At 35.3% G+C, this 72,089-nt stretch overlaps 3 protein-coding genes and 1 non-coding gene across 5 annotated transcripts in view; 3 read left to right on the forward strand and 1 right to left on the reverse strand.

Moving 5' to 3' along the window:
• Window positions 1-18,224: 18,224 nt before the first annotated feature.
• LOC107848005 (calcium-dependent protein kinase 7) lies at window positions 18,225-25,404 on the forward strand. The gene is made up of 9 exons (XM_016692654.2): window positions 18,225-18,547; window positions 18,825-19,372; window positions 20,842-20,965; window positions 21,055-21,198; window positions 21,583-21,735; window positions 21,855-21,970; window positions 22,526-22,693; window positions 23,628-23,858; window positions 24,937-25,404. The coding sequence occupies exons 2-9, from the start codon at window positions 18,854-18,856 to the stop codon at window positions 25,081-25,083; spliced, it is 1,602 nt and encodes a 533-aa protein (XP_016548140.1). The 5' UTR covers window positions 18,225-18,547; window positions 18,825-18,853; the 3' UTR covers window positions 25,084-25,404.
• On the forward strand, window positions 22,050-22,210 carry LOC124889089. The gene has a single exon (XR_007047706.1). It is a non-coding gene; the product is annotated as a U1 spliceosomal RNA (small nuclear RNA).
• Window positions 25,405-55,988: 30,584 nt separating the features above from the next.
• On the forward strand, window positions 55,989-56,357 carry LOC107846331. Its single transcript, XM_016690749.2, has one exon. It carries the CDS (start codon window positions 55,989-55,991, stop codon window positions 56,355-56,357), a length of 369 nt encoding a protein of 122 aa, XP_016546235.2.
• Window positions 56,358-64,399: 8,042 nt separating this feature from the next.
• Window positions 64,400-72,089, reverse strand: part of LOC107848343 (adrenodoxin-like protein 2, mitochondrial) — a 9,818-nt gene continuing 2,128 nt past the window's right edge. The window contains exons 3-8 of one of the 2 annotated variants that reach the window (XM_016693094.2): window positions 67,593-67,660; window positions 67,381-67,427; window positions 65,935-66,041; window positions 65,115-65,164; window positions 64,916-64,998; window positions 64,400-64,836 (exon numbers count right to left, since the gene is read on the reverse strand). In XM_016693094.2, coding sequence (XP_016548580.1) covers window positions 64,722-64,836; window positions 64,916-64,998; window positions 65,115-65,164; window positions 65,935-66,041; window positions 67,381-67,427; window positions 67,593-67,660 — 470 coding nt within the window. In that variant the 3' untranslated portion in view covers window positions 64,400-64,721. Of the gene's footprint in view, window positions 64,837-64,915; window positions 64,999-65,114; window positions 65,165-65,934; window positions 66,042-67,380; window positions 67,428-67,571; window positions 67,661-72,089 lie in introns of both variants that reach the window. The other variant, XM_016693092.2, reaches the window with a different exon arrangement.

The following is a 72,089-nucleotide window of genomic DNA, read 5'->3' on the forward strand; positions in this document are numbered from 1 at the left end:
TAAGGGGACTTTTAAGTGACCTTCCATTTACCATATTAAACCACATGGGAGACTTTCATGTTCCCCACAAGCATAACTAATTAGCCTTTGGCCATTTCAAACCATTTAAACTATGAATAATTCCTTTACCAAGTTTAAAACATACAAGAGTTCCATTAAAAAAAAATCAATGCAACGAACATATCTTTATAAGCATTTTATCAAACACCTTGGGGGCATAATATAACCAAAATCAATTTCAATTACCAATAAACCATTCCCATTCAATCCAATCATCCAAAACCACCATTAATGCATATAAAAGCATGATTAAAAATATGGGAAACCATAACTAAGCAATTAACATCAAAACCCCCAAATCATATTTGAAAGCCAAAGTCATGCAATAGTAAAACTATGAAACATTCAAATAAGCTATGCCTTTAGTTAAATTAGCAATGAGGAAGAGAAACATGCCTTAAACCAAGATGATGATGAAAATAAATCACCAATACAAGCCCCAATTTGATCCCTTAGTTGAAACCCTAGCTCCCTTGCCCAATAGCTTTTGAGAGAATTATTAAGTGTCTAGGAAGAGTTTCTAAGTGTTAATGAATAGAATATTAGGATAAATATCCTCCCAAGTAAGTTAGAAGTCGTGGGGACTTATTAGGATAAGTAGGGAAATATCTAGAATACCCCCACTTAAGTCCCTTAAAAACCCATTCTAGGAATACGACTGACCCATGCGAGTCGTACCTTCCCAATACGATTGGTATCCACCACTCGTATCCAAGCCTCCACCCTTGGACCAAACATTATCCAGTATACAACTCATCCAACCAAGTCATAACCATAAGATACGATCCGTATCCATGACCCATATCCTGGAAAAATAAAATACCGGGGTAATTAAACACTGTTTACTATAGAGTTCCTGGTACGATTCGTACCCTGGCTTACGGCTCATGGTGATCCACTCGTACTTAGATCCAAACTAAGTAACCAAGTTTAAGATTAAGTGAAGGAAGCAAATGACCTGTAACCACTAATACGACTTGTACCCCTAAGTCATATCCATTCTAGTAACCAAAATCCATCCACCAACCAACACTGGTCAGTATAGAATCGGACCATACCATCCGTACCCCGTCATATGAATCATACCCATGAGTCGTATTGGGTCCACAGATCAGAATTTCAAGAACTTTTCTAAGGTCCAGAAATCAGGGTATTTCAGTCTCCTCCATTAGGAGCATTACGGACAAGGTAGGGTTAACCACATGTTAGAGTCATTTGCATTATCAAACATATTTCCAATCTTTAACAAAGTTCAAAAATGAAGAGGCAAAAATATAAATATTTTCTTTAACAAACTCTGAAAAAAAGATGTGTTGAAGATACATACCTTCCGCCCGTATCCCAAGAGCAGAAAATAAATGCGGATACTTAGACTTTATGTCCTCTTCCTCTTCCCAAGTTGCTTCTTCCACCTTATGGTTCTGCCAAAGAACCTTAAACGAATTCATATCCTTGGTCCACAACCGACGAACCTGCCTATCCAAGATCTCAACCGAAACTTCTTCATAAGACAAGGAATCCGTGAGACCCATTTCTTCCAAAGGAATAACCCAAAAAGAATCACCAAAACACTTCCTCAACATGGAAACATGAAAGATCGGATGAACTAAGCTCAAGGTAGAAGGCCACTCCAGCTCATAAGTAACATTACCAACTTTTCACAAAATCTCATAAGGACCCACATATCGGGGACTAAGCTTTCCCTTTTTGCCAAACCGCACTACTCCCTTCATGGGAAATACCTTAACAAAAACCTTATCCCCAACCTTAAACTCCAAGTCTCTATGCCTAACATTTGCATAAGACTTTTGGCAACTTTAGGAAGCCTTAAACCTATCATGAATCTCCTTTACTTTCTCTATATCCTGGTAGACTAAATTCGGGCCAAACATGTCCGCCCCACTAAGCTCAAACCAAACCAATAGGAGATCAACACCTTCTACTATACAATGCCTCAAAATGGGGCATACCAATACTAGTATGGTAGCAAGCAAACTCTACCAAAGGTAGATGCTCAACCCAACTTCCACCATAATCAATCACATAGTCCCAAAGCATAGCCTCTAATGTCTAAATAGTTCTCTCCACTTGACCATCCATTTGCGGTTGAAAAGCAGTACTCAGACTCACCTTAGTCCCCAACCCTTTCTGAAAAGATCGCCAAAACTGAGATGTAAACTGCATACCACGATTAGGAATACTTGAAACAGGCACCCCATATATCTTCTCAATTTCCTGAAGATACAACTTCGCATAATTCTCGGCCTAAAAGGTAGTCCGCACTGGCAAAAAATGTACAGACTTAGTCATTCTATCCACGATGACCCAAATCGAATCATAATGATTTTGAGACCTATGAAGACCGATAACAAAGTCCATATTGATCACTTCTCACTTTTATTCGGGCAAATTAATTTCTTGATACAAATCTCCTTGCCTTATGTGCTCAACCTTAACCTGTTGACACACCATGTACTTGGTTGTAAAATCAACCACATCCCTCTTCATGCCATTCCACTAATAGATCTCCTTGCGATTATGATACATCTTATTCGAATCGAGATGAACAATATAGCGTGACTCATGCGCCTCAGACAAAATCCTTTGCCGCAACCCGTCGACATCAGAAGCACACAACCTCCCTTGGTACTGTAAAATACCATCACCACTGATCTCAAACACCATTACCTTTTGCCCACCAATATCACTCTTGATTTTTTTAAAGATAGAATCCAGCACTTGCTTCTCCTTAATCTCTGCACCAAGAGACGATCGAACTACTTCTTGCACTTCCACGCCACCAACCTTGGAGTCCAAGAGACGAACTCTAAGATTAGCCAAGCGGTGAATATCCTTCACCAGTTCCTGCTTTTCTTCCTCCACATGAGCCAAACTTCTCATGGATAACCTGCTAAGAGGATCAGCAACCACATTAGCGTTACCTCAGTGATAGTGAAGACTCATATCATAATCCTTGAGAAGCTCAAGACATCCCCTCTGCCTAAGATTAAGCTCTTTCTGGGTGAACACATACTATAAACTCTTAAGATCAGAAAAGATATCCACGTGGACACCATACAAATAATGCCACCATATTATTAATGCAAACACAACTGCCAACAGCTTCAAATCATGAGTAGGATAATTCCTCTCATGTACCTTTAAGTTCCTGAAAGTATAGGCAATTACCTTCCTATGCTGCATCAACACAACCAAGACCTACCCGAGATGTATTGCAATAAACCACGAACCCATCATTGACTTTCGATAAAGTCAGAATTAAAGCTAAAGTTAACTTATCCTTCAACTTCTCAAAATCCCTTCACAGGCACTTGACCAAGAAAACTTGACTTTATTTTGAGTTAACTTAGTCAAAGGAGTAGCTATCGATGAAAAGCCTTCCACAAACCGCCTGTAATGCCCGACTAAACCTAAGAAACTCTAAATATTGGATGGAGTCATAGGTCTAGGCCACCTCTTTACCACAACAACCTTCTGCGGATCCACCATGATCCCTTTACTAGAAATAATATGACACAAAAAAGTCACAGCGCTCAACCAAAACTCACACTTAGCGAGCTTGATATACAACTATTATTCCTTTAAGGTCTGCAATACCACACAGAGGTGAGCATGATCCACCTCACTCTTCGAATAAACTAGAATGTCATTAATAAATACAATAATGAAGAGATCTAAATACTGCCGAAAAACCTTGTTCATCAGATCCATAAATGTTGTCGGAGTATTAGTCAACCCAAATGACATTACCAAAAACTCAAAGTGCCCATACCGATTATGAAAAATCATCTTAGGGATATCCACCTCCCTAATCTTTAGCTGATGGTACCCAGACCAAAGATCTATCTTAGAAAATAACTTGACACCTTTCAATTGGTCAAACAAATCATCTATTCTTGGAAGAGGATATTTGTTCTTGACCGTCACCTTGTTCAGCTGCCTATAGTCAATGCACATCTGAAGGGAACCATTCTTCTTGTGTACAAACAACACCAGTGCACCCCAAAAAGATATACTAGGACAAATAAACCCCTTATCCAGAAGATCCTTAAGTTGCTTCTTGAGTTTTATTAACTCAGTCAGAGCCATTCTATACGGAAGAATAGAAATTGGATGAGTGTTTGAAATTAGATCAATACCAAACTCTATTTCCTTATCCAGAGGAACACCAGGAAGATCATCCGAAAAGACCTTCGGATACTCATTAACCACAGGAACTAACTGAAAAGAAGGACCTTCTGAGTTAGAATCTTTAACCCAGACCAAGTGATAAAGAAAACCTTTGGAGACTAACCTCCGAGCTCTGAGATAAGAAATAAACCTCCCCCAATAAGCTAAAGAAACACCCTTCCATTTTATAACCTGTTAAATAAGGAACCTAAAGATAACCTTATGAGTTTGACAATCCAAAGACGCGTAAAAAGAGTGTAACCAGTCCATACCCAGAATAACATCAAAATCCACCATATCCAACTCAAACAGATCCACCAAGGTCTGCTTGCCACCAACAGATACCATACCCCCCATAGACTCTCTTAGCAATAACCGAGTTACCTACTGGGGTATAAACAGAAAAAGGATACGAAATAACTTTTGAATCGAAACCAAAAGACACAGTCATATAAGGAGTCACATAGGAGAGAGTACACCCCAAATCAAGCAAACAATACACATCACGAGAGAAAAGCTATAACATACCAGTAACAACATCAGATAATGCCTCAGATTTCTATCGAGACGCCAAAGCATACAACTTATTTTGAAAAATACTAGAACCAGGAGTAGTAACAGAAGTAGATGCCAAACTACCAGGTGCAAGAGCAGAAGAAGAAGCCATAAGAATTTTATTCTCCCCAATAGCAACCTTATTAACCGAACAATCCCTGAGTCAATGGCCCACCTGGCTGCACTTGAAATATTTGTCCCTTTCTTCATTGCAATAACCCCAATGAAGACGACCACATAACCGACAAGAAGGACACAAAGAAATTGACTGACCTCCACCTACCTAAGATTGGGCACCCTGCGCTCAAGAATTGTAACCACCATAATGACGTCTGTCGCCTGACTGGTAAGAAGTACTAGTAGAAGAGTAGGAACTAGACCTCTCCCACTACTTTTTCTATGATTTACCACCATCTCGACCACCCTAAGACTGAGCACCTCCCTGATCAGAAAACCTGCTCCTCTTACCCTGCCTATCCCGAAACTCTGCCTGCCTCCTCTTTAGTCAACTTGGAGATGTCCATATCTTTAATCAGCAAGGAAGTCTTACTCTCCAAAATCAGATCCCGATTTAACCCAGAAGCAAACTTCCTTATTTTTTCCCACCTATCAACCACTAAATTAGGAGCATACATTGACAATTGGTGAAACTTCAAGGTATATTCCTTTACAGACATCCTCCTCTGCTTGAGATTCACAAACTCCTCCATCTTTGCTTTTCTCAACTATTGAGGAAAGAATCGATCCAAGAAGGCATTAGAAAAGGTCTTCCACAACCCTTTCTCTTTCACATCACCTCTATCCTTATACCACTCTTCATACCACTGATATGCAGTATCTTTGAGATGATAATCTACAAAGTTCACCCCCTCTATATTAGTAGTTTATATCACTCAAAAGATTTTCTCCATCTCCTCCAAGAAGCCTTATGGATCCTCCTTTACCTTTACTCCAGAAAAAATAGGAGAACCCATCTTCATAAATTGGCCAACCCTTGTGGCCTCAACAAATAAAGCACCAAACCCATCCCGCTTAGCCTGAGCAATAACCAATTTAGCAATAACATGAATAGACCGATGGAATTTTGCATTAGTCACCTTGCCTTGAGAAGGACTAGTAGAAATCGATGGAACTCCAAAATTATCAAGGATTGGATCATGAGATCGAAGATGAACCCCTGAAGTATGATGCACCCCTTCAGTATTACCCCCAGATGGGATAAAAGAATTTTTTTGTATTCAAGATATACGAGGTATGATCTGAAAGATGAACAAATAAGGATTAGAGAAGATTCCAGTACTGAGAATTCAAGGTTGAAAATAGAATACCAAGAAAGTGAAACATTTATAAATGTCTTATAGCCTCTCCCTTATGAGTGTGGCGTGATACATACTCCTAAAAGAGACTCTACTCGACACAGCTTTGTGAACTCCCAACTGACCACGAACCTAGGCTCTAATACCAACTTGATAGACTCGCCCTGGGGCCTTGCCATAATAGGCTTCCCTAGTCCGACCAGGACCAAAGACCACCCTCTTCCATCCCCCCTCCCCTCCTTTACCCAATCCAATCTCCAGCCGCTTGCCTTGAGTTGGTTGAATTTTGAGTATGAAACATAATAGTGTAGTTGCTCACACAAAGACCCTGGGAATAAATCACAACCGTGACCAACCCAACTGAGTCCAACTATCTCATACCAATAATCCAACCATACTAAACCACACCAAACAAGGCCATAAACCAGGCCATAACCAAAGACGTTCCTAAATATAATATAATTAATCCCAAAATATAGTCGGATGGAAAAACCAATAATATCATCCAATAATGTTAGCCCATCGGCTTATTCCAATGCCAAGACCGCCACCTATACCAATCCCGCCCATACCAACCCATAGAAGTACCATAAAACTTATATCCAAAAGAGTAATAAAATCTGGTTGGGACATGCCCCCAACCATAGCCAAAACTAATATAAAAAATAAAGTTAAAATGTCTAAAAGTATCCATAACATGAAATGGAGCCTTTCGCAAAGATACAAGTAGAGGTGGGTGTTCGGTCGGTTCGGTCTGATTATTTAATATTCGTTCGGTTTATCATTTTTCGGATTGACAAAAATGACATCCATAACCAAACCGAAATAAATTTGGTTTGGTTCGGTTTTTACAAATTCAGTTCGGTTATTTCAGATTTTTATTTTGGTTTGAAATATTAAAGTAGTTAGTCTCTCTTTTTCATAACTGAGCATTTAAAATTGATGGGTATTTTTAGAAAAATTATTTTTTTCAAACCTGTTTTTCATTCCCAAATATAAATAATTATAAATAACTTAACATGGATGAAACGAAATGAAATAATCATAAGCTTAACATAATACATAACGTCATTAATTATTACATATAATATAACCTTGCATAAATAGTCTATAAAACAACACAAAACTCATAAAAATAGTCCATGAAACAACATACTTTCTGCATAAATAGTCCATAAAACAGTCCAAAGTCACCAAAATAGTCCATAAAATATTTGAGTCACTAAAGCAATCCATAAACAGCCTGCGGTGTATGCGAATTTGCTATTAAATGTTAATTGTGAATGTGAATTACTAAATATTATATATATATAACATAATATTATATTATATATATATATAACATAATATTATGTTATATATATAGAATATAATATTATATTATATATTATATATATTATATATATAATGAAATATATATATTATTTATTTATAAAATTTTGGTTTTTCAGTCTAAACTGATTTTTTTTTAAAACCGAAAATCGAGATTCTAAAATTACAAACCGAATGCGATCCAAAAAACGAAAACCAAATTAGTTTAAACCAAAATATGCCCACCCCTAGATGCAAGCTCACCACTTCAGTCCAAATATTGTCCTCGAATCAATCACTATGTACGAGGAGTAGAACGGCCGATTTCTGCATAGCATGGGTATACAACCGCTAGTAGACGGGGTTAGCGAGTGACCGCTAGCATGATCTCAACATAAGAATAAAATAATTTCATTTATAAAACCAAGTAAAACCATCCATAATGCATACAATCATACATATATATATTACCATGCCGGAAAAAAGGATCGGGTTTAGTATGCCTTTAAAACCTTTACCTGGGCTATGTAGCTTTGTCGTCCTAAACCACCCATGGGTTATATGGGTTCAGCTCCCCCTGATGAAAGGGCCCCATTGCGTGTAGCCACACGGTCAGGAAAGTATCTCATGGGATGACTAGTATATCCCCAAAGTAAAGTGTGACATCATGCACACGGTCACCAAGACCAACCTCATATCGGTAAACATGAGTTTCCAATTTTGGTCCCTCCAGGACCTCCTCTTTCCACAGCTTTGCTATACATTCCACCATTATTGCTTGATTAAAACCAGTTCCAAATAACCAAGTCATTATCCATTTATTAACCAAGTCCATTGATATTGGTATTGTCATACCAACACTTACTTGAAGTATCATCCATAGCCAACCATTTATAGGTTTAAGGGTACTTTCAAGTGCCCTTTCATTTACCATATTAAACCACGTGGGAGACTTTCATATTCCCCACAAGCATAACTAATTAGCCTTTATCCTTTTCAAACCATTTACACTATGCATAATTTTTTTTACCAATTTTAGAACATGCAAGAGTTCCATTAAAAGAAATCAATGCAAAGAACATATTTTTATAAGCATTTTATCAAACACCTTAGGGCATAATATAATCAAAACCAATTCCAATTACCAATAAACCATTCCCATTGAATCCAATTATTCAAAACCACCATTAATGCATATAAAAATATAATTAAAACTATGGGAAACCATAACCAAGAAATTAACATCAAAACCCCCAAATCATATCTGAAAGCCAAAGTCATGCAATAGTAAAACCATGAAAACATTCATATAAACCATGCATTTAGTTAAATTAACAACGAGGGAAGAAAAACATGCCTTAAAACAAGATGATGACGGATAGAATCGCTTAGACAAGCCCCAAATTGATCTTTTAGTTGAAACCATAGCTCCCTTGCCCAATAGCTCTTGAGAGAATTATGAAGTGTTTAGAAAGAGTTTCAAAGTATTAATGAATAAATATTAGGGTAAATAGCCTCCCAAGTAGGTTAGAAGTTGTGGGGCCTTATTAGGATAAGTAGGGAACTATCTAGAATACCCCCTCTTAAGTCCCTTAAAAACCCGTCACAAGGATACGACTGACCCATACGAATCATAGCCTCCTAATATAATTAGTATACACCACTTGTGTCCAAGACTCCACTCTTGGATCAAACAGTTTCTAGTATACGACTCATCCAATCACATCATAACCACAGCATACGATTCGTATCCATGACCTATATCCCTGGCAGAATAAAATACTTGGGGAATTAAACACTGGTTACCATAGGAGTCCCTGGTATGATTCGTACCCTGGATTACGGCTTATGGTGAGCCATTCTTACTCAACTCCACCCTAAGTAACCAAGTCTAAGATTAAGTTAAGAAACAAAATGACCTGTAACCACCAATACGACTCATACCTCTAAGTTGTATTCATTCCAGTAACCAAAATCCATCCCACCAACCAACACTGGTTAGTGTACGACTGGACCATACCATCCATACCCCATCATACAGCTCATACCCATGAGTCATATTAGGTCTAGAGATTAGAATTCCACGAAATTTTCTAACGTCCAGAAACTAGGTTGTTTCACTATTGATGTTGGAGTATGAAAAGAAAGGCTAAGGACATTAAAAAGGCAATAGAATCCGACTAAAAGAAGATTTATAATTGATAAAAATGTAGAGGTCATGTTCAATGACAAATCCATTACTCCAGGAAAAATAATTAGAACAAACAATGTATTTGTTGCACTAACAGAAGAGGAATAATTAACTGATGTGGATAGTATATACAAGGAGAAAACACAATAAATCAAGAACCCTTAGAAGTGAAAGAAACATATGTCAGTCATAGATTGATCAAGGAGGACGTTCAAAAGCAACAACAAAGTTATACACAACACAAACAACAGGAAAAATCTTCCACTAAAGATTAGGTTCTTGATGCTTTTGCTAATCACCAAAATAAGAGAGAGGCATCAGACAACACAAAAATGCAGTAGACAACCAAGATGGTCAAACAGACCACACATCACTACATATGACAGGTGCCAATAAAGAAAAGGAGAAGGAGGCGAATTCAGAGATAATAATTGCTGCTATAAGTTCTCGTCATGAGAGTCATGAAAGTCTCACAATGTCATAAGTAAATCAGACTCATGTTTCTTCAGACACAGCTGTGGCACCAACATGAGCAGATAATACTATTTATGTAGATCATATTTAAAACACAACTACTACAACAAAAGTAATTGATACTGCAAGTATACAGGTTCCAGATGGTCATCATGAGGTTAGGGAGAAAAGGGGAGATCATTAAGGTATAGACAACATAGACATTATGGAATTTCTAACAGCACTCCAAGTTGAGAATCCTAATTTTAAGTTGGGACACGTTGAATCCCTCAATAAGGCCCTTCATAATATTCTCACACATAAACTGGAGATTGAAGCAGCAGTAGAGAATAAACCTGTTGGGGAAGAGAGTTTTATAACATAATACCAAATATTTAAGGATGTTGATTTGTCAACTGGGATGTTCTTTGCACTTAAATTTGCAAGAGTGCGAACAAGCAAGAAATGGGTTAATCAATAAGTTAGTGAATCATGAAAGCACTAATTTGGAATATAAGGTCAGTAAAGTTGCAAAAAGCATTTCAAAGAGTGCAAATATTGCATAACTTTCACAAGTTTGCATTTTGTGGCTTTAATAGAACCTTTTCAGCATGTCAGAATAATTAATTGATATAAATCAAGGTTAAAAATGCACATACAATGTATAATACAAATGGTAAGATCTGGATATTTATCAATTATGGCTATGATATCAATGTAATTAGTAACTTTGAGCAGCAAATTACAATCAACATACAAAATCAAGTGTCAGCTATCATATTTTATGCAACTTTATCTATGCTAAATGTGATGACCAACTTAGATTGGAGCTTTGGGAAGATTTGTACACAATCAGAGCTGATATTAATAGCCTTTGGTTAATAAGTGGAGACTTCAATGTGGTTCTAAATAAAGAAGATAAGATAGGGAGTCTTCCGGTGGTAGATGCAGATTTTGAGGATTTTAAGACTTGCATAGAATCTTGTGAATTAATTTAGGTTCCATATAAGGGGAGCCATTTTACTTGGTGAAATGAAAGAGTTGGTGACGACTGTATTTTTGAAAGGTTGGATAGGGTTTTAATTGACTCTGTGTTTCAAAAAATCTTCTCACATTCAGAAGTTGAGAACTTACCAATAAATGGTTTTGACCATGCCCCACTACTATTGGTTTGTGCAAATAGTGATTCAATTTACAAGAAACCTTTCAGGTTTCTTAACTTCTAGATACAGCACGTAGATTTTAAGGATGTTGTTTCTCATAATTGGGGTGAAGATGTTTCAAACAACCTATTCTTGGACTTCAAGAAGAAGATTCAAAAATCAAGAAGGTGTTGACTATTTGGAGCAGGAAAATATATGGAGATATTTTTCAACAATTGATAATCAGTGAGGAAATTGCTAGAATTAAAGATCAATTATTTGAGAAAAACCCTTCAGCTAAAAATATAGTGGTGATACAAAAAGCTAAGGCTGAAGATATAAGTTATTTACATCTAGAAGAGAGTTATTGACAACAGAAAGCAAGAAATGACTAGTTTGTAGATGGTAATAAAAACACCAGATTTTTTTCATAGTTTGGTCAAAGGGAGAAGGCAGAAACTAAAACTGACGAAGATTCAAAATCAACAAGGGGTATGGCTAGAGGAATCTAAAGAGATAACAGATGAGGTTATAATGCTCTATCAACAGTAGTTCAGACAAAAAAGGGATAATACAAACCATTCTCTTCTTGATCACATCCCTAAATTGATAAATGATGAAGATAATAATGCTCTTGAAGTTATTCCTGACAGTGGTAAAGTAAAGAAGACTGTGTTTAACCTGAGTGGGGAAAGTGTTTGTGGGCCAAATGATTTATCAGGAAAATTCTATCAAACATACCGGGACATAGTGGGGCCAAACATAATAAGAATAGTAATTGATTTTTTCTCTGGTAACTCTCTTCCTAAATTTATTACTCATGCAACTTTGGTTTTTATTCTGAAGAAAGTTAATGTGCAAACTTTCTCAGATATGAGCCCAATTAGTCTGAGTAATTTTGTCAATAAGATTATATCCAGAATTATTCATGATCGACTGGAAAGTATTTTACCTAAGCTTGTTTCTCATAACCAGTCTGGTTTTGTTAAAGGAGAAGCAATATTGAGAATGTTCTACTGACTCAAGAACTGATAATAGCTATTAGCAAGACAGAAAAGCCATCTAATGTTATTATTAAGATGGATATGGTTAAAGCTTATGACAGAGTCACTTGTTTTCTCCTAATGAAGGTGATGAGGAACATGGGATTCTCCAACATTTTTATTGATTTGATTTGGATATTGATTTCTAACAATTATTATTCTGTGTTGATTAACAGGAAATCTTATGACTTTTTTCACTCCACTAGGGGAGTGAAGTAAGGGGATCCTCTTTCCCCAGCTTTGTTCATTCTCTCTTAAGATGTGCTTTCAAGAGCCTTAAATTCCTTATTTGAAGACAATCAGTTTTGTTGGATTTGGGGTGCCTCAGTTATGTTCTAGTTGAGCCACTTAGCTTACACTGATAATGTCATTATATTTTCCTCATCTAATGTTTACCCTTTGGAAAAGTTATGTTTATTTTGTAGGAATATGAGCAATAATCAGGACAAAAAGTTAACAAGGATAAAAGCTTGTATTACATCCATCAAAACACAAAAGTGGCCGTGGATTCTAAAATTGCTCAGATCACTGGAATGGACAAAGGCAAGTTTTCAATAAAATATCTGAGCTGTCCTATTACCCATAAAAAGGAAAAGAAGACTATGCTGATCTTCTTGATAAAGTAAAGGAGAAACTTCAAGCATGGAAGGAGAAACTTCTCTCTTATGTTGGTAAGAAAGTCCTTCTTACAAATGTTTTGCAGAGTATCCCTATTTATGTATTATCAGAGTTCCTCCTATTTGTATGTTGAAAGAACTTCATAGAATCTTTACAAAGTTTTTTTGGAGTAATAAAGAAACAGGGAGAAGCAAACATTGGTCTACATGGACCAAAGTGTGTCTGCCTAAAATGAAGGGTGACTTAGATTTAGATCTATGTTTGATATGTCTAAGGTAATGTATGCAAAATTATAGTGGAGATTTAGAGCACAAAATAATTTGTGGACACATTTTTTATGGACCAAATGGAAAGGAGGCTCTCAGGATTGGAAATACATGTTGGAGAATAGGGACAAAGTTGAATAATTTCTTTGGTGGGAAACTAAAGGAGGAATATTAAGCATTTGGTTTGATACTTGGACTAATCTTGGTCCATTATTCAAGCACCCTGTAGATACTCACACTTTCTATGGAATGAGAGATATTAAAAAAATTTTGACTGAAGATGGTTGGGATTTTCATACCATGCAAGAGAGAGTCCCAGAGTATGTGGTGGAGCATTCTAGAAACAAATTGAGCAATGCCCAACTAATGAATGAAAGAGATAAACTATGGCGGACTTTGACTAGTACAGGTAGTTTTAGTGTGAAGAGTGTCCGGAACCTGGTAAAAATAAGAAGGACCTTAATGAAGATCTCAGTCAACTGTGGCGCACAGGATTACCTTTTAAAATTTCTTTCCTTTCCTGGAGAGTGTGGAAAGGCAAGGTGGTTGTTTCTCATTTGGTTAATATTTGAAATCCTAATGAACCTGGTAATTATCGGTGTTGTTCAAGCCCTGAAAGAGAGACAATTGAACATTTTTTTATGAGTAGAGAGGTGGCAAGATTAATATGACAGCACTATTCTAGGTCAGATGGTATTAATCAATGCCACTCTTTGAAACCCAATATAAGAATATGGTGGAATTGTCAAGGAAATTCAAGATTGAAAACTATTTTGCATGTGGTTCCTATATAATCCTTTGGGTTATTTGGAAAAGGAGAAATACAGTGTTACATGGAGGAGTTTTCACTACTGGTAAGGTGTTTAGAGAAATAAATGGGTTATTAAAGAAGTTTATAACTTGTAAATTTAAAAGGAGGAGGGACTATGACCACTGGCCATAGATTATTTCTTCCTTGGAAGGATTCAGACCTTCATATAGCTATAAAATTATGAGATGGATACCCCCTCATGAGCAATGGTTCAAATGTAATACTGATGGACCCTCTAGAGGCAATCCAAGCCTTAGTTTTGCAGTATTTTGCATCAGAGATTCATCAGGGCAATTTGTAGTAGCGAAAGGAATCAAAATTCATGATACCACCAACATGGTGGCGGAAGCTAGAGCTATTAGGGAATACTTGGAATACTATAAAGATCACAACATCAGTTTCATAATTATAGAGTCAGACGCTCTGGCTATGATACAGATTTTGAAGAATAGATGGAAGCCCCCTGGAGTTTGGTGATGAAATAAATAAAATTAACAGATTAAAGAGAACAATGACAACAAGAGTACAATATTCCCTTCGGAAAAGAAATGCTTTTGCTGATTTTTTCACTAATCTTGTTTTTCCTTTTGCAGGTGATTTTTTAATTGAATATTTTCAACACATTCCAAGCAATGGAAAAAGTATATGGCAATTAGACAAATAAGGCACTCCACAAATAAGAAGGCAAGTTACTAGCAGTTAAAAGCATAGACGTGAATTTTATTGGAACATGTTACTATCGGAAAGCCCAGTAAAGAAAAAATAATGCTATATTAGGATAAGCGAGGAACACCAAACAGTCTGGGGACCATAGCTGACAGATGATTTCTACACATAATTTATTAAACTTGGACCAGATTTCATACTATAACTAACATTTTAATAGCAGAAGAAAGTGTAAATATATAACTACGTCCGAAGGAAATTCATATGATGAAGTATCTGCACCTGGTGAGAGCTTGGGATGTTCAAAGGTACGAAATCAGGATACTGTTTAAGCTTTCAGGTATGTCAACAATACTAGATCTACTGGTAATCTGCAACAAGTTACCACACAGTAGTTACAAATAATTTTTTAAAAATTAATTTTTATTTCTCTTATTACGAAATAGATGGTGGTATCAATCTCTTGCTAGATTCAATATATCATTCAGTTGAAAAGGAGGATAAAATTTATTTTACAAGAAAGAAAGGACTTAACTTGAATGAAGAGATGTTAAGAGAACATGATTTGCCTTTTATCCTCGAATTTGACTCTTCCAAAGTCACTTTATGAGTTGAAGCTATGGCGGTAAATCAAGCTTTAAGTTGAAACGCAGATACAAGTTTAAGAGTTGAATGCATATACAAATGAGAAACATTTCTTTTTTAGAATGGTTCAATGATTTTGGAAATTCATTTTGGATATATTCCATGGGAGATCCAAGCTGGAAACTTCTGGTTACTTTTCTAATAGCTAGAGTAATATCTTATTTTTTTTGTTGGAATCAATTATTCTTGGGCCCCGCTTTTTGGGCTTGATTTTGTATGCTTACTTTTTTGTTTTTAATGAATGGGCTCCTGCCCAGTTTTAATTAAAAAAAAAAAAAACTCAAACTTCTAAAACAACTATTAACAGTACAATCAAAAGATATATATTTGAATCCATAGTAAGAGAACGACATATACCTGTAAAGTCAGTATCAATTTGAAAAAAGATCAATAATTTTTTTTTAATTTTAAGATAATTAAATTATTTTCTCCGTCGAATTGAATTTTCTGAAAAAATAAAAATTTTCAATAAAAAACTATTTTAAAAACCTATTGTTTCAATAAAACAAAGATTTTTCATTCAAAAAGTTACAGTTTCTTAACTTTTGGCTCATTGATTATTTTAACTTTTCTCATTCTTTTAATGAAATGAGTTTATGATGTTTTTTGAGATGATTTTCTTTGAGAAAAGAAAGAATGAAGATGTAACAATTAATGAGAAAATATAAATAAAGGTTTAAATAATATTGAAGAGAAAAAAAATGAAGAAGATAAAGTTTTCTTTGAATGTAATGGTGAAAATGGTGGTTCAATATGGGTGTTGAAGAAGAGAGAAAAAAAGTAATGATGAAGATGCAATAAAGAAAGAAAGAAAGAAAAATATAAAAAGGTAAGAAAATCAAGAGAAAAAAAACATAAAAAAATTCAAAAATGTGTTGCTTTTTTATTTATTTTTATGCTATGTTAGCTTTTAGTGTGAAAAAAATTCACTTTTAAATAGTATAAGTGTGTATTATGTCACTTTAATAGTTTAAATGTGTTTTTAGCTTTTTCAAATATAGTTTAAAATTGTTTTAATGCCTTTTTCCTTTTTTAGAAATAGTTGATTATAATTAAATATTAAGAAGTCGTTTGGTAGGCTGTATTAAAAAATAATACATGGATTAAGTGTGGTATTATTTTAATACTTTATTTAATAGCAATTTTGAAGCAATGGATAACTAGTACATGTATTAGTTATAAACCCTACATGATATTATAAGGTGGATAACTAATACATCAATTTGATGATATTAGTAATACATGAGTTTTAATACGTGGAATAAGCATGTATAAAGATAAAAATACCCTTAAATCTTTTCTAAATCTTTTTCAATTTATTCAATATGAGTTATTTCTTATCAATTTATCAAGATAATAATTTTTCTCCAAATAATTTTAATCATAAAAAATCTACTCCATTAACTTAAAAAATACTTATGTTTTAGTAAATTGGTCAAGACTCGAAAACATATTATATGTTTGGTTGTTTACATACAAGCTTTAATTTTGTAAGTAGGATATATCACAAATTAAAATATTTCTTTTGGTTAGCTTTAACACTCTATGAAACATGATGTCTCATTCAAAAGTTATACGTCCTTCCTCCAACTTAAGCACATCACAAATTAAGAACAACAAACAAATGATGAATAAATAAAGAAAATATAATAAGAAAAATCAATTCCTGCATCTGAATTATTAAGATTTGAAATTTCAAAGTAAATTATTAGTTATATTGTTGATTTTTTTAATTTTTCTAAAAAATTATAAAGTTTTGTAAAGAAAATACATAAAGTTGTAGAATATCAGGATATTTTTATAAACAAATAATATCATCTTAAAAATATAATAGTATATATTATTTTTAATACATTAAATTCAATACTACATAAAATATGATTTCAATAATATTAATTTCAATACAATTAATTTCAATATTACTAATATATAATATTTAATATTATTTTATACACCCTACAAAGACCTCTCAATAATCTGTTGAACGTTGAAGTTTTTGTCCTATTCAGCACAAAAGTGTGAAATCAGAAAAAAGTACATAGGGGAAAAGGCTGTTGTGTCTCATTGTTCTGTTTGAGAAATTAATAGATCTAATGATTCAAAAGTACACTACAATACACAGATATTTTCAAGTTTTTTTCTTCGTTGATTTAAATGACTACAATCGAACACAAAATAATTCATAATTTTTTTTTAGATAAGCTTAAAAATAATGAAAACTCATTTGATCAAATTATTAGAAAACAAAATAGAAATACCGAATAAATCTATGAGTTCTTAAATTTATTAGTAAATTTTATTTAGATTTTCAAACTATAATCTATTTTGATTGAACATTTGTATACATGATAAACATTTTATTAGATATTTTCTGTTAAAATTTTGAGAACAACTTTGTATGTATTTTAAATTTTTTATTACTTAAATAATTTAACCACTTAAATATTCTACTTTTTGAGCACATTAGTCTTAACAAGAATAATATCGTATATGTTCTAATTAGAGTTGAAGTGACTAATTAAATAATTTATTTTATGTAATTAACTTATTTAGGTAATAGACGTTTGAGAATATATATGATTTTTTTTTTTAAAGACATAATAGTAACAAGCCCCTTAACTTAGTCCTAACTAATATGTACACTGTTCAATTTTAGATGTGTATAAATAAATAATTAAATCTATATAAAATTAAATAAGTAAACATATACTTTTTACATAAGATAACACAAATCAATTTTACTTTATCTTACTTGATTTGCCACGTATAGAATGCACTCATATATGTTCAATTTTATATAAGTATTTACTTATATATATTCAAAATTAGTGAGGTACGCATATTAGTTATGTCGTTTTAAAAAATTAAATAAAAATATCTATTAAATTTTTTTTTTTTATTAGATGTTCGAATATTCCATTATAAATATATCATACTTGGAGTATCTACGTGAAAATTTTTTTGTCACACAATTGATTATCACTGTATTCATCATAATAGAAAACATACTGTGAAACCAAGAAAATATCCATTGAAAATAATATAGAGAAATTGGAAAAAGGAAGATGGGGATTCCAAGAGAGTAAAGTCTTTGTAGAAAAAAGCTTTGACTCTCTCTTTCAATGACGATTTTAGTTTTCACACCTTCATGAATAATCATCTTTTTCTCATTTTCACATTCATTCAATTCTCTCTTAATTCCAAAACTACCCTTCATTTCTTAGCTATCTACGACATCCAACAACAACAACCAAACAAAAAACATTTTTTTTACTGCAGGTTGGCTTTTTTTTTTTTTCCTGTTACATTTCATTGTTCGTCATATTATGATGTTTTTGTATCTTGGTATTTTTTTTTCTTTCTTGCTTTTTAATTTTATTTTCTGGGGTTTGAAAAAAGATTAGAAGTTAATCAGAATCTTGAATAATGTGTCCATATTCTTGAAGATCTCTTCAAAATGCATGCTTTTTATCATTTTTTTCTTCAAGATTTTTAATATAAAATTTTGCTCAAGGGTTGATTTTTTTTTATTTTTTTCTTGTGTGTGTTTTGTCAGTTTTTAGGATTTGATAATTTGAAACTGTTATGGGAAATTGCTGTGTGACACCTGATAATAATTCTTCTGAGAAAAAGAAGAACAAGAAGAAGAATAAACCAAACCCTTTTGCTCTTGATTATGGTGGAACTCGAGCATCATCTGAAGGTGATGGAAACAAGCTTATTGTGCTAAAAGATCCAACAGGGCACAATATCCAAGAAAAATATGATCTTGGTCATGAGCTAGGTAGAGGAGAATTTGGGGTTACATATTTATGTACTGATAATGATACAGGGGAGAAATATGCTTGTAAATCGATATCGAAGAAGAAACTTAGGACTGCTGTAGATATTGATGATGTTAGGAGAGAAGTTGAGATCATGAAGCACTTGCCTAAACATCCAAATATTGTGAGCTTGAAGGACACTTATGAGGATGATAATGCTGTGCATATTGTGATGGAACTTTGTGAGGGTGGTGAATTGTTTGACAGGATTGTTGCTAGGGGACATTACACAGAGAGAGCAGCCGCGGGTATTATGAAGACTATAGTAGAAGTTGTTCAGGTATGGTTTTACAAATTGATGCATATCTTTGTTTTCATGTATATGACCTAGACAAGAGGGTGTGTGGAGTTTGCAGATTAGGGTAGAAGGTTAGTAGCTAGTCGAGTATTGTCTTGCTTTTCGACGGGTTTAGGCTTGGTGGCGAATGTCGTAGTATTAGCCTTATTCTTATAGTTTCTTACTTTTGATATCTATCATCATGTGGTGTTTATTATCTTTTGGTTATAATATTTATTGTGTTGTTGTTACTGTTTCCTTTTTAGTTGCTACATTCTCTTCGTTGTCATTTTTCCTTTTCATGCCTACATTGATTTGTTGTACTTAAGCTGAGGGTCCTTTGGAAACAACCTCTTTACCTCCCGAGGTAGTAGGGGTAAGGTCTGCGTGCACTCTAACTTCGCCAAACCCTCACTTGTGGGATTTCACTGGGTATGGTGTTTGTTTTCATATGTAATCGTAACTTGTTTGTTTATTTCATGTTTATTTAGGATTATGTTTACTGTAGTAAAGTATCAAAACTAGACAAGAAATGAATGTTGAGATTGAAGTTTCTTGTTTGTGAGCAGATTGAATGTTTCTTGTCTGAATGTTGGGTTTATGCCTGTTTGTAAATAAGTGGTTATCATTTTATTTGATTCATTTCACATGTTGAGATCCTATAGCATTTAACTTGGCTAGATATTATCTTCCAATATCCTTATACCCAAATGTCAAATATAGTAAGAAGTGCTTTCATGCTCTAAATCTAGTTAGGTTTTCTCTCTTTCGTATCTTGTCTTTGTCAGTTTCTTTCGTGGTAACTGTTTCATTGTCCAATATTTTTCTCATGCAAAATACCTTTTAATTTTATGCTTTCGTCCTAACCAGAAATGAAATTTAAAGAAGCTAATAATGCAGAGGATATCACAATCCAAAATGTCAACAATGAGCAACTTCTGATAACTTTAGATAGATAGCTTATTGGTATAGAGGCAAATGGAAACAAAAATAACTGTCAGGAACCAGTAAGATGCTGGTCCATATATTCTATTTTCAGAGTGGGAGATATATTGTAGCTTGCTTTAAGCATTAGTTGGTACAGGATGGGATTGTTGCTAACAGGGTTCAGTTAAACCTGTTGTTTGAGACCTTAATGACATGGGAGCTGAACGTACGGAGTAGAACCAACTGACTGAATCTCTTGATAAGGATTCCAGATGTCACACTTTGATCAATAAAAGAGATATTCATTTTATGGAATGGGTTTAAAAAGTTCATGTTTCTACATTATGTTGTTTGTAGTTGTTATAAGAAGGGGGTGGTAGCTGATGCTAACATGATGGCGGAGTATCCCAACTTTATATAATTTAACCAATGTGGTTTCTCATACATCTCTGGTCAATGTTCACTCTCCAGTTGCATTATGTTTCCTCGAGCAATGCCTGCTCTTCTTTCAATTTTCAACTTACAGAGTTTTAATGGCACTGCAGATGTGTCATATGCATGGAGTAATGCATCGTGATCTCAAACCTGAGAACTTTCTCTTTAGTAACAAGAAAGAAACTGCTCCTCTGAAAGCTATTGACTTTGGATTGTCGGTGTTTTTTAAACCTGGTAATGCAATTAGTAATGGTACGGTGTGTTAGAATTTATTTCATGCTAAAAAAGATTAATATTTGGAATCGTCTTTGTTTCTTTAACAGGAGAACACTTTAATGAGATAGTGGGAAGTCCTTATTACATGGCCCCAGAGGTACTAAAGCGCAACTACGGACCAGAGGTTGACGTCTGGAGTGCTGGAGTTATCCTTTATATTCTTCTTTGTGGTGTTCCACCTTTCTGGGCAGGTCAGTTTCTTTTATTTGCCACCTTGGTGCACCGATCAAAAAAAGAAAAAGAAGTAATAAACTTTGGTGCTTATGTTTCAGGCTATGCATTTCTTAGAACTTGGTGATTAATTAATGAGTGTCAAAATGAAATGGAATTTGAAACATATTGATGTGTTGTTAACATCTTAGATGACTAGGTGAGCGTGAGTGCAAGAGTGAATCCCGCCTCTACCTGAACCAATCTAAATGAAAGTTCCTTTCTTTTGGCCGTTGATAGTCATTAGTCAGTACTTTGTGCTTCTAGTTATAGATATATTGTTCTGAAACTGTTTCCGGACTATTTCCATTAATTAACTCATAGTTTTCTCAATAATTGCCTAAAATTCTATCAAATATGTGTAGAGACTGAACAGGAAGTAGCCCAAGCAATTATTCGCTCTGTGGTTGATTTCAAGAGAGATCCATGGCCTAAGGTTTCTGATAATGCAAAGGATCTTGTAAAGAAGATGCTTGATCCTGATCCAACTCAACGGCTCACAGCTCAGCAGGTTCTTGGTAATGTTTTGTTAATCATTGAGATGCTATACTTTCATTTACTTGTTTACTCTCTCTCAGTTTCATAAGCTCAATTTAGTGACCTTTTTTTTGGCTTTCACGCGTATGCTTGAATGCAGAGCATACCTGGTTACAAAATATAAAGAAAGCACCAAATGTCTCATTGGGTGAGACTGTGAAAGCAAGGCTTAAACAATTTTCAGTAATGAACAAGCTCAAGAAAAGAGCTCTAACGGTAAAATATTCCCTTATCCTCAGCAGTTCTCTATACATATCGTTAGCATTCTGCACCCTCTAATTAGGATATCTTCATCATACTTGCCTGGACGGGGTCAATGGTTGATCAACAAGGCCCATGGCCTAGGTTGGTGACTACCCTTGCACTTTGGAGGGGTGCCTGCCTAAGGTCAGCCCAAGTGGCCGAGCCTACGTCATAATCTGTGGCAGCGGGAGCCTGCGTTCGCGCGGCCCTACCCAATCCACAGTCTAACTCTTCATTTATTTGACAAATGCGATCACCTTGTTTAAACTTCAGAATATTAAAATCTCTTATATGGATATTCACGTAAATCAAAAAGCCATTAAACTCTCATATAAGAATTCACATGATTACTCAAGTTGCGGAATTTCTTTAGTCACTAACATCAAAAAAAAAAACAAAAAACGAGGATATGTTCATACACGTAATTCTTAAAGACCAAATAAGGCCAGAAGATTTTATACTTTCTCGCAGAAGTTTCTTAATCTTATGCTCTTCTTGATGGTTATGCTTTCTTAATGGCCTGCACAGATCATCGCGGAGTTTTTATCAGCGGAAGAAGTGGCTGGAATGAAGGATGCATTTGACATGATGGATACAGGAAAGAAAGGCAAGATTAACCTTGGAGAACTTAAAAATGGTCTGCAAAAGCTGGGCCATCAGATCCCCGATGCTGATCTCCAGATTCTAATGGAAGCTGTAAGCATCCTTATGCACTTCTTTCACTTGATTGGATTTTCCTTTAACTTTGCAAGGGCTAAATACATGTATAAGTCAAGCTGCCAATACTACCAGAACTCATCTCTCTTTGAAATATTCAGATATTTCAGCATTGAAGGGGAAGACAAGCATTACAATCAAGTATTTAATTTGCTATGTAGTTTCTTGAAATGATTGATTGTATAGGATATATTAGATCAATATAAGTGATCAGGCAGGACATGGCAAGCCTTCTTACCGTGGACATAACCCTTGATGGGAGGGTGTGGAGGTTGAGGAATTGGGTAGAAGACTAGTAATAAATAGTTTCGTCTCTTGTCTCTCCTGCTAGTAGTGTTAGTATTATTTTCGGTATATGTTTGCTCTTTCCGTATTTCTCGTTCTTAGGTTTCTAGTACTACTTGTTGTCTCTTATGCTTCGGTTTTCTTACTATCCTGCTGTTGTTACTGCTTATGTCTCCATAAATGTTGTATTTTTACTTTCCTTGAGCCAAGGGTCTATTGGAAACAGTCTCTCAACTCACCAAGGCAGGGGTAAGGTCTGCATACACTCTACCCTCCCCAGACCCCACTACACTAGTTGTTTTATTAGTTGAACCCACAAATTCCACCAACAATTCCCCCCCCCCCCCCCCCCCCCCCCCCCCCATGGTTTTTTTTTTTTTTTTCCCCCCACAAACCCCCCACAAACCCCCCCCCCCCCCCCCCCCACCCACCACCACACCCCACACAAAAAGTGGTGGTGACTTCTAATGTGAATCTATCTATAGCTGTACGAGTAGCCTGGTGTTTGCCTACCTAATTTGTTTTTTCATGTTTCTCAGAAAGCTACTTACATGATTCCTTGCTCATTGATCCAGAGAGATATTATTATATAATAGTTTCTTTTTGGTCTTCTGCTTCACTTTTACAGGCTGATGTTGATGGAGATGGAAGCTTAAATTATGGGGAGTTTGTCGCTGTATCTGTTCATCTTAGAAAGATGGCAAATGATGAGCACCTGCACAAAGCGTTCTCAGTTTTCGACAGAAATCAAAGTGGTTACATAGAAATCGAGGAACTGCGTAGTGCCTTGAGTGATGAGGATGGTGGCAACAGTGAGGAAGTCATCAATGCCATTATGCATGATGTTGACACTGACAAGGTCAGTATTTGCGTGTGTCCATTCATGTATATCAACCGGATTTCGTACATGGTTCATATACTTCTCTTCCAAAAGTCTCTTTGGATGCTTGTGGACCATACAGTTTAAATTTTTACTGTTGTAGTTTAAGGTGTTGATATTACTTTTGTCCCCCACTTAATCAGAGTTGGTGCTGCTTTGCTTATATAAAAAACAGAACCCAAAGTGTTCTTACCTAGTTGTGCGTTAATTGAATTGCTGAGACAATAAAGATTAAAGAGTAAATGCTCCTACTGAGACTTCACATTTTCAAAATGTGTATGCCTAATACCCCCCTCAACTTGTTCCGGAGTTCCAACTACACACGTAAACTTCGTAGGAACATACTACCCCCTTGTACTTGTAAAAAGTGTATCTTCTATCATCCTAAGAGGTATATAACCTAATGAGAACATTGGGCTGTATGCATGCGCTGCCTCATGTCATTTACCCCCTTTTTCCTTTTTCACTTCTCTTCCGTCTTGTCTTCTGGCCACCGGAAAAAGATGGAGGGAGAGAGCTTCTCTCCGGAGAAAACTGGATTCACCTAAGTTTTAGTTTTCTGGCAACTTAAACAGCTCAAGTCGGTACGAAAAATCAAATGTTCCTACAAACAACATGTATCAGTAGAAATGGAAAAGAAGGGTGATGTATAAAGGAAGAAGAAAAAGAATACAAAACATAAAAACGAAACAAAAGTAGGAAAATACATTTAATAAATGAAATGCTACAAAAATTAATTTTTTGACTTATCTTTCCTCACACGCTTTAAGAGAGTAAATACTCTCTGTCATGTACTCAAGGTGGTTGTAGATACAATTTGGACAAGAACACGGAGTAATAGGCCTCCCGCAAAGCTTAAGTGTGTAGTGGGAATTGGGGGACAAATTAAGGAGGGTATTTATATATTTTCTCCTTTTTAAATTGTATTTTCTTTTCCATTCATTGTTCTTGTGTTCAACTTTATCATTCATTTCGACTAAATGCAGTAGATTTTGAGCTTTTAGCTTGTTACCAGGGTGTGGAAGTTCATCAGTTAATATTGTCTATAACCATGCAGGATGGTCGCATTAGTTATGAGGAATTCGCTGCAATGATGAAGGCTGGTACGGATTGGAGAAAAGCGTCGCGACAATATTCTCGTGAACGATTCAATAGTCTCAGCTTAAAATTGATGAGGGATGGATCGTTACAAGTCGGAAAATGAGGGTAGATGATCAAATGCAAAAGAAAAGAAATGTCAAAAGAGGAAAAAGGAAATCATTTTTATGGATATTTCTTTATTGAGCATGAAATTCTTCTGTTTCCTCTCTATTGACAGCACTTCAATTTTTTTGCTTCCTCCACTTTGAGCTCAATAGGATTGAGGTGTGAGGTCTGCTACTTGTTACCACTTTAGGCATCTAACAAAGAATGTCTGAGGTCTTTTAACATTGTTGTAAATACAAGATTCTCATATTATCAAGAAACAAAACTGACAAAATTAAGGCTCATACAAATAAGTCGAACTCTACTAAGGTTGAAACTACATGTCAGCACAGCAGGATTCTTTTTGCCTCTTGAGTAACTTCCTGTTTGGGTTAGATGGTTGTGAATATAATGATAAAACATTAAATGTTGATAAAGACTTGAGCTGAATTAATTTTATAAATAAGAAGTTAAAAGTATTTGGATGAATGTGTTTGAAATTGGTACTTTCTCATTCACTTTTACTTGTTCACCATACCAAAAATAATTTCATTTTTATTTGTCCACTTTAGCATATCAGGAGAAAGACACTCTTTTTTTTTTTTTTTTTTTCTATTATCCTTAACATTGACATTAAAGGTTAGATAAATCTCAACTCTTTTGGAGCTAATTATTTTCTATTTCAAAACTTTTCAATATATTAAATATCTCTCATTTAGTTTACATAAATACATCACATTCTTCTTGATCATCACTTAATTTTACAAGGATATAGTATCTTCTTTCGAATACATCACTTAATTTTACATAGATACATCATATTCTTTCAGATATATCATTTATTTTATACGGATACATCACGTTCTTTTGTAATGTATTTATGAGTTTTAGAGAGAGAAAGGAAAATATGAGATGGAATGTAATTAAATAAAAAAGTAGAAATTTTAAATAGGTATGATAAGTTAAGTAGCTTTATTATGTAAGTTTTTCAATCATTCTTTAGGATTTTTTGAAATGCTAATAGCCATGGGTCTTATATGGTAAAATATGCACTTTGTTTGTTGTGTTATTAAAATTAAGGCCAAACACATTGATAGGTTCTTCAATTTGGCATGGTCTTTCACTTTGATATCTAAAGTAAACGTTGTTCATTTTAAGCACCTCAACTAACGTATCAGTGAAACGTTGTTCATTTTAAGCACCTCAACTAACGTATCAGTGTGTCATTTTGGCATTTTTCGCTAACTCATCATAGCACGTGTGCTACACATATTTTGAGCGCGTGTGAGGGGCATTTTTGTAATTTTATCCTCTCTCTTCTCCTTCTTCCTTACTCTTTCTCCCTATAATTTTCCACCATTTTTCCCTTCAGACACAGTTACAATAATTCCTCAACTTCCATTTTTGCTTCTTCATTTCTTCATCATTATACTTCTCTTCACCATCCCTCAACCTTTTGATAAATTTTAACAATTTTTTATTAGGTTATACTTTTAATTTTATTTCTTTTCAATTCAATCAATTTGATCCACTATACCATTTTTCAACTGAATTTTGCATAATTTGATTAAAGAATTCATTTCTCTTATTGGATTTTGCTATATTTCAATTGGATTTCTCTCAATTTGATTGAAAATTTTATTTTTCCCACATAAACATATATTGAGAGGAAGAGAGAGCAGAAAAATAGACACTGCACAGTGCAGATATACACACGCATAATACAGAAAGCTGAAAAAAAATTAATGTCATTCTCGACCTCACCAATATCAGTCATCTTAACGACGACGACTATCACCGGCGAGGTCACCTCTATTTTAACCAACTGTTAAAAAAGACAATAGTAACAATAGCCTTAAAAAAAGAACAAAATGACTCGACCTGCGTTTGGCTCAATTTGATTAAAGAATTCATTTTTCTACGCATGAATCATCACAAAGAGGAGATTTTTTTTGTGTGTGTTCAGTGAAAGGTTTATCGATGATGTCCTTCTCTGAGGAGTTGGAATTTAGGATTTTAGGGATTTAGGGGATGGGGGTGGGTTAGAAAAGACAATATTGGGGGTTGGAATATTGAAGATGATGATCATAGGGTAGGGGAATGGGTGATGGGTGAGGGGCTGCATTGCAGCTGTATTTAGAGAAAACGATTTTGGAGAAATTTTTTTTTGTGTGTGTGTGGGGGGAGGGGGGTATTGATTAATTTTTTAATTTAAATTAATTATTTAAAAAGCCCTGTCAAATGGTGATTTAGCATAGATTCTATATCCTGAAATCAAGCCAATTTTGACGTATTCGTTCTATAGCTAATCTTTTACATGATTGGCTTTGATTCATTTAGAAAATGTGGTTCGAGGGACTATATGTGGAGCAATTCGGCATAAATATATACCGACACCTCAAAATTTGGTAACTGCAACTCCATTAACATGCAAGACTTCTAGGCTTTTTAAGGTAGACCAAGCCTTAGATAAGGTGAATCTGGCTTTAGAGAATTAGATTAAATTGAGTCTAAGTATACTTACCAAAGAAAAAGAAAGTCTACTAGATCAAATTTCTCAGGAGTCTCAAAAAGATCATATATTAAATTACTTGATCCGTAAATGGAACCTAAGTCAAGCAAGAATCGACTTCACACACTAAGAATATCATCATTATCTGAGAAAGATCTTAAAAGATCAAATTAGATGAAGGATTTTTCTTTTTTTCATACTACGACAACCTTTATGCACATAGATTTCAACAGCTAACAGAATAACCATTATCTCTGAAAACATATTAGTTTGAACGGGTAGCGGCACAAAAAAAGTCACCAGCAGCATCTCTAAACACCACAGCAGCACCACTCTTACCTGGATTACCTCTTGATGCACCATTTGTGTTATGTCAGGACGACTTTTTTCTTTCATAATAAGACCTGAACGATAATCCCTACCTTTGATAGCTTACGAGTTTACGTTCATTCCTGGTCTGGTACAATTTTTAGATATACCGGTAGCTAGCCAACTCCGCTTTCTAACGAGGTTAAGATGTGACCTAAAAAATAAAAACAACGAGACTTGGGGTCTTATCGAACGAGAAGTTCGAAGATGGAGACCAGGTTCGACACGAAATCATAAAGGTTTGAGGGCCTGTTGGCCAAAGAAAAGGAAAGGTCCTACTTTTGGGACAAAAGTTTTATAAGGTAACCGTTCATTTTAAAATCGAAAATGGATTCGATACAATTCAACAAAATCTAGGAAATGATCAAATTAGAAAATCATTTCTATTTTGATTCTATAAAAATTCAAGTTTTATTTTTGAATGAAGTTAGACGATACAACCCTCTCCGATTACTTTTTCCCTGACATCCCTTTCTTTCCTTTTATCTTCGGGCAAGCGGGTGAATCATGGCCTAAACAACAAATTCGATCCAATTTATCGTAATCGATTAGTTAACATGTTGGTTAACCGTATTCTGAAACATGAAAAAAATTATTAGCTTATCAAATTATCTATCGAGCTGTGAAAAAGATTCAATAAATGACAAAAACAAATCCCTAATGTCGTTATATATTCATCACTTTACACGTCAGCAACTCGTGTAATACACACACATTATATATTTTTGTTGATTGTGTAAAGAGTGCCAAAATAACACATCCAAATATTACTTGAGGTACGTAAAATGAACAACGTTGATTTTAGATGTCAAAATTAGATGGGGCGATGTGTTTAGAATGCAAAGTTCATTGTGAGGATGTGGAAGTGAATGGATGTAGTAATAAGTAGTTGACGTGGTTGGTAAACAGTGTGAATAAGTTGTCACTACAAAAAACGGATATAGTTGCAGGGGTTTATTTACGGTGGTTATTTTAACCCCTGTAAAATTATATTAAATGTGGCGGTTAAAAATGTGCAGCTAAAAATTATATAATTTTGCGGGGGTTTAACCCCCGCTATACATTAAAAAAATGCCTCCAAAAACTTATATAATTTGCGGGCGTTTTAACACCCGCTATCCATTCCCAAAAAATACCGCTCCAAATAATATCCATAAAAAAAATACCGAAAACACAGAGTATATTTCCCCTTTTTTTCCCCAAAAAACATTTGTCTCTCTCATTTTTCCCAAAAATATTTCTCTCATTTGCTACTTTCCGAGGGAGGTCGCGCCGGCTATCGCTGCTGGGAGGTACGCCGGCCGTTTTACACAGTGGAAAGTCTCCGTCCATTTCCTTTCCATCTCCAATCAACTGTTTAGATCAGTAACTTTCTACCTTTTTCTACCTTCAAATTCCAACAAATTCTCTCCACAACAACTATTCCCATTCCCATTCCCATCTCCCTTCATCTTTTTCATTTCCTCAATTTCCTTAGCCAAACAGTCCTTAGGGTTAACATTCTTGGAAACTCCATTTTTCTGCTTTCTTCCTTCAAGAACCATAAAGGATCTAATCAACCTACCACTCCTCAGCTAGGACCCACCTGAATCCTCCTCCCCTGCTGCCGCCGTCGGTGGTGCACGTTTAAGAGCTAAATATTTTGCCCTTGCAAGCACATCAAGTAGTGATGCAAGAATCGTCTGGTTATTAATGAAAATTTCTAGTTTACGTTATTGATTTTGCTTAATTTTCAGTTTTTCTTCGTTGATTTTGCTTGATTTTCTTGTTTTCTTCATCGACTTTGCCTCATTTTCTCTTTTTCTTTACCAATTTTGCTTGATTTTTAGTGTTTCTTTATTGTTTATATTGAGTTTTCTCTTTGTCCAATTTAAGAAATTTCATATCAATTATGCCTTAATTTAAGTTTAGATCCTAGAAAAATTAATAGAAAATCAGCTATATGTTCAAAGAAGTCCATTTTTCAATTAAAAAGAATCAGTTAGCAGTAAAAGCTTAAATGCCATATGTACTTGGTCATTGGGTTGATAGGTCAATATGTTCAATCAAGATTCTTGATTTTGAGTTTGACATAGGATTTTTTTTTTGGTTGCCAAAGTTTGAAGCTTTTGTTGTGTCTTGTATTGAAAAGTTTTGGTTTGTTGTTGCAACATTTGCCAGTAATTGCTTCACCGACTCATTATCTTTTCCAAGTTAATCGTGAAGGAGTTACTTTCTTGGCTTGTACTCAAGTGGAAATGCCACTTTTAATGGCAATTGAGGTAATGCACTTGTTGGTTTAAGTTATTGCTTGGTTATTTATGTTGTTGCTGCTAGATTGGTCTCCTTTTTAATAAGTTTATTAGGCAAGATGGGTTTAGTGGAATTGTCTTTGTACTATCAAACACCTGACTAGTATGGGTTAGGACGACTAAGTAGCGATGCCTCTTGTAATTCTTGTCAATTACAAACACGAACATCCTGGCTTACCGTAATGCTTAAATTGCATTCAATGTGAATCTAAAAATTTTCTGTTTGATTAGTATGTTCGGAGGATATTGAAGGAATTTCAGCTAAAACATAGCAGTTTGGGCCTTAGGTCTTTGTTTCAGTGAAAAGAGTCCAACATGGATGTGTGGATAGAGTGCACCTTATGAGTTTAAACCTTTCCAGTGAATAGTAGCATGGTATGTAAGTGGAAGTAGAATAGTCTTTCAGATACTCCCCAAATTTTGACCTGTGAGCTAACCAGGGTTGGCCCAACTAACTCACAATGGGTTTTTCAGTTATCAGAAGAAAAGGGCCTTTAAAGTATGTGGCTCTTAAGCTAATTTACAGTAGTATATTATAGTAAATTGGATATCAAAAATTAAGTAAATTATAGTATAGAGCCCCTTCATCCACAATTAATAAATATATGTTAGACGTGTTTATCGTAGTATAGTTATGACTTATGCCCTTTGTATTTGATAAAATCTGGCATAGAGAGATTTTTTCTTTCTAAATTTTTCTTTTGATAAGTTATTTCTTCAAGTCCTCAACCATGTTTATTAGGCTTTGGGGGTTTCTCTTCTAGGTTATATGATTAAAGAGGCAGTTGCACAACAATTTTGCTAGTTTAGTTTTTGGATTGCCATTTACTAGGCCCAATTCTGCATTTGTGCAATCTGTTAAAAGCCAATTTTCTCCTGAAAGCAAGTTGCTACTTTTCTGTCAAGAGGGTCTAAGGTAAGTTTATTTTCTGGTTACTGTTAGGTCAGTTTAGGGTTAATATTCCAAGTGAATTTATCTTCATTTTGATCGAACTAAACCAAATATGGAATTATGAAAATGAAATGCCTGGCTTGATGTCCACTTTGGTGCTCTCTCAAAGAGATTGTTTTATTTTGAGTAGGAGGTCTATCAGAAACAACCTCTCTATCTCACATTTGAGGTAGTGGTATGGACTGCGTACACTTACCCTTCCCAGACTCCACTTGGTGGGAATATAATGGGTATGTTGTTATTGTTGTTGTAGTATTAAATGAAATGACATGTACAGTGAGAATTCGTATAGCTGACTTGGACTTGTTTTTGATTGATGCGTAGTAGTCTGATGTTGTTGTTGTTGTACTAAATGGGACTATATGAACAGTGTGGATTCATAGAGTTGACTCTGACTTATTTGTGATTTATGCGTAGTAGTTTGACGATATTGTTGTATTATTAAATGGAATGACAGGTACAGTGAGGATTCATATAGCTGACGTCGACTTATTTTCTATGTCTGTAGAGTTAGTCGAGTTGTGGAAAAATTGACCCAGACATCATAATTATATGTTAGAGTATTTTTTTCATAAGATATTTTGTTATGTATGTTCTTTGTTAGAGTTTATCAATTTATTTATTTTCTATTACGTTCACTTTTCTTCTTTATGAAATCTTATAGGTGATATTTAGCATATTCATCAAATTCTTCAATGGATAGATCTTGGATTGAAATGCCAAGAAACACACCAGAGTATTTGCTTGGTTTGAATCAGTTTCTAGATTTTGCATTTACCAATGGAGCTATAGGAGATAAAATAAAGTACCTATGTCCTATATGTGGTTTTAAAAAGTGGCAAACAAAAGAAGTGGTGCTTCACCATTTGATGAATAAGGATTTTCCTAAACATTATGTCGCTTGGGTTGTGCATGGGGAAATAGATGTTTTGCCTAATTCTAGAGACATAGAGGTCACTCAAGATGCACAACCTTTTGAAAATTCTATTGAATTATTGATTAATGAAGCATTCAAGGGTTTTAAGGCATGAGACTGTTGATGCAGGCCCGTCACAAGTAGCGGGGGGAGGAGAAACTTTACATGATTTGTCTGGTTCAAATAACAAATATTATTTTGAATTGCTTAAAGATGGAAGTGAAGATTTGTATGAAGGATCCAAGTATTCAAAGTTGGAATTTTTGTTAAAGCTTTATCACATAAAGTGTTTTTCTAGATTAAGTGATAAGGGAATGAATGCTGCTAGATCTACTCAGGGATGCATTTAAATTTGCAAAGATCCCTATATCTTTTTATGAGGCTAAGAAAACCATCGACAAGTTATGCCTTGATTATATCAAGATAGATTCTTTCCAAAATGATTGCATGTTGTACTGGGAAGATGATGTTAATGCAGAATCATGCAAGTATTGTCACACTTCTAGATGGAAGCCCGAGAAGGATATCAATCTTGATCATGCTCCTAGTACAAGTAAGAAACAAAAAAAGAAGCAAAAGAAGAAGCAAAAGAAGCCTACAAAAGTTTTGCGCTACTTTTCATTAAAACCAAGATTACAAAGATTGTTTATGTGCTCTAAAATTGCAGAGCATATGAGATGGCATGCAGAGGATGGTAACAAAGATGGGATCTTAAGGCACCCTCGAGATGGTGAAACATGGAAAAGGTTTGATACAAATTATCCTGAATTTACTTCTGATCCTCAAAATGTTTGATTATGACTAGCTAGTGATGGTTTCAATCCTTTTGGAACAATAAGTACTAACTATAGCATTTGGCCAGTGGTTTTCTTTCCATACAATATTCCTCCTTGGTTGTGTATGAAGCAATCAAATTTTATCCTCTCAATGATCATTCCAGGTCCACGTACAGTAGGGAATAACATATATGTATATTTACAACCACTTACTAAGGAGTTGAATAAGTTGTGGAGTGAAGGTGTGGATACTTTTGATTCATCAAATAATGAAATGTTCAAAATGTGAGCAACACTTATATGGACAGTTAGCGCTTTTCCTGGACTTGATATCTTATCTGGTTGGAACACGCATACTGGTCTTGCATGTCCTTCTTATAATTTTGATGCAGAGCCTTGTCGACTTCGTCATAGTAGAAAGTAGTGTTTTATTGGCCACCGTTGATTCTTGGTAAGAAATCATAAATTTAAATTGATAAGACGTTGTTTTGATGAAAATGTAGAAGAGAGCGCCCCTCCAAAGAAGTTATCTGGGTCAGAAATTTTGCAGCAGGTGAAGGAAATCAATGTCACATTTGGAAGACAATCAAAGTTGTAGAAAAGAAAAAGAAAAAAAAATGTCGGGAAAGATGCAACTCAACAATAGAAGAAGAAAAACATATTCTTTGATCTTCCATATTGGGAGTTTAATCCGTTTCCTCATAATTTAGATCCGTTGCATATTGAAAAGAATGTGTTTGATAATGTTATATATACTTTGTTAAATGATAAAGAAAAGTCAAAGAATCATGCTAAGGATCGAAGAGATCTACAAGATATGGGCATAAGACGTGATTTTTGGGTCGACGAGAATGATGAGTATAAATTTGGTGCATTTGCAATTCCAAAGAACAAGAAAGTGGCCTTTCTCAAGACTTTAAAGAATATCTCAGTGTCGGATGGCTATTCAAGTAATATATCTCATCGTATTGATTTAGATAAAAAAAATTTGGTTTAAAAATCCATGATTGTCTCATTCTTATGCAACAGTTATTACCCATAGCAATTCACAATGTGCTTCCAAGACAGGTTGTTGCAACTTTGGTTGAGTTTTCTTGCTTTTTCAAGCATCTTTGTTTGAAAAGTGTAAGTCTTGCAGACTTAAATGAGCTACAAAATCAAATTGTGGAAACTATTTGCCATTTAGAGATTTTGTTTCCTTCATCATTTTTTACTGTAATGATTCATCTAACTATTCATCTAGTTGATGAGGTAAAAAATGTGGCCCGGTACATTATCGCTGGATGTATTCTGTTGAAAGGTAAGATATTCGTTATTCAAAATTATTTTAGTTGATTTTGCAATAGTTTTTCAACGTAAATGCTTTGTCTTACACGGTAATATTTTTAGGTATAGATTGTTAGGCCATTTTAAGTCCCTTGTAGGGAACAAATCACAAGCAGAAGGTTCCATAGCTGAAGGTTACATAGTAGAAGAAGCTCTTACTCTTTATTCTCGTTATTTTAAGGAAATTGAGTCAAGGTTAAATCGACCTAAACATGTAAATGATGAACCAAGCTAAAATGAGGCTTCTGAAAAGTCAAGTATGTTCCTTCAACAAAGTAAGCATGTTGGAGGCTTTATAACAGAATCATTGACTTATTTGGAGAAAACACAAGCTCATCGATATGTGTAACTTAATTGTGCGGCCGTAAAGCCATTTATTGAGTAAGAAATCTACATTGATTTGATTTATAAGATAAGTTTTGAGCAATTATATTAAAATTACTAATTATACTGCCTTTATAGTGAATTTAGAGATTACATCAAAAGAAGTACAAGAGGCCAAAGAGTTTCAGCAACAAAAGTAGAGAAAAAGTTAGTAAAGAGTTCCCTGATTGATTTCCTAAGTGAGTGAGTGAATGATATTAATTTTTTTAATATAACTTTCTTATATCAATTTATAATTTCTGATATAAGTATTTTATATATTTAGATTATGAATCCGGATATAGCAAATACTATCTCTGATGAGATGAAGTTCTTAGCACAAGGTCCAGCCCGAGATGCAAGAAGATTCAACGCTTATAACATTAATGAATTCAAATTTCGAACTTTGTCTAGAGAACAAGGACTAAAAATTCAAAATAGTGGAGTTTTTCTTGTCTCTAACACTTCTTGTGTCGCATCTAGTGCAGATAGACATGCAACACAAGCAGACCTACCATATTATGGAAAGTTGGAAGATATTATTGAGCTTAATTATTATGGCCAATTTAGGGTTGTTCTTTTTAAATGCCAGTGGGCTGACACTACTCGGAACAGAGGGTTCAAAATAGATGCTTGGAAGTTTAATTGTGTTAACTTTTCCAAATTGAATCATACCGATGATCGTGGATGATGACCCATATATTGAAGCATCGCAAACAAATATGGTCTACTATGTTGATGATGAAAATGATAAAGAATGGAGTGTGGCTATACATCTAAAACCAAGAGACTTATTTGATATGGGAGAGGTTTATGAAGATAAAATATATGAGAATGAGCCATACCAACAACAGGAATTTAGACAATTTTTTGATGTTGATTACGGGAATGTCCAAATTGCAATAGAGGAGCATATGACTGAATAAATATATCATTATTTTTTAGTTTCCTTTGGTACTTTGTTTTTCTCACTTGATTAGTGATTTTTTTCCAAGACTTCCTATTTTTTCGGCTAAGAAAGTTATCTTTGTTCTTTATATAATTCTTGATACATTTGTGTGGTTTCTCCATTCTTAGTGTTTAATCATGAAAGAATCTTCTAGTATGTTATGTGGTTTCTTATCTCAGGGCAAAAAACTGGAGGATAGGAACTAATTGGGGTCTTGATTGTACTGTTCACAGAAACTTCTTTGGGATCCAAGTAATGGAGTGGTTTTTTCATTTTGATTAGGCAAATACATTTGTTTTGTTTCTCCATTCTTAGTGTTTAATCATGAAAGGATCTTCTGATATGTTATGTAGTTTCTTATCTCAGGGAAAAAAACTGGAGAACAGGAACTGAGTGAGGTCTTAATTGTATTGTTCACTGAAACTTCTTTGGGATCCAAGTAACGGAGTGGTTTTCAGAAAAAGAGTTTGTCTTTTTTGCTCAGTCGTATTCACATTTGGGTGAGTTAGCATCTCTCCTTTCATGGGTTATTATTTGTGATAGGAGTATTTGTTGTTGTAAACCTTCCTACATTCTTTCTCTTGATTATGTCTTTATTGAGTTTGTCTTGTTTGCCTAGTCTTATTTTCTTTTTTCAATTCCATATCTAACAACTGAAGAATTCAGAGAAAAAAATGAGAAAATTATATTACAATTCTATACCTTAAATCAGTCTCCTTAACAATAAACTTGTATGCTGCTTACACCTTCACTATATTACTTACTGCATTAATATTTAGTAGCATGTATAGATTCTACCTTCATGCACAAATAGTGCAATTACTTATTTTTTGAATTATTATCATTTTTGTCTAATGTTAAGTGCAATGACTTATATTCTTCACTGCAAACTGTGTTTGCAATTTCAATGTCTTCTATAGAGAGCTGTATCTAAGTAAGATACCACCATTCTCTGTCTACTGATTCGATGTCTCCAAGTATAACCTTGATTTTTCTCATTCAAGAACTTGTCGTTTCTATTTCTTCTGGTGCCGCAACATCCTATTGAATGCTAATAATGCAGTTGTTTGTGCCCTTTTGGAAGAATAACACTACAAAATCAGTTTCATGGCAAACGACCCGATTGGACTAGTTATTAAGCAGTGCAGTCGAGGTATTAATCAAAGTCTCTTTTGTATATCTCACTCAGATTCTCACTCATATCTGAGTAACTTGATAGCTTTTTCAGGTTGCATCCACCGTTTGTTTTGTATGAGATGTTAACTGTTATGCCTTTTCTTTTATTAATTTGTCTGGTGTTTAAAATAAGCAGAAATGTCCATTTAAGATTTTCTTAAACTGGCAGAATCAGTTATTATGTTGTTACGTACTTGCTTTAGTACTCAGTTCTAAGGTGTAGTGTTTAAAAGCATCTCAACATTAGATAAAGAGGCAAAAACTAATCTCATTTTCTTCAAAATTACTAGCTAAATGGAGAACCCCAGAGTTGATTCTCCAAGCTTCCCCTTGGTAAGAATTCATAGACTAAGAGTCTATTATTATCCTCCCAGCAATTCCAATCAATTTTACTAGATGTGGATGCCTTAGTTATCCCAGGAATGTCTTCCCACCCAAGTATGGGCTTAGAACTTCAGGAATCTCAACTCCACCCCCCTCTGTAGTTCTCAAGCATAAAACACAGTCCTCTCTGTCGCAGTTGTTAGTTCCTTTCTAGTTTTCTTGGAGTTAAAATTAACTAGTAGTAGTAATGTAAAGACATTCATTTTTGTAAAATGGTTTTGGTATGACAAGGCAAATAGGAAATTTGGAATCAGTGAGTACATTAACAGTTATAGATTCCCCTCAGATTTATAACTTTTCTTCGTTCTTTATGATTAATTTGCTTTAAAGGGAAATAAAACACAAGTTTATCAAATAGTACCAGATATAATTGTATCCAAAAGCTAAATATTATAACTGTTGCTTATAATTATTTGATTAATGTACTTTAGTAAAGTCTACTGTAGTTGTGTTATAGTGTTACTACTGTGAGGTGTAACTTCCCAGATGTCATTTTACTAAACACTACATTGTTTACTGTAGATATGCCAAGGTTCAAGCGGATGCAAAAAAAGAAAAAACTAGGTCCGTCGGTATCTACATCACAAGGTACTGAATCAGCACCTTCTTTTCTGGAAAAACCAAATTTGACTCCGCCAATTCAACATGCACCACAACTATCTCGACCACTTTATTTATCATCCCATCCACCTCCTATAGATCAGGACACTCCATATCCGGGTCCGACAGTTTTCCCTGAATCACAACTATCTCCAACAGATCACTTGACATCATATCCATCTCTGGTTGATCGGGACTCATCACAGCCATCTCCTATTGGTCGGGACTTATCACATCCATCTCCTGTTAGTTGGGACTCATCACAGCCATCTTCTGTTGATCGGGACTCATCATAGCCATTGCTTGTTGGTTGGAACTCATCACAACCATCGCTTGTTGGTCGAAACTCATCACAACCATCGCTTGTTGGTTAGAACTCATCACAGCCATCTCCTGTTGGTCGGGACTCATCACAACTATCTCCTGTTGGTCGAGACTCATCATATCCATATCCGATTGGTCCAGACTCATCACAACTATCTCGATCAGTTCACTCTACATCACATCTGGGTCTGAAAAATTAGGACTCATCACAATTATCTCTATCAGTTCATTCTACATCACATTCGACTCCATCAAATCAGGACTCATCACAACCAGCTCCAACAGATGAGGCTGCATCCCAAAAATATTCTAGACGTGAATCGAATACGCATTGGGTCATAGACACAATAGGTAAATACTTCAGACTATCAATACATATTTAACAGACCTTTCTAAGCTAATGTAATGTCTCTCATAGCTTCACCCAATCTCTTTTCTTATAACAGATTCAAGAAATAATGACAAAAAAATCAAAGTGAAAGCTAAGGAAATACTAACTTTAGTAGGTGAAGAACATATCGTGGTTAAGTTTAATATTTATGATGAACCATTTGGGGAAGCATGCAGCCTAATTTTGCGCTTTTGTGGAATATTAGCGTGTGATTGTTCTTTATTTCCAATCAACTTTGAGAAATGGTCGAGTTTACCTATAACATACTTCAACTGCATTTTTGAACATATTATAAAGGTATAAGCTCTAAATTCTGACGACTATACCACTGGTTAATTTTGTCTTTGAATTTTATATTTACATGTAGTAGAAAAGCTAACCAATATTTTCATTTTGAAGCCCAAATTCTTCTTTGACACAGCCAAATCAATTGCTCGACGACATATTTCTTATCTATTGGAAAAAAGTGGGTTGCAAATAAGATTAACATGTGGAATGAAGTTGATGATCCACTTAAAATTAAAGCTCAGATTATGGATAAGGTGCCGGATGGGATTCCACTGGATCAATGAATTTCTTTTATTGAATACAATTTTAAAGAATCAACAAAGTTATTTATGTAAATGAATTTATTTATAGTTGTATAATTATTTTTTTTCTACTTGAGGTTTAAATATATTTTTGTAAGAAAATGCATCAAATAAATCATGAAAATCAAAAGAAACAGACAATTCCACACACTGGTGGCTCCAAAGCCACTGCTATAAGAAGGGCTGAAATAGTGAGTGAATTAACCTCGAATGTAATTATTCCTAACTAGTAAATTATTTTGATTATATTTTTTAATTTATAGATGGCCGAGGCTAGACAATGGCCTGGACGAGCACAAACGTACATTGCTACTCATAAGAATCAAGATGGAGTATATGTTAATGAAGCAGCAAAAGAAATATGTGTGAGTTATACTTATGCGCCATAGACTCTTGTCGAGTAATCAACCATGGTATGCTTAATAAATTTCTATTTTTAATTTATTTTGACAATAAATTTTCTATATGCAGGAAAAAATTAAGTCAGCTTTGAGCCAAAGCGCCATAGATGAGTCTTAAGTTTTGCCAAATAATACCGTTGGTGAGGTTCTAGGGCCAGAACACTCTGGAAAGGTGAGATGCTTGAGATTAGGAGTTGTTCCTAGTAGATTTTTTAAACAAGATAGACCTCATTTTGGTGGTATAAGTTCTTCAAGTAGTGGAGGTTCTTGTTCGTTCCAATGTAGAGAAAAATTTGCTCAAATGATGAATTCTCACAATCAGATAATGAGTGCTTTGAAGACATATATGATAATGAAAGAAGGAATAATAACAGAATAATTTATGGGGCTCTTTGATTCTCCTTCAATGGTTTCTCCCACAACAGTAAGTAAAGTTCTCTTTACTTCTTTTTTTGAGGCCATTCCTAGTGTGTTAATATTAATTTTGCGACTATTTCATGCTCGTGAACTCTATTGTGTTCAAATCACTTGACTGATTTTCTGCTATGATTGTCATTACATTAAATAGAAGAGGTCAAAATTTTGGATAAAGCGTTCTTAGGCAGTGTCTCCCTCCTTTTTTGATATGTTTTTCTTATACTATTCTATTAACCTTATCTCCGCTTGCTGCATCATTGCATTCCATGTCGCTCTCTTCTTGTGTCTTGCACCCAAATGAGAAACCAAATAAGTAGTCAGAAGGGATCCGTTGTACACCTGAGAAAGTTTGCTAAAGTTTCAAAGTTTTTCACCTCTTTTAATGTTATGATCTCATAATTCTTAAGGTTTATCTCCAAACTGGCACTGTTTAAAATCATAACAATATTTCTTCAATTGTTGAACTGATCAACTTCACATCATATAGAAGAAGTGTATTATCCGCAAATAACAATGAGAGATTTTCTTACCATCTTTCTTTTTTCGGGATGAATCCCTTCAATAAATTTCAATTACCACTTCATTCATTATCATGATAGGAGAGCTCTTTCATTTGTTCTGTTGCATCCTTACCTTATCAGTTCTGGCATTGACTTCAACAACATGACTGCTCAGTTCTTCTCCATCCATAACCTTGATATGATCAGCAGAGATGTTAACTGCATTATCGTCATTTGGATCTGCTGTGTGTCATTTTTACCCTTAGATTAGGAAGAATTAGCTTCTAGTATAAAAGTCCTAGAGTTGTTTCTTAATCTGTTAAAGATATGATTTTTAGTTCAATTTCAATATTTTTGATGCCATAATTAGTTGAATTTCAGTACTCATTAGATGAAATTTTCTTCGTAAAAAATCTAATTTTTAGCAAATGTCTAATTTCTTGTTCAGTTTCAGTGTTTTCTTGATGTCTGAATTTATCTATCTTTTTGTTATATAGTTAAAAGGTTTGATTTTTAGTTCACTTTCAATAATTTGATATCATAATTAGTTGAATTTCAATGTTTTTTTAGAACTCATTTGATGAAATTTCTTGATTTAGTGTTTTTTAATGTCTGAATTTGTTAAAGACATGATTTTTAGTTTAGTTTTCAATGTTTTGATGTCTCCATTTGTAGTTGTTTTTCCATAATTAGTTGAATTTCAAGATTTTTGTTAGTACCCATTGGAAGAAATTTCTTGATTTTGTAGAACTGGGTGAATGGAGTTCAGTTTTAGTTCTTTTTGATGTCTGAATTTGTATGTTTTTTTCTTAGTTAAAGGTTTGTTTTTTTGTTCAGTTTCAACCCTTTGTTGGTGTCAACAGTTAAATGTTGATGTTTAGTTCAAGAGTAGCTAGAAAAGGAAATAGACGTTCTTCTTGAAACAAACAAAAGAAAAGTAAGACTAACAAATTGAAACGGGAGGAGTACTTTATTTTCCATGTTTAGTATACCAAGTTCACCACGAAGATTATTTGTTTTATAGTCTATAATGGTGTAAGAGATTTGTAAAATCATGACCAGAATTTAGACCATTTCTAGCAAAAAAAATGTCAGTTTTCCTTCTCCATATTCACTCATAGAATACTTGGTGTTTGATCATTCATAATGATGACCTAATCATGCATTGAAAGTAACTTCTACATGCTTTCCCTATTTTGGAAATTTATGCATATTGTCTATTATATTGCCTAACATGAGTTGAAGCTTCTAATTTCTGGATTGTCTATCTAGCTAGTAGAAAATAAAATCTTACATACAAAAGTATGTAAGATATCAAAAGGAATATACTTTGAAAGGATGATAAATAGAAAAGTTGGTTTATTAAGTAAGTACAATCCAAATTGTTGCATGCTATATCTCACTTCAAAATAAGTGTGGTCCTCTGCAGTCTCTGTGTGTACAAAATAAGTATGGTTGGTCCCTCCTTTATACAAATATAGTTGTTCTACTATCAATTATCTTATCGAGCTAATGAACTACAACATCATCATGCACCACAACTTTGACATCCCACTTGCTACAAATTTTTATCTTAATTAATTCAACTACAACAAAATCGCACTAACAACTTTTAATTTCTTCAAATAGGACAGTGACGCAATAGAAACTCTTACTACCATAAAAACTCTACTGGTAGTTGATAAGCTACTTACTTTTCACTAGTGAAAAAAAGTAAGTATAACTTGTTGTTAAAGCATGGTGCTCATATAACTTGTTGTTTATAATAAGGACTGAAAGTTTATCGATTGATTCTTATACTTTGCATTTTTATGTAACCAAGTGATGTGACTAGTGGACCGATTTCGCCCATGGATGTAAGGAGATCACCTGATGATAATGATCCTAATGACATTCTTTGATTTTGTTGCATTTGTCTTGGATTTTCTATGATGATGTAATTGTGTGGTTGGAGTGAATCTTAGAATATTGAAGGTTTTGTGTTTAAATTTGATTTTGTAGTTTGAAGATACTAGTTAATGTTGAAAATTTGGAGTTTGAAGATGTTAATGTTGAAAATTTAATTTTGAAGTTTAATGTTCAATTTAATTTAATTGATATGCTTGTCAATTACAGTGTTTAATTACTCAGTTGTATTAATGATATATGAATTGAACAAATATTGGATTGTATGTTATACCTAAATGAACAATTAAATTTGAGCAAAATTAGAATCTATAGCCTAGTATTGTATTACAATTTTTTTTGATTAATAAAAGGTCGCTTTTAATAAAAAATAAATAAAATTAGAATCTATAATTAGTTATTGAAAATTGATGGGCCCTACTAAATTTAAAAAAAAATAAAATTGCGGAGGTTTTAACCCTCTCGCAAGTTTTAAATAAAAACTTATTATAAAAAGAATTAAATTTAGAATAACGGGGATCAATAACCGCCGCAAATTAATTATGGGGATCGAAAAAAAACCGCCGTAAATTATTTGTGACGGCTTGTACTGGGGGTTTTGAGAACCGCCGAAATTACATTTTGACCCCCGCAATCCGTAAAATTAACCCCGCAATTTGACCCATTTTTTTGTAGTGTGTTTTCCAATAAAATGACTAAGATATGTTTAATTTTATGCAAGAAGTTATAAATTAAAATGGATAAATGGCAGATATGGAATTGAGAGGAAATTAGAGGCTTGTTTCGGAAAAGAGTGTTTTAAGAATTAGAAAAAGTTTTACGGATAATTTTTTTAAAAGATGTTGACCAAATAAAAAGTGTTTATAAGCCCCATCAAAATAGAAGTTGAGGATCATGAATTTTTGACTTTTAATTTATAAGTAGTTGGCTTATAAACACTTTGTATGTTCACCAAATGTTTAGATTAAGTCATTCAAATTTGATTTCGTGACATTGTAATTAATTTATAGTCCCCGAAGTATCAATATCAATTAAAAATGAGGTTTGTTCTTTTCTCTTCTCTTTATAATAGTGATGTTTGGATTAGCTCATATACACTTTAATTATTTTATTATACACATGTTATTTTCTATAAATACAAATACAACTACCTTGTGCACGAATAGGTCAAAAGAAATCATGTAAGAGGTTATAGAAGGCTAGGCAACCACTAGTATATACTAACCTACTTCATCTAGGAAGATTTTCTACAAGATTGGTGGTCAATATTATTCAAGACTTGAAAGAATGTAGTACTAACTGATTCTTTTGATGGTAAAGTGCAATCCAGCGATAACGTACCACTAACTAATTTTTTAATTAGCTTCATAGACAAAATTACTATTCAAGTGTTCATATCCTTAGAGTGGTTTGGATAATATTTATATATGAGCTTAATAGTTTTTAGAGGAACTCAAGGCAAGCGGAAATGAAACTACAACAATAATGATAATGTTCGGTATAATTCTGCAAGTGAGATGTGAAAAGAGTAGGATGTATGTGTACCTTATTCCTATTTTTGTGAAGTACAGAGGTTGTTTCCGATAGATTCCCGGCTTAAAAAATATTTTTCAAATAAGATCACAAGAAAAATAAAGTGACAACAAAATAGCAGAATACAAAGCAAATGAAATATCCAATAACAATACATATAGAAAAAGTAAGAGGCTACACGACTACTAAATAATACTCCCTCCGTTTCAAAAAGAATTGAAGGATAATTCGTTCTTAATTAATGAAAAGAATAAAAACTCTCATAACTCTCTCTAATAACTTTATGTGAACATCCGTAAGTCATAAGAGTTAATAGTATGTGGGGGTTACTACTTCATAAATGTACATCATTCAAATGACGATTAAATGTAACTTTGTGAATGAAAGACAATCAGAAGTCTTGAAAGTTACTACCCTTTATGACTTGTCATTAATTTAAGAGTAATGTTAATTTATGTACATTATTATGTACATTAACTCTGTTTGTCTTCATTCATTCTTTTGATGAATTAAACATAAATGATATACCTATTTAAGGAGTATCATTTGAGAACTAAAGATGCAAGAAGAAAATATAGGAAATAAATACTCTCCCCCCTTCATCAATTCTCTACCGTAATCTTGGCTTCTTATTCTTTGACAATTTTGGGCAAATGGTTTAGGCAACCTCCAAACTTTCAGCCACGAGTGCACGTGTTTGGAAGTAGTTGTGGAACCTTAGGGAGCGATCGGCTAGAAGAATTTGCACCGGAGTCGGGCTAAAATTGCTTTCAAGGCAGTGACTTGCCACGGCATAATGTTTGTGACAACTCTCTTACTATCATTAATTTTATGTTCATATCAATATTGTAGTATTTTTCCAATAATTTGAAAGCGATTTTCTTACATACAATATTGATAAATGACTATTTCTTTGAATAAAACTTTTTCTGGTTTGTTAAAAATTGAGCCATTGGACGAAAATAATTTTAAAAGTTGGTCACAAAAACTTTTTATTTTCTTAGAACAATTAGAAGTTGATTATGTTTTGTTTAATGATGGTTCTAATATTGATGGTTCTAATATCATTACTGGTTCTAATACTGTTGATGAATTTGGTAAAATGAAGATTAAAATGAATAACATAAATGCTAGAGGGCATTTATTGTGTCATATGACTAATACTTTATTTGATTTATTTTTTATTTACAAATCTGCTAAAAAAAAATATGGGATAGTTTGCAAAACTCAAAACAGTGGAGGACAAAATGATATCCAAATTTATCTTGCTGAGGGTGATGAAATGATTGCGGCAGTAGTAGTCGAGATGAACCTGGTGTCTAACAAGACTGCCTGGTGTTGGACACAGGGTTTCAAGGAATTTATGAGCCAACAAAAAGTTATTTCATGACTTTGAGGAATCCACCAATGGCATGGTAGACTAGGTCATGTTAATATTGCTTCTATTAAAAGACTTAGAAAAATGAAATTAATTCCTACAGTAAATATTGATGATATTTCTAAATGTCCTGTATGTGTAGAAGCAAAGCATGCTAAGAAACCTTTTAAATAGGTCACTAGTAGAAAGACAAAATTGCTTGAACTAGTACATTCAGACTTAGCAGATTTTAAGAACACCATTAGTAAAGGTGGAAAGAAGTATTACATTACTTTTGTTGATGACTTTTCTAGGTACACTAAGGTATACCTCCTTAAGTCTAAAGATGAGGCTGAAAGCATATTTTTAAAATTCAAAACAGAAGTATAAAATCAATTAGACAGAAAAATCAAGAGATTTAGACCTAATTATATGTGGGGGGGAAGCTGCCTTGTCTGCACGCTATATTCTACAGAGTTTCTCATACAAAGTTAGATAAGACCTCATATGAGTTATGAAAAGGATTTGTCCCTAACTTGAAATTTCTGAAAGTGTGGGGGTGTTTGGCTAAGGTTGATCTACCTAATTTTAAATAAGTAAATGTAGGTTCTAAGACCTTTGGTACCGTCTTTATTGGTTATGCTCAAAATAGTGTTGCATATAGATTTATGTCATTAAATGATTATTCTATTTGTGATCTAGAGATGTAGAAATTTTTGAGAATGTTTTTTCTTTGAAAAATGATGTGCCTAGTGATGTGCAAAATAATACTTTTGTATCTATGTCTGTTAACTCTTATATTATGCCTGTTTCTGATGATATTGCTAATGAGCATGAAAATGAATATAGAAGGAGTAAAAGTAGAATTGAGACTATTTTTGGTCCTGATTTTATCACTACCTTCCTAACTGAGGGTTTTGATATTGATACTTTAAATGAGGAATTAGTGTCTATCTACTTAATAGAAGAAGACACTAAAACTTCTGATGAAACAATGAGTTCAACAGATGCAATATTTTGAAAAGAGGCTATTAAAAGTAAATTAGACTCTATAGTCTCTAGTCACATGTGGGACTTTTATGATTTGCCTAAAGGTTGTAAACCTATAAGAAGTAAGTGGATATTTAAGAAGAAATTGAGGCCTGATGGTAGAATTGATAAATATAAGGCTAGACTTGTGATTAGGGGTTTTAATCAAAAGAAAAGTATTGATTATTTTGATACTTATTCTCCTGTGGCTAAAATATCAACCATTATAAATCTTATTGCTCTAGCTTCTATTCACAGTTTAGTGGTACACCAAATGGATGTCAAAACTATATTTTTAAATGATGATTTAGAGGAAGAGATCTATATGACTCAACCTGAGGTTTTTGTGGTCCCAGGACAAGAGAATAAAGTATGCAAATTGAGAAAGTCTTTATATGGACTTAAGCAGGCACCTAAGCAGTAGTATGAAAAATTTAATTTCATATTAATGGATAATTGCTTTGTTGTCAATTCATCTGATACCTGTGTTTATTCTAAAATAAAAGGATCGATTGTGTGATTATATGTTTATATGTGGATGACATGTTAATCTTTGGCCATAATGTGAACGTTGTAAATGAGACTAAGAAATTTTTATTTTCTAAATTTGAAATGAAAGACCTTGGATAAGGTGATGTGATTTTAGGGATAAGAATCAAAGAACTATTAATGGTTTCTCTTTGTGTCAGTCTCATTATATTGAAAAGATGTTGAAAAGGTTTGATTGTTTTGATGCAGTTTCAGTGAGAACTCCTTATAATTCTAGAATACACTTGAAAAAGAATAGAGATTCTAGTGTTTCTCAAACTGAATATGCTAAAATAATTAGGAGTGTAATGTTTCTTATGAACTATACTCGGCCTGATATAGCTTATGTTGTTAGAAGATTGAGTAGATATACTCATAGTCCCAGTAATGAACATTGGCATGCTCTTCATCGCTTGTTAAGGTACTTGAGAGGTACTATGGATTGGTGTTTGCATTTTAATAAATTTCTTACTATTTTAGAAGGTTTTTGTGATGCAAACTGGGTGACTGACAATGATGAAGTTAGCTCGACCAGTGGCTATGTGTTTACTTTGGGTGCAGGTGATATTTCGTGAAAGTCTTCAAAGCAGACTTGTATAGCACGTTCTACCATGAAATCTGAGTTCATTGCTCTCGAGTTAGCAGGCCAAGAAGCTAAGTGGCTGATAAATCTTTTGACAGATGTGCCTTTATGGGGAAGACAAATGTCACCAGTCTCTTTACATTGTGACTCACAGGCGGTAATTGGGATTGCTAAAAATAGTGTATACAATGGTAAAAAGAGACATATTCGCATCAGACATGATGCAGTGAAACAATTATTGAACCATGGTGTTATTTCCTTGGAATATGCAAAATCTAAAAGAAATTTGGCGGATCCTATAACTAAGGGTTTGACAAGGAAAATGGTCCTTGAATCGTCGAGGAGGATAGGGCTAAAGCCCATGGATTGAGGTAATATGGTGGATACCCATTTGTGGTCAAACGAAGCCATATAGGCCTTCAATAAACACTACATATCCTATCCCTATGGCGTGAGGTAGTGTATTATAAGGTTGAGCTTATTTTTGCTCTTAATGATCCATAGCCTTAAGGTGGTCTATGAGATAGACTTGATGGATCACCTACGTGAGTGTAAAAGGTTGGTCACTTTTTTATGAAAGACTTGGGTTATCTTTCTAGAGCGCTCAGAAGACCCAAGGTTTGTGTGCATGACCATAAACGCACTTTGTAGTATTGCGGAGGTTGCTTAAAATCAAGGATATGGTATGTGTTGTGGGGGTCTCAACTTATGTCCATTTAGTTCAAGAGTACTTCACTTTTTGGATATTTGTTGTTGCCTCATATCACTAAGTGTCAATTCAAATCGAAAGATATTAACACTTAAGTACATGTTCCTTTCTTTTGCCCAAAATTATTCTATTCTCTATCTTTGCATTAGTGGGGGATTGAAGGATAATTCGTTCTTAATTAATGTAAAGATTAAAAACTCTCATAACTCTCTCTAATAACTTTATGTGAACATCCGTAAGTCATAAGAGTTAATAGGATGTGGGAGTTACTACTTCATAAATGTACATCATTCAAATGACGATTAAACGTAACTTTGTGTATGAAAGACAATCAGAAGTCTTGAAAGTTACTACCCTTTATGACTTGCCATTAATTTAAGAGTAATGTTAATTTATGTGCATTAACTCTGTTTGTCTCCATTCATTCTTTTGATGAATGAAACGTAAATGATATACCTATTTAAGGAGTATCATTTGAGAACTAAAGATGCAAGAAGAAAATATAGGAAATAAATACTCTCCCCCCTTCATCAATTCTCTACCGTAATCTTGGCTTCTTATTCTTTGATAATTTTGGGCAATTGGTTTAGGAAACCTCCAAACTTCCAGCCACGAGTGCAGGTGTTTGGAAGTAGTTGTGGAACCTTGGGGAGTGACCGGCTAGAAGGATTTGCACCGGAGTCGGGCTGAAATCGCTTTCAAGGCAGTGGCTTACCACGACACAGTGTTTGTGACAACTCTCTTACTATCATTAATTTCATGTTCATATCAATATTGTAGCATTTTTTCCAACAAGAATGATCTACTTTCCTTTTTAGTCCGTTTAGAAAAGAATGACCCCTTTCCTTTTTGATAATATTTTAGTTTCAACACATGACATGTTTAGGACCACAAGATTAAAATGCATTTTGGTACATTTGACATAATATTAATTTAAGAGCACAAGATTCAAAAGTTTCTTTATTTTTTTAAACTTTGTGCCAAGTTAAAGTAGGTCATTCTTTTTTAAACAAAGGGAGTAATATTAATACGGAGAAGAGGAGCAGAGGAGGCTAGTCTCCTATCTTTCCCACGTTAAGTGAAACAATAATTGGCTACCTACTAGCCTTCTACCTTAATCCTCAACCTCTAGACCTTCCTATCTAGGGTCATCTTCATAGTAAGTTTAAGTTGTGTCATGTCTTCTGTCAAGTTTAAGTTGTGTCATATCTTCTGTCATCACCTCCCCTAATCTTTTTTGACTGACCTCTACCTCTCCTAACTTCAGTCACTATCAGCTTTCCTCACATAACTTCATTTCTAATCATCTTTATTGGTATGTCCACACATCTATTTTGTCAAAACTGAGTTGAATCAAAGTGAAAACTATATTAATAGAGTGAGAAAAAGTTGTGAACCAGAACGTTAAAGGAAAAAGTGAAGATCATTGAGAGATATTTTGTAGGGAATGAAAAAGTGCTCTTATTACACTACAAATGTATAATCTATACAAAATATCTGACAACTAATCATTGACAGTTGTCAATAGCTAACTAACCTACTAACACCAGCCACTAACTAACTGATTAGGTCATTAACTAACTGATTAAACTCCTAACTAACTATCTAAGCTGCACTTAATTGATTAGTCTAGCTGCTTGCATAAATATCTTTCATGATGATCTCCACCCCCTCCATCCCGGCCTCAAGTTGGAGGTGAATGATGCACCGACAACTTACCAAGAATAGAGTGATGCTTAACACCAGTAAGAACCTTATTAGTAAGAATGTTAGCTAATTGTTGAGTAGTGGCAATGTGATGCAGTTGAATGGGCCCATCATGAAGCTTGTCTCTAACAAAATGACAATCCATGCTTTGTCCTCTCATGAAAAATAGGGTTCTTTACAATATGAACTGCAACTTCACTATCCAAAAAATTAGAAATTAATTTGGAAGGATCAATAATCAATTGAGTAAGCAGCATGTCAACACAAACTAATTCACGTACAATCTTTATTAGTGACCTGTATTCAAATTCAGCTGATGAGAGGGAAATTATGGTCTGCTTCTTTAATTTTCAGCTGATAGGAGTGTCACCTAGGAACACTATCTAACCACTCATAGATCTTCTAGAATCAGGACATGAAACCAGTTAGATTCACAATTAGTTATGACAGTAGTCTGGCTTATTTGAAAAAAATAATCCCAAAGTAGGATCATTTTAGTAACTACTCCAATTTTGATGAATTATATAAAATGTGTGTTTCCGTGTGATTTGATCATTATATTCCTTTTCATGATTGTGTTGTGGTATTTTTGGAGTGTGAGGGTGATTGATATGGTTTTCGATGCATTTTAGGGTGATTTATGTGATATTGTGATTTTTGGTGGCTTGGAGAGACTTATAGTTGACTTCAGTCAACATCTTTTGATCTTTACATTGGATGGAAAAACAAATTACGCCAGAAGATCCGGAACGTTGATTTCAGGGTGGTAACATGGTTGATGTAGTTTTATGGTTTTTAAATTTCATTTCGATCATCGGTTCAAAAAGTTGTGATTTTGAGTTTCGAGGGTCAACTTTGTGACAATGTATTTTTTTGAAATTTTGATATTGACATTGAGTTTGAAGCGTTGAATTAGATAGGGTAGCATAGTTCGTTTGCATTCACGGGATTTTGAGTGAATCTCGAGGGCCCCGTAGAGACTTGAAACTTCACCAAGTCCCTAGTTAGTGCACCTGCGATTGCGAGGCTACTACCGCGATTGCAATTGGGCATGGAGGCTAAGTGCTCAGTCTCGACAACTGATCCACGATCGCAATAGCCGCTTCATCCAGGACCGCGATCGCGATGCCTGGGTATACAAATATCCATGTTCACTATTTTTTAGACTTGGAGCTTAGGGTTTCATAAATTTGAGCAACTTTCTCCACTTTTAATATTGGCTCCATAGCACCTATTTCAATTATTTTCTTCAATCTTTATCATCTATTTCTTATTTTAAACCCGAATTAAAATATAAAATTTGAGGATTTTGGCCTGTAAGACTTAAAAATTGTAGGGGAAAGGACACCCACTGGCCATTTTGAAAACAAATGGCCATCATATGGTAAGTTTTCCACATGGTGGCCAGTCGGCCAAAATAATACCCCGTAATAGCCATTGGGATATTTTGGCCTTTTTCTGCATATACAGTTTTTATACCAAACTGATACAATGCTTATACCCTATTGATACACTTTTTCAAAGGAGACAGAACCTATGCATGCATATACAATCTCTATACTAAATTTATACAACATTGTACCAAATTGATACAACGTTTAACGTCATTTAGTAGCCTTTAGGCTACTTTGTCACTTTCCTACATATACATTTTTTATACCAAATCGATACAATGTTATACCAAATTGATACACTTTTTCAAAAGTGACGAAACCTATGCATGCATACACAATCCCTATAATAAATATATACAACGGTTATACCACATTGATATACTTTTTTAAAAGATAGGGAACTTACACATACATATACAGTCCCTATATCAAATTGATACAACGTTTATACCATTTTGATACAGTTTTAGTAGTGAAATAAAAAAATAGAAAAGTTGAATTCGTTTTTTCATATGAAAATGGACAACATTTTTTCTAAATGAAACAATAAAAAAAAAATTTAAAAAATAGAGAAAGAGACGAAGCCTACATTGAAATGTCTAAAAGTAGGAATTACTTTAGTGGCTAATTATAGGTAATCAGTTTTGGGTGGCTATTATGGTGGAATTATTTTGGAATAAAGTGCTAGTTTTGTCCTTTCCCCAAAATTGTATTTCTCCAATTTAAACCTCGATTTCACAATTTTTTCACTTGGGTGAGTTTTTGATCTTATAATTATTTGTTTTCCCTCAATTTCATCTTCAAAATAACTTTAATTCTTAATTTTTAAATGGGTTTCGAGGATTTTTACTCGGTAAAATTTGAAAATAATTTTTCTCAATTTGGACCTCATTTTAACTTGTATTTATGTAGATTTTCAGCTGTAGACTTCTAAAAATATGGGGAACACATTTTTAAAATAAAGTTTTAATTTTTCCTTCTTCTTTGAAGACGTGTTTCGGGGATCCATTTTGACCCCGACTCGAAACTAGGCAATATGGGTATCGTTGGCTTTATTTTAATCTGTAGAATCTATATTTCCATATTTTAATTGATTTCGAATTTGTTCGTGAGGAATAATATTATGGATTGAAGGGTTGTGGACTATCTTTCGACTTTCGAGGTAGGTTGTGGCTTAACTTCTTTCAAACTGGACTGGGTGATTAATTTTGATGATAAAAAACATGTTAAGAATGTGGAAAATAATCAGTAAAAATGGCTTTCTTATTGTGTGTGTCTGTGTGGGGGCCTATACATGATGTATTTGGTAGTTTTGGGATATTATGTGCTATGCATGACTGTATAGGATCCTACATTATGTTGATAGCCTATATGCATAAAAATAATCTTATCATGTTTGATGAAAAACCTATTGTGGTACCAATTATGTATTGTGATGTGTTCATACTCTATTGGCATATGAATCGTGTTGGTTTTCATGGATGGTTGGAAATATTGAATGGAGATTTGGTTCACTTGGTTGGTATATTGGTTGGATATGAAAATACTCATTGTAAATGGTTGTGATCATTACATCTTCATATCATGTACATTCATGAAACATTGGTACCACCGTGGAAATACTGAAAATACTAAGAAACACTGACTTTTTCTGACAGAAAATGTGACATCTTATAAAAAAACCCTTCCCGAGGAATGTGCTAGAGAGGAGATATGGATATGGATTTTATATGGATTGACGAACCCTTTATGGGTCCTACGTTGGAAATCTTTAGCTCTGTAGGTATATACGAAGGCTGTGTGACAGTCTCGGAGGTTGTGTGACAATCTCGTGCATTACATCATCATCATCATTATCATTCTTATTATTTTTATTGCATCTAGTTTATTATGCTTGTGGTGTAATTGTATTTTTGCCTTGACTTATTACCTATCCATTTGTTATATCTTTTCTTACTGGTTCTTGATGTTCTTGTATATATTATCTCTTTGAGCTTTACTTGTATGTGGTATAATGTGTACTTGTGGTCCTTTCTGACATTTGTTGCATTATATGTGAGTATTATAGAATTGTTAGTGCAAGCGGTGTGGGCTATCGTTGTGGGACATTTTCTGATTACAGGTGACGTGTCTTAATGTGTATTTTGTATGCTTTATTATATACTTTTCCCAGTTAGCCTATGATACCTGCTGAGTACAAGTGGATCGTACTCACTTCTACTGTGGCCTTTCAGTGCAGATCCTGATTTGGGTACGCTTCACGTTGGTTGATTCGGGCGGTATTTGGAGTTTTATGAGGTATCAATGGAATTTATGCATTCAAAGTCTACAACTACCTCTTCTTATTAGACTATGTCTTTATTACTATTCCGAGACAGAGATATTCCTATGTATTGCATTTTCTTAAGTTATACTAGTAGTTCTTACACCGTGACACCAGATTTTAGGAGTTATGACATTATTGTTTATGTTTATTTCCTCTTTCATTATGTTGGTTATGGTTCGGCTTTATTCTAGGTGTCTTGCCTTGGGTTTTGAATATTAATTTCTCTTTTGTATTAGTTTGTGTGATGTGATTACTTGTCAAGGTTCACCGCGATAAGTGTTATCACGATCTTTGGATTTCTGAATCGTGACAATTTTTGAGGTATTTTAGTACATGCAATGCATCTCTATAGTGTGGCTCTTTAGGAGCTTGCATAAATTGGCTAATATGTTGCATAATATATGCAATGTCCAATCTTGTAGTAGTGAGAAAATTTAATTTTCCTACCAATTTTCTATATAAGTTGGATCCGGAAACAATTTTCCTTCTGCAACATAAAGTTCACCACAGGGTCCAGTAGGGATGTAACTGTGGTGTAGTTAATGCAATCAAAATCCTTGAGCAGGTCAGTGACAAATTTTCTTTAAATATTCAGAGCACCAGTGTTTGTATAAAGAATCTTTAATCCCAGAAAATCAAAGTCTTTCTAGGTCATTGATCTTGAACTGATAGTATAGGAACCTTTTCAACTCTTGACTTTCATTTAGATCAGTACCAGTAACAATTACATCAACATCCAAAACAATAAAAATTATAGACATGTCATCCTTTTTGCAAAATAGAGAATAATCACTAGCAAAATGGGTGGGTCCTCTTGAACAAAGAGACTCTCAGTCAATTTGTCATGTCATTGTCTACTAGCCTACTTTAGGCCATACAAGGACTTTCTTAATTTGTATACCAACCTCTCCTGATCTACTAGCAACCCTAGTGGAACCTCCATATAAATTTTTTACTTTAAATCTCCATGCAGAAATGCATTGTTCATATCTAATTGATGTAGTGCCCATTCTTTCTTTATGGCTAAACACAGTAAAGTTCTAATTGTTATCATAATTACTACTAGTGAGAAAGTCTCAATGTAATCAACACCTTATTATTGAGTAAAATCTTTAACTACAAGCCTTGCCTTCAACCTTTTAAAACTACCATTTATTTTGTATTTAACTTTGTAGACCCATCTACACCCTATAGCTTTTTTTTATAGCAGGATATTTAACTAAGCCCCAACTTTTATTTGCATACATTGCTACAAACTCTTGTGTCATGGCAGCTTGCTAAGAAGGGTTAAAAGTTGTCTCCTCATAAGTAAAAGGTTCACTATCAACTGATATATTTCTCATTATTTATTGACTATCTTGGGTGAGATATGTGAATGGGGTGTTGTTGGTTGTGAAAGAGTAGGCATGGGATGGTATAGAGAAATATAAAAGGGTAATATTAATATTGAAGTTGCGCCTGTGTGGAGAGTAGGCAATGAGTATTTGTATTGTTGTAGATAGGATGGTATGATGTGTGGTCTAGAAGACCCTCTTGGTGCGTTGGTTTGTATAGTGGTACTTGAAGGTCCTGCAACAACATGATCTGATGATTGTGATATTGGTGATTGTGGTGTGTGATTAGAAAGAGATATGGGATGTTATTGTTCTAAAAAAATAAGTTTATGTTGTAATGGAAATAACACTTCTTCTCTAGAGAATAAAGGCGCAAAATTAAAAACAATAGGACTGGTGACATTCCTTGAATCCATATGATTTGTATTAGTGGTATGTGTGCCGGTGTTGTTCTAAAAGTGAGACTCTACTGACCTTAAAATAGAAGTAAAAGTAAACTGAGCCGAAAACATATCAAAAGGAAAAATGTTTTCATAAGACAGAACATCTCTAGAAACTGTTGAAAGTTGCTTTAAGAATGCAACTGCTTTTTTTCTTTTTTCCCCAGCCCTTTTTTACGTACAAATCCTAGTTAAATTAGGAGTCCTATCTTTGGTAGTAAACTAATTAGTTATTTTAATTTTGGTAGAAATAAGTTGTTTCTTTGTCCTATTTTTGGTTGTAATAGCAACTATTTAAGTTGCTAAGTTGATGATCAATTATAGACAGTCTTTTAACAAGAAAATAATCTGTCTCTCTGCATTTCTCTTCTTCAAACTCCATCTCTATTTTAGCGGCTAGCCTTTGAATTAAATTTCTGTTATTTCCCTTTAACAATTTTAAACCAACAATTGGTATTAGAGCTTTAATCTTAAAGAACCTGTGAGTGTTTGTATCAATCTGATCCAGTGGATACCATAAAAGAGAAGCAAATTTTTCTTCAATGGCACCACCAACTTTCGATGAAGAAAGTTATCAAATATGGGCAGTTAGAATGCGAATATATCTGCAAGCTTTAGATATCTGGGAAACTTTTGAAGATAAATATGAGATAACTCCCTTGCCGGACAATCCAATGGTGGCACAGGTTAAAACTCACAAGGAGAGGAATACTAGGAAATCAAAAGCAATGGCATGTTTATTTACTGTCTTCACTCGTATCATGTCTCTGAAATCAGCGAAAGAGATATAGGATTATCTCAAGACTGAGTATGAAGGAGATGAAAGGATTCAAGGGATGAAAATGTTGAATCTATGTGAGTTTGAGCTGCAAAGGATAAAAGAAAGTGAAACCATAAAGGAGTACTCTGACAGACTTCTTAATTTAGCAAATCGCATCAGATTGTTGGATTCCACTTTCAATGATACAACGATCATTGAGAAAATCCTAGTAACGACACCTGAAAGATTTGAGGCTACCATAACAACCTTAGAAAATATTAAGGACTTGTCCAAGATCACACTTGTAGAGCTCTTAAGTTCTTTTCAATCACAAGAGCACCGGCATGTTATGAGACAAGAAGGAGCTGTCGAAGGTGCCTTATCGGACAAGCATCACGATGATGGATGTTCTAATAAGAAGAAAAAGAATAAAAAGTACCAACCAACTTAAGAAGAAGGTGCAGCGCATTACAACAAAAACAAAATAGTTGGTTTTAAAGGAAAATACCCTCCTTGTAAGCATTGCGACAAGCTCGGACATGAACCTTTCAAGTGTTCGGAGAGGCCTGATGCTAAGTGTACTAAGTGCAATCATCTTGGGCATGAAGCGATCATCTGCGAGAACAAAACTCAGCAGCAAGATGCAGAGGCTCGGGTTGTTGATGAACAGGAAGAAGATCAACTCTTTGTCACATCATGTTTTACAAGCAGTGTCTCAAGACCTATTTAAAATCAAAATAAGAGGCAAAAGTTTCTCATTAAATCCATTAGAAGAAGAGCGTGGATTTCACCAGTTGTGTGTGGAGCTACCTCTGCTAAAAAAAGACATTCCACCTGATAATGAAGGTTGGCTTTATCCTGGTTGCGATTGCAAAATTGACTGCAAAATTGACTGTGATTGCAAAATTGACTGCATTGACTTGCTTATTTCAAAGCTGCTGCTGCTGCGTTCGGGGAGAAGCTAGATGATATTTTTGGACTTCCATCGGATGACTCGAAGAATGGCCTACCTGACATACCTTGTCCAAATGAAGTTTCTGCTAAGCATTTAGGTGAAGAAATTTCTTCGCCTGAGCATGATTTGGAAGATAGAAAGCCCAATATGGTGTTGTTGTAAAATAATTCTGGTCTTGCTACTACTAGGGAAGGGGGATTGTGCCCTCTTAATAGATTCCAGAATATGACTCATTTGGAATCTGATTCTGAGTGTAAGCTTTACCTGGAAAGTAATATTTTAGTTCAGAGAAAACAGATGCCTGGAGCTGCTAATGCTGATAAATTATCAGAACTGGAACTTGAGAATGTTTGTGATGAGTAGTGTGAGAATGCTACTCAGTCAGCTGAGCTACCTTTGCTGAGCAATTCCCGATTAGCCTAGGTTGAATCCTACCAGATTCTTGGCAGCTATTTAGTGGGGGAGTCGGATCTCATACAGTTTGGAGATTCTGGCTACAAAACATCAGCTGCATTACAAAAAATCCAGAAGACAGTAGGTAGTTCATCAACCGTGGAGAAACATTGTAGAAATGGTGATGTAAAATTATTCGGACAGATTCTTAGTAAACCATTCCCTCAGGAAAATTCCAGTTCCAATGCACATCGCAGTGATGGTAGCAATCAGTAGTTGAAAATTGGTAGCGATTCCTTTACTGCAAATCTGAAAACCAGCTAGCAGACCTGTTCACTAAGCTACTTCCAGTCAGCAAGTTCGAGCTTTTAAGGCAAAGAATTGGTGTTTGCATTTCATAAAGCAAGGAAGAGTGTTAAAAGTTGCTTTAAGAATGCCACTGTTTTTTTTTTCTTTTTTCTCCAGCTTTTTTTAACGTACAAATCCTAGTTAAATTAGGAGTCCTATCTTTGGTAAGAAACTAATTAGTTATTTTAATTTTGGTAGAAATAGGTTGTTTCTTTGTCCTATTTTTAGTTGTAATAGCAACTATTTAAGTTGCTAAATTGATGATCAATTATAGACGGTCTTGTAACAAGAAAATAATTTGTCTCTCTGCATATTCTGTTTTTCAAACTCCATCTCTGTTTTAGCGGCTAGCTTTTGAATTGAATTTCTGTTATTTCCCTTTAACGGTTTTAAACAAACAAAAACACTTATTTTCTTAGTGGCCAATTCTAAGACTTTGTACCTTTGGTTCCAGACGAATATCCCACAAATTATGTAAGGTGTTGTTCTTGGTTCAAACTTGTTTTTATTTTTTAGTTTGGTAGGAAAACACAATCATCTAAAAGGTTTGAGATAATCATATACTGGTTTCTTTTGACACACTAGCTCATATGGATATCTGTTTTTTATGATTGAAGAAGGTAGTCTGAAGAAGGTAGTTGTCAACACACATTCTCCCCAAATTTAAGAGGCAACTTGGACTGATACAGAAGTGCCCTTGATATTTCATGAAGGTGTTTGTGTTTTCTTTCTATAACACCATTTTGTCGTAGTGTGTAAGGACAAGTTTTCTGATATATGATACCTTTAGACTGGAGGTACAAGTTAGTTTCATGGTTGACAAATTCTAGGCCATTATCAAACCTGAGTGCTTTAGCTGTAATGAAAAATTGATTTTCAACAAGAGTAACAAAAGATTTAATGACTTGGAGGGCATTGCTTTTGTAACTTATTAAGTGAGTCCAAGTTGATCTACTAAAGTCACAACTATAGTGAGAAAAAATTTGTAATTTGCATATGTGGCTATGTGCTATGGTTCCCATATATCAATGTGTAAAAGACCAAAAGGATTGGTAGCAGTGGTGGTTAGAAAATGGTACCCTGGTTTGTCTAGCCATTGGAAAAATTAAACATACAAAAGGTTGTTTGGGTGCGAAGGACAAAAGTGGAAATATTCCTTTCGATTTAACAAAAGGTTCATGTCCTAGCCTTAAGTGCCACAAAAGATCATTACTATTTTCATGAGAGTTAGAAAACAAACATTGACTCAAAATAGAACAAGTTCCTTTATTAATTTTGCATAAATTATTTACAATGTTGAATAAAGGAGATGAAACCTGCTTATCGGGTCTATGAGAACTAGAGGTGAGTTGAAAGATGCTAGGAAAAGGAAAAAAATGATGATGAAGATGAATTGCATGATGATGCAACACCTGAGTATTTGTTATGACATTTTGACTAAAGATAGTACAAACCATCTTGAGCTCTACCAATCTCCAGAGGCCTCTTCAGAGAAGAGGCCCGCAATACACGAGAAACACTAATGAAACTGACAAAACCCTCAAGTTCCATAGTCAAGCAGTAAACAGAGTTGAGATTAAATTTAAAACTAGGTACATACAATACCTTATACAAGGTCAATGTTGGATTAAGAAAAATGTCACCGGTTTATGTTACTCTAACCTTATATCCATTTGGCAATGTCACAAGAAATGGGTAGGCTATTGTATTAATATCGATCAGTAATAGGGGTGTGCAAAACCAATAAATTGAACAGATAAAATTTTATTGGTTTATTGTTATTAGAATATTGGGTTAGTGGTGTTTAATGGATTTATAAATTTTTTTATTGGGTTATTGGTTTGATTTCAGTTTTTCCTATTTTGTTATTGGGTAAATTGATAACCCAATAAGAATATACTAAATTACTACTTTAAACCCACTTTTATATATATATATATATATATATATATATATATATATATATATATATATATATATACTATAATACTTAATATACATTACTTATTATATATTTCTCTTAATTTCTCCTTCATTTTGCAAGCTAACAAACCTATAATTTAAATTATACAAACTCTTAATTTCTCCTAACTAACGTCTAGTTCAAGCTTGAAGATTCTTGTAAACTAAAACACATCATGTAGGATTTTGACTACAACTAAGATTAAGTTTTTTTTCAGGCTAGTTGCCACTACTTCTATTTTATGAGTATTTTTTTATTGTTTAAATTGAAAATCAAACCGCTAAGAACTGAAAATCACTAATTCAATTCGATAACACATAAAATTAAATTGAACCGACTAATGTACACCCTAATCATTAAGATTTTATTACAGGTCATATGATAGGAAGCCCCACAATCTCAAATCCAGTAGTCATCAGATAACGTGTCACAATCACTACTGAGTTTATATCTTAGTTATGAAGGAATGGCAAGCATTAATATCTGCAAAGTTAACTACTCCACAAGTAATGTTGCTAGTTGAATCCTGCCCTGCATTTGATGTTGAAAATGATTTAGGAGGCTGCATAGTTGACTATATTGTTCCTTATCAAATTCTGAACTATCCTGCTGTTGAACTGATAGTTAGCTTTGGCCCCTTGGGTTCCAATCTGAGTGGTGAATTCTGCACACTTCTCAAATGCTCTTTCAGAATAACTTTCATGGGCATTTGAGGTTCAGGCTGAGTTTTTCCGTTTGGTAAATTTAAAGTCTTGAGGAAATCCATGTAACCTACAACGTTTGTCCTCAGTGTGGCCAATTTTCTTGTAGTAATCACAAAATAGGTGAGATTTTGGTTGCAGATATATGAATTTGTAGCCCTCAGATGTGCTCCCAGATGTGCTCTAATATCCATTATAGTAATTTCCACTAGGTCTGTTGAATTTAATGTAGCCATTTCCTTTTCTATAGTGCTGATTATTACCCTACTTCCCCTATAGTTGGTACAAAAATTTGTATTAGCTAAACCATGTGTATTGAGTGATGTGGATGTCAAGTCTAACTGATCACGAGGCTTGATTTCTCTTTGTTTTTCTTCTTGTCATAAGATTGAGAAACATGAAGCTATATTAGGTAAATGATTCATCATCAAGATATTTCCCCTTACGACAGTACAAGCTTCATTTAAGCCCATGATAAACTGAATCAACCGTCTTTCCCGTTCAGCCTTATGCATCCCAGCCTCGGTACCATAAATGCATTGACAATGACTAGTTGTGTTGGTGCTGAGAGTGCTTAATTCTTTCCAGAGTCGTTTCATCTTAGAGTAATAGCTGGTGATATCCAGATTGCCTTGTGAAAAGTAGTTGATTTCCTTTTGCAACTGTTACAATTCTGTACCATTTGTCTGATCATACCTTCCCTCTAGCTCTTGCCAAAGATCACGATGATCGTTTACATATTGCAAGCTATCAACAAGATCTTTTGAAAGAGTATTTAAAATCTACAAAGTGACCACATTGTCACACCCCAGAGTCTAAAGAAAGGTAAATCCCCAGTTGTCCGTGGATGTTTTTCATTGATGAAATTGAGTTTATTTTTTATTGATAGTGCCCTAAATATGTTTATTTTTTATTGATAATGCCCTAAATATTCCCTTTCTCGGTGATCTATATCCAGTATCATTAAATACTGTAAGTCGGGTGGACATGGTATGGTATATACCGAATTATCATACCGAATTGTCATTTTTAATATTATTATTTTGATATTATGGTATTTGGTTTGGTATATGGTATATATTTTAATTTTTTTGATATATGGTATGGTATTCGGTATTTATAAATGACATACCGAAGTACCGAATACCATACTGAACTAACAAAAGGAGTTGTTTGTACTTCTTTTTGAATATTTCTACATGTGTAATGTGTATTTACGATACAATTGAGATGCGCTTTTGAAAAATCGAAGTAATAATACTCTATTATACGAGTATATATTATCGAAGTACAAACTATGATTACCGATTACCATACCGCAAAATATCAAAATCGAACATCAAAATATTAAACCATACCGAATTAATATGGTATGGTAATGGTATAATGCTTTTAAAAACTGAATATCAAAATTATCATACCAAAATTTCAAATACCGTACCCTACCATAACATGCCCACCAGTCACCACTAATAGTAGGAATCAGAGTTAATCCTGTATTTTTTTTGCAGGATGCATGTACGAAGAATTGAATGAATTGATGGTCTCTTGTGGAGCTGTTGGACTAATACTAGCAGGCTCACCCTCAGCAGCCATGAGAGATGAGTTATTGAACAATCAAACAATGAAGGAAAACTGAAGATTTTGAGATCAAAAAAGAAAAATCAAAATAGTGTAAAATGTGAAATGTTGAATGAAAATATCAAATTCTGATAACAATTTGCAGAGTAATGAAGGAGAACAAGATTGAGAAGCAAAAAGCGGAACAAATGCCAAAACTGAGAACAATTTTCAAATTGTGATATATGAACTCGATCCGCCAACATAGAGAGGATGAGAGAAAACTACGATTTTCGCTAGGATACCATGTATGAGGGAGAAAAAAATCGTAAAATCCAAAAGCAAAAAGAGGAAAAAAATATCAAAACTGAGAACAATTTTCAAACGGTGATATATGAAGTACGATTTGTCAACGTAGAGAGGATGAGAGAAAGCTTAAAATCACGATTCTCGCTCTGATATCATGTCAAAATCGAGGTGAATCGAAGTGAAAACTCCCTTAATGGAGTGAGAAAGAGCTGTGAACCAGCACGTTGAAGGTGAAGATGAAGAACATTGAGAGATATTTTGTGGGGAATGAAAAAAGTAATCTTATTTCACTGCAAATGAACAATTTATACAAAATATCTAACAACTAATCATTGACAGCTTTCAACAACTAACTAACCTATTAACACCAGTCACTAACTAACTGATTAGACCATTAACTAGCTAATTAAACTCCTAATTAACTAAGCTGCAGACAGCTAATTAGCCTAGCTGCTTGCATAAATATCTTCCAGGATGATCTCAATATATTCGAACATCTTCATATTTGCTATCTTTATCTTCTGATCATGTGTGTAGATTTGCTATCTTCATATGACAGTTTTTTGGTATTCTTGATTGATCAATACTTTGCTCCACAATAAGTGAATATGATCTCAATAAAAATAAAAATAAATCAGCTAAAATATGTTGTAATGAGTGTCAACAATGATACATTAAAAAGAGAACAAGTGAATCTCTTGATATATCAATTTGTGAAATTTTGAGATCGTTGAATTCAAGTATAATATATTAAAATGTCCAAAAACATCCACTTTCATACAATAAAATGAACTATTTATGGATGTTTCCTAGTATTAGAATAAGAAGAAATTTTATTTCGTAAATCTCAGGTAGAACCATTGATCTTTAAATCTAACTTACCAACAAACCGATCAATTAAATATTCAGATCCATGTCAATAGGTCACTAGCTTAGATAATTGTGTAAATTGTCAAGTTACATTAATACCCATGCAATTGAATCATTAATAAAGGTGTAAAAATTTTAACACCTAAACACTGAATAGTTTACCGGGAAAAAATCACTATCGTACAAAGTATTTTGTGTTAAATGTAGAATTCGGGGAAGGTTGTACATCAAGGGGTAATAATGGGCCATGAAGAAAATCTTAAATATAAGGCCATTTCTCAAAATTGATGATCCAATGGGCTATTATCTAGCAAATGCACGACTCTGATGCCAGATCTGTTGGGAGTGAAATAACATATGAAAGTTCACAAAGTAATCTTGAATAATGATAACAAAGAAAAATTAAAAAACCTCGTAATTTATTAAACTTATGAAGAAAATCAATCAATACAAGATAATTCAAGAAGCTATTGTCTTCTTCTTCCTCCAGCATATGCTACAGATGTAGTAATATATATACATCTCATGTGCAAAGTCCCCTACGTGTGCTAAGAGTATATGATTAGGAGTCTTTGCATGTCAAGGCTTAGGATATGATACAAACACATACAACGGGAGGCTAGAAATAGGGTACAACCATGAGTTCTTAGTGTCATAGACGATCTGTTTATCATCCCCAAAAGTGTTTGAGGTGGGAGCTACACAACACCAAGCTTGGCTCTTAGGAAACGGGAATGCAACTTGGTGAGTGGTTTGGTGAAAATGTCAGTTCGTGCATGGAGGGAACGAACTTTGTTGGCATAGAACCTTGGACCACTTTATCATGTACAAAATGATAATGAAGCTCATGTTTGGTTCGAGCATGAATGACAGGATTCACCGCAAGCTGAAGAGCACTAACATTGTCGGAGGACAAAACTGGTGGAGAGCTCAAGGAAGCTCCAATGTCGCGCAAGAGATGCATAACCCTAGCGGCATCAGCCACCAAAGGTGCAAGAAATCGATACTCTACCTCAGCACTAGACTTCGTCATAGTGTGTTGCTTCTTGGACGACCAAGAAATTCAAATTAGAACCAAGGGACACACAAATGCCAGTGGTTGATGTACCGATGAGAGGAGACCTCTCCAAGTCAGCATCCAAGAAACTGATGTTGGGCTATTTTGGGTGTCGTTGTCAGTACATTTGGGCATTTTGGACCCTTTCCCTACACCGTCAAACAACAAAAAAACCACACACACACACACACACACACACACACACACAAGCAAAAAGAGATGCTCCGTATTGCCTGATCAACGCCTACTTGATCCACCACTCCCATCCACACTGCACATCATATTTTGCATGCATATAGAAAAGTAAATATTAAAGAGGAAAAAGAAAAACATAATATACACTTCACAAGAGTTGTGGATTGAAGCAGACTTGAAATAAAAATGACACCTTTGATGTTAATTTGACACAAATGTTAAACCTACTGAAAAGATGCACCAACAAAAGAGGAGCTGACCCTTGAGATATTATTAATAAAATAATCAATCTATCCTTGACTAAATGCCTACACAACAGCTGACTTTTGATCACAATTTCCATCATAATATGTGACACAATACTCACCCTAGGTATTATTATACACTCTTGTAAGTGGCTGACAAAACTGGCTTCGATTTTTGGTGGTTACCCATGAGTAACCTGTATCAATGTTAGAGATTCTCTAATGTGGTTTCGGCTTAAATCCATCAACAGCAAAGTTTCTCGTGGCTGCAGGAAGAGCTACCCGAATTCCATCAAGTTCAGGTTTTGCAATTACTTGACAACCTAGACGAGACCTGTAGAGCGATTGTAGAATATATGAGAAGCTTGAGAACAGTACAGTAACTGCAAAAAATACGAATAGAAGGGACCTACGTCTCTGTGAGGCCAAAAGCAAGATCCAACATGTCGTTCTCTTCGTCTGTTGGATCTTCTAGTTTGTTGTAGTAGTCCACATCCTGTCCAGATACAAGTATGCTCAGTTACAAGATCACAACATTAAAATGGATTTAACCCGGGTAAGATGAGGGGAAGGAAGGATTTATGGCATTGGCCTAAGCATTTCATTACATACCATAACTATCACATGACATGTGGAACAGGCAAGTGACCCTTCACATGCTCCTGCATCAGAGCCAATTTTGTTTGGTTAAACTTAACAGGCGATAAGGAACCAACAATAGATATGCTAAGAAATGTAAATCCCACCAGTAACACCCAAAACTGTTTTGGTACACAATTCTAACTGTAGGGAGACAGAGATGGTCACTCAGCAACGTTAATCAGAGCTGTGTGAATGAGACCCATATTAACTGTCTAAAGGTGAAACTGAAATTGAAAGATTACATCACACTTTGGAAAGAATGTTAGTACGTGTCTAATATGCCCAACTACCATTATGGCCCATGCTTCTCCCAATGCCAGTATCCATCTAGTTCTGCGGCATTTGCTCTCTACAGGATTTCTCAAGATTCCTTACAAACTTTCACACACCTTCCCACACTCATCTCATCACTATCACCACTTCACCAGTATCTTTAATATGAAGACGAGAATACGCAGTGCTCCCAGTATTCCTTTTGAAGCGCTCTGAGTTCAGATTCACTTTCACTAACTCTGAAACAACCCAGGGACTTCCGTCACATTTACTCCAAGACTCAAAATGTAAACTTAGATTATTATTCTATTCAATTAATTACTCTGTTTTCGGATAAGAATGATTGCGAGGTGGTAAAGTTTGATCACAAAATATCAGCCCAATAAAGGCATACTAACTGCAATCAATGACCATATTCATAAAGGTCTTATATCATCCTGAAAATATAGACTAAACTTGGTTAAGGATGCCGTATTGAATCAACATATAAGATTTAGCATGCCTCAACAAAGCTAACCTTCAAGCTCAATGTCATTCTCATGTGCAGCTTCTAACAAAGACATTCCAACAGGGACCTTGATTTGCTTCTCTTCTCCATCCTTGTCAACAAATGTTACTGATATCCTGTGCAAAAAGAGAACATGTAAAAGTTTGAGGAGAACAGAAGCAGATATGTATAATCCTATGGCACGCCACCAGCCATATAGAGATGAGATTATTCAACAAACACAACAAGAGATTGGATTGTAGTCCAAGATCAAATAAACATGTACTTGAAGGCTACTATATATATTATTTGACAGAGAAACATAGGTTGTATGCAAGATCATAAGATGTAGCAAAAATATATAATATTTACCCAATCTCTAGGCAGTGTTTGGGAACTCATAAATCTAGATCTGGAGGAGCACGCATAAATATGTTCCATGAAAGTAGCTTAGAGAAGAAAACATCAGATATATGGATCAATCTCGATTTGGACTTGATTTAGAGAACGGCATCAGCTTTGATCTTATTATGCCAGAAATATTAAGAATTTGGATTTGCTTCAAAGCATATCTGGACCAATGTCAAATTGAACTTGATTTAGAGAAGGGCATAGTTCATGCACAAATCATTAAAATTGCACTGTTCATTCTATGCATTATTCAGGGAGATTGTATTTTTATTACCGTCTCAAAAAATCTATTTCAACAATTTTGACGTGACCCTTTTCTATGATGGTTTGGACCGTCTTACGGGCACCTCAGCAATTGCATTCGGTGCCTAATACCTCCCATCGGCATAAGTACTGGGTAACTTCATCCACCAAGGTTTAGGTAGATGAAAAACTCAGCATCTCTTTTTGTCTATATTAGGGTTTGACCTTGATCTCCTATGGTTTTCACTGTTTTGACTGCTAGGCCACATCCTTGTATATTTTATACAACTTATACAGAAAGTAAAGTTTTAAATAGCAACATTAATAGTAAGTACAAACCTAATTAGTTATCAATTTAAACTAGGCTAGAAACAAATACTAAATGGATCAAACCATTGGTATATCAATGGTATTATATTATTAAAGAAAACTCAAAAATGGAGAAATCAAATAGAATAAGATCTAGATATTTGCCAAACCATCCCTATTGACCTTGAAACCCAAGTTCATTGCATGAATCCCCTTACCCAAGAAGCAAATTCAAGGTCCTAATCCTTATCAAAATAACTTCACAATTTCAATCAATTTAGATGCCATGAAAACTGCTCTGCTACATAGCAGTTAGAAGTTACTCTTGAAAATTGAGATGTTGATCAATCTGGGAGTGGGGTGGGGGGCGGGGAGGGTGCACGAGGAGGGGATAAGCATCATTAGCAACATATCTGCATCTCTTCTGTAAGGAAATCCTAGGTTTCCTAGTTTGAAGAGAAATGAACTGGTAAAAGAAAAGAAAATAATGTTAACAATGCATACATAACTTACGTTTGCTTTTCCCCATTCCCTGGAGTAGTGCAATATTCATTATGCCTCTGAGACAAAGAACAAAAATTCAGGTGAAACAACAGGAGAATGATATGAAATTTCGAATTAAATAAATTGTTTCTTAGAATAAAAACAATGGAAAAGGAAAAAATCCATTTGATCAACAATTTCTGAAACTTTTCAAGTATTACATTATCTGCAAAGCTACTGACCAGGCCCAGAAAAATTTGGTATCTCGACAAGGGTCCATATGATGTCCTTGAGGTGCAAGGTGATGTGACTGCAATGCGTTCAAGGAGAAAAAAAGTAGTTTAGAAAATATCACAAAGTAGCTTAGAATATGAAATATCACATTAGGTCCATGAATATTATGCAACTTCGATTTCTGCCAAATCTATGTATTGGGAAAACATACATCTCAAGCTCATTCCATAGAATCTTTTGTTATTTTTTTGTATAAGCGAGAAATTAGTGGTTTCCAGCCCTAAAACACAATGGATAATGGATTTGCCCCTCAACTGATCTCCATCTAAATACCAGGCTCGGAGAACCAACCAAAATTCAAACTTAAGTGAGCACCTATTACACTTATCCCATACCTTCGAGGAAGAACCAAAACCCAAGTAAGATGTTTTGTCAGAAAATCTTGTGAGGGTTGTTATACAAGATGGCTACAGAAAATCACATTACTTTAACTATTTCCAATGGCCACTTTCTTCAACTCTCTGGCCTGTCGTCGCCACTTCGGTTCAACCCTCTACTCTTTGTTGGGGAATGCAACACTACGGAATTTTGTGAAAAGTGGAGGTACATTTCACATTTGATCCTATGTTGACATGCAATTCTAACCAAACAAAACACACTTGGAAATAGAAGACCTAAAATAAGTGTATCAGTTAATAGCTAAACCTCAATATCCACTAATTGGTAGTGCATGTATGAATCCTTTGCTTCCATTGTGTTATCTGTTATGTTCTAAATCAAGTCGTCATAACTTCTGCGAGGTTGTAAGTCTTCTATCTAATACAATTTTCCACCATGTGATTTCAAGTGTACCTCGTCTCATTTTATAACCTTCAATCATTACACTGTCACAACTAAGGATCAGTGCATTTGGATGTCTATGTAAAACAAGACCAAACCATCTCTGGCTACCTTCTCTCAGTCTATCCTCTCTCCCTACCCTCTCTCTCTCTCTCTCACCTCGCCCCGGTCCCCGGCGTCGACCGCCGTCGCCGTTCGAACGGCTCTCTCTCTCTCTCCCTACCCTCTCTCTCTCTCTCGCCCCGGTCCCCGGCCTCGTCGCCGTCGCCGACCTTCGGTGCCGACCCGACCCGACCTCCGGCCCAGACCTCCGGTTCCTAGCCGTCCCCCAACCCTTTTCTGTCCATACCTCCCCCCCACCCCACCCACCCCCCCTCCGGCGCCGGTACACCAGCCCAACAGCCGAAGATCGGTCTTCAGCCGCAGCTCCGTCTGCGCCCGCCGCTCGGTCGCCAGCAGCCGCAGCTCCATCTCAGCAGCGGAATCCCCCGGCAGCAGGTCGACGCTGGGCTTGGTTGCCGGCTTGGTCTACAAGCGTAATCCGGTGACTTCTAACCTTTGTTATTTCATTCTTCATTCTGCATTCTTTCATTCTTCGTATTATGCTAGTAGTAGCCCTGTACCTTGACTTACGTGGGATTTGTGGATATTGTCTATTGTCTGTTGTTGCTGTTGCTGTGGTCGTTTCTTGCACTGCGTTGGATTGGGTTATCGGCTCGGGAATCTGTATTTGGGACTGTGGGTGTTGAGTCCAGTGGTGTTTGCCCCTCATTGAGTATAGTTTTGTTTCTGGAGTATTTCTTTGAATTTGTGTGAGCCTTGTATTACTTGCTGCTGCTTTGCTATTACCATCGTTTATATCTTTATATCTTTATATTATCTTTATATTGTCTTATACTTTCGTGTAGTTGTGGCTGTGGGCGGTAATGGGTGGATAGGGTCATGTCCGAGGGGGTTGGGGCGTGGGGCCGTGGTGGGGGCGGGGGATGAGGAAAGGGCGGGAGTGGGAGGGAGGGCGTGCGGATAGTGACGGTAGGCTGAGGGTTGGGTCTTGGAATATAGGGACCCTTCAGGGTAAGTCCATAGAGCTTGTGAAGACTCTTAGGAAGAGGAGGATCAACATTGCGTGTGTTCAAGAGACCAAGTGGGTAGGGTCTAAGGCTAGGGATGTGGATGGTTACAAGCTGTGGTACTCTGGGAGCGAGAGGCGTAGGAATGGAGTTGGCATCTTAGTAGATGAAGAGCTTAGAGGTCAGGTAGTAGAGGTAAAGAGGATCAACGATAGGTTGATGACTATTAAGTTGGTCATTCGGGGGTTTACCCTGAACGTGTGTAGTGCCTATGCGCCGCAAGTGGGATCGGAGGGGGAGGAGAAGATGCGGTTTAGGGAGGCTTTGGAGGAGGTGGTGAGAGGCGTGCCTAGCTCGGAGAAGATTGTTGTAGCAGGAGATTTCAACGGGCACATCGGGGCGCTACCGGGAGGCTTTGGTGATGTGCATGGTGGTTTTGGTTTTGGGGAGAGAAATGAAGAGGGAGCTACCCTATTAGAGTTTGCGAGGTCCTTTGGGCTGGTGGTGGTGAACTCGGGCTTCCGAAGAAAGACGAGCACCTGATCACCTTTCGAAGCGCGATAGCCAGGACCCAGATTGACTTTTTGTTGCTTAGGAAAGAGGATAGGGCGTTGTGTAAGGACTGTAAGGTCATCCCGAGTGAGAATCTTTCGACCCAGCATAGGCTCTTGGTTATGGATTTGGGTATAAAGAAGAATAGAAAGAAGAGGAGTAGGGAGTGTAGACCTAGAATTAAGTGGGGCGGCCTGACGCCAGCGAATGCGTGGGAGATAGGGGAGAAGTTGGCGGGAATGGGGGTGTGGGAGTGTAGGGGAGACGTGGATAGTATGTGGGATAGGGCGGCTAGGTGCATCAGGGAGAATGCAAGTGAGGTGTTGGGTGTTTCTAGGGGCTGGGCCGGGCACCATCGGGGGGATTGGTGGTGGAATGAAGAGGTGGAGAAGAAAGTGGGGACCAAGAAAAGGGCGTATGCCAAGTTGGTGGAGAGTAAGGACGAAGAGGAGAAGCGGGTAAACAGGAAAGAGTACAAGCTAGCGAGGAAGGAGGCTAAGTCAGCAGTCACGGCAGCTAAGACGGCCGTCTTTGAGAGCTTGTATGCAGGGTTACAGGGGAAAGGAGGGGAGAAAAAGTTGTTTAGACTCGCTAAGGCTAGGGAGAGGAAAGGTTGTGACCTCGATCAGGTGAGGTGCATTAAGGGGGAGGACGGTAGAGTGTTGGTGGAGGACGGCCACATTAAGAATAGATGGCAGTCGTACTTTCATAGGCTCTTGAATGACGAAGGGGATAGAGCAATTGTGTTAGGGGAACTGGAGCACTCAGAGGAGTGTCGGGATTTTAGCTATTGTAGACGTTTTAAGGTAGAAGAGGTTAGACAGGCTGTTCGCAGAATGCGAAGGGGTAGGGCGACGGGGCCGGATGAGATACCGGTGGAGTTTTGGAAGTTCGTTGGAGAGGCTGGTGTAAGGTGGTTGACTGGATTGTTTAATGAAATCTTCAAGACGGCAAAGATGTCCGAGGCTTGGAGGTGGAGTACCATGATCCCTCTCTATAAGAATAAGGGGGACATCCAGAGTTGCAATAACTATAGGGGGATTAAGTTATTGAGTCACTCTATGAAGATCTGGGAGAGAGTGGTCGAGGTGAGACTGAGACGGATAGTGTCTATCTCAGAAAACCAGTTTGGATTTATGCCTGGCCGCTCGACGACGGAGGCAATTATCTGGTACGGAGGTTGGTGGAACAGTACAGGGAAAGGAAGAAGGACCTACACATGGTGTTTATTGACCTGGAGAAGGCCTACGACAAAGTCCCCAGGGAGGTGCTTTGGAGATGCTTAGAGGTGAGTGGAGTACCGCTGGCATATATCAGAGCAATTAAGGATATGTATGATGGAGCGAAAACTAAGGTTAGGACGGCGGGAGGAGACTCAGAGCATTTCACTGTCCTGACAGGGTTGCATCAGGGATCTACTCTTAGTCCCTTTTTGTTTGCGTTGGTGATGGATGTGTTGACGCGGCGTATTCAAGGGGAGGTGCTGTGGTGTATGCTTTATGCAGACGATGTAGTTCTGATAAATGAGACTCGAGGGGGTGTGAGTGACAAATTAGAGGTGTGGAGGCAAACCCTTGAGTCTAAAGGGTTCAGGGTGAGCAGAAGCAAGACAGAGTATGTGGAATGCAAGTTTAATGACGTGAGGCGGGAGAATGAGGTAGTAGTGAAGCTGGAATCACAGGAGGTATGTAAGAGGGAGAGTTTCAAGTATCTCGGGTCTGTGATCCAGAGTAACGGTGAGATTGACGAGGATGTCTCGCACCGTATTGGGGCGGGATGGATGAAGTGGAAGCTCGCGTCGGGGGTGCTGTGTGATAAGAAGGTGCCGCCCAAGCTTAAAGGCAAATTCTACAGGACGGTAGTCCGTCCGGCCATGTTGTATGGAGCGGAGTGTTGGCCAGTTAAGAACTCCCACATCCAAAAAATGAGGGTGGCAGAAATGCGGATGTTATGCTGGATGTGTGGGCTGACTAGAGGGGATAGAGTTCGGAATGAGACTATCCGGGAGAAGGTTGGTGTGACTCCAGTGGAGTGCAAGATGCG

The sequence above is a fragment of the Capsicum annuum genome, chromosome 11, assembly GCF_002878395.1.
Source record: "Capsicum annuum cultivar UCD-10X-F1 chromosome 11, UCD10Xv1.1, whole genome shotgun sequence".
Taxonomy (NCBI): domain Eukaryota; kingdom Viridiplantae; phylum Streptophyta; class Magnoliopsida; order Solanales; family Solanaceae; genus Capsicum; species Capsicum annuum.

What these genes read in the sequence shown, in the direction of transcription:
- LOC107848005 (XM_016692654.2), top strand. Translation starts at nt 18,854, where the DNA reads ATGGGAAATTGCTGTGTGACACCTGATAATAATTCTTCTGAGAAAAAG. An exon ending in TGTTCCACCTTTCTGGGCAG is followed by an intron (nt 21,199 to 21,582) that starts GTCAGTTTCTTT and finishes AAATATGTGTAG; the next exon opens with AGACTGAACAGGAAGTAGCC. An exon ending in TCCAGATTCTAATGGAAGCT is followed by an intron (nt 22,694 to 23,627) that starts GTAAGCATCCTT and finishes TCACTTTTACAG; the next exon opens with GCTGATGTTGATGGAGATGG.
- LOC107846331 (XM_016690749.2), top strand. Translation starts at nt 55,989, where the DNA reads ATGTTGAATCTATGTGAGTTTGAGCTGCAAAGGATAAAAGAAAGTGAA.